Source organism: Salmo trutta, chromosome 40, assembly GCF_901001165.1.
Source record: "Salmo trutta chromosome 40, fSalTru1.1, whole genome shotgun sequence".
Classification (NCBI taxonomy): Eukaryota; Metazoa; Chordata; class Actinopteri; order Salmoniformes; family Salmonidae; genus Salmo; species Salmo trutta.
In genome coordinates, this window is record NC_042996.1 from 12,578,413 (window position 1) to 12,650,501 (window position 72,089).

The 72,089-nt window shown below is 43.8% G+C and overlaps 2 protein-coding genes and 1 long non-coding RNA gene across 3 annotated transcripts; all 3 read right to left on the reverse strand.

The window, feature by feature from the left end:
- Positions 1–25,570: 25,570 nt before the first annotated feature.
- On the reverse strand, positions 25,571–27,716 carry LOC115180257 (C-type lectin BfL-2-like). The gene is made up of 3 exons (XM_029742199.1): positions 27,469–27,716; positions 26,405–26,779; positions 25,571–26,002 (listed from the first exon to the last, which is right to left on the reverse strand). Exons 2-3 carry the CDS (start codon positions 26,733–26,735, stop codon positions 25,992–25,994), a joined length of 342 nt encoding a protein of 113 aa, XP_029598059.1. The 5' UTR covers positions 26,736–26,779; positions 27,469–27,716; the 3' UTR covers positions 25,571–25,991.
- A 361-nt stretch (positions 27,717–28,077) lies between these two features.
- Positions 28,078–29,961, reverse strand: LOC115180165 (secretory phospholipase A2 receptor-like). Its single transcript, XM_029742046.1, has 4 exons — positions 29,729–29,961; positions 29,497–29,609; positions 28,617–28,967; positions 28,078–28,454 (listed from the first exon to the last, which is right to left on the reverse strand). Exons 1-4 carry the CDS (start codon positions 29,731–29,733, stop codon positions 28,078–28,080), a joined length of 846 nt encoding a protein of 281 aa, XP_029597906.1. The 5' UTR covers positions 29,734–29,961.
- Positions 29,962–58,684: 28,723 nt separating this feature from the next.
- Positions 58,685–60,755, reverse strand: LOC115180258 (uncharacterized). Its single transcript, XR_003873047.1, has 3 exons — positions 60,194–60,755; positions 59,134–59,509; positions 58,685–58,728 (listed from the first exon to the last, which is right to left on the reverse strand). It is a non-coding gene; the product is annotated as an uncharacterized LOC115180258 (long non-coding RNA).
- Between the last annotated feature and the right edge of the window lie 11,334 nt (positions 60,756–72,089).

Below are 72,089 nucleotides of genomic sequence, written 5' to 3' on the forward strand. Positions count from 1 at the left end.
AGATGAAAGTTTCTCAAGTATGCTTTAAGGTATGAATGTCAAATATATGTCAACAATCCTTCCTCCAAAGGACCCTCCTATGGATGAAATGTCTTGTTTTAGTATTGTGATCAATCACCCATGGATTGACATCAATGGTTCTTAAGGATCCGCCCCTTTTAAAAGTTTTGGCCTAAAAAAAGACACCCAAATCTTGCTGCCTGTTGCTCAGGACCTGAAGCAAGGAGGATTTAAAAAGGAACTTAAGTTATTTTAAGCTAAATAAATCTCCTTTTATACATATGTTGTTGTGCTAGATCTCTATCATCTCAATTTAGAGCTTTTTTGCAGCTCCTTGACAATGTGAATGCTGAATATATGTTTAACAGTTGTACTATACTTACAGTATGTTAGATTAGTCCATACCTTCACTCCACCCATTCCTAGTGTAACCAGATATGACTCCTGGAAAGTCTTTCGTAGTTGGTTGACCATCTGAATACTTTTGATAGCAGTGAACTCTAGTTTGAAAGTAAAAGTCAATACTGATGGAATTCTTCTGTGATGCCTCTGTTCTGAAGTTAAGCAACATAATAAAAAAATCCCCATCAAAAATCCCCATCAAAATATGTCAGTTTCAACATAATAAAAAAATCCCCATCAAAATATGTCAGTTTCAGCTAGAGATATCTGTTTATTTACACCTTCTGCGTCTCAATCCACCTCATCCGCCTATGTCACACTTCCGCATCTGCGGTCATATTAGTTGTAGGCCTAACCGTTCAGATGCTACAGACATTTTTCATGAGAAGACCGATTTTCAGGATGTCTTCTGGACTGACAAATAGTGCGGTAGCTCTGCCACTTTCCACCACTGATATGGAAGTGTGACAAAGGCGTGTGTGACACAGCCCATTTAAATAAACAGACATCTCTAGCTTAAACTGACATATTTTGATGGTGATTTTTTGATTATGTTGCTTAACTTCATGCACCGTTGTTGTAGGTGGTATAATATCTTATAAAATAATTGTTAAGATCATGTGGGATCATGTCACACCCTGACCTTAGAGATCCTTTTATGTCTCTATTTTGGATGGTCAGGGCGTGAGTTGGGGTGGGCAGTCTATGTCCTTTTATCTATGTTTGGTATTTCTTTGTTTCGGCCGGGTATGGCTCTCAATCAGGGACAGCTGTATATCGTTGTTGCTGATTGGGAGCCATTCTTAGGACGCCTGTTTTCCTTTGGGTTTTGTGGGTGGTTATTTTCTGTTTAGTCATTTGTTACCTGACAGAACTGTTTGGCTGTTGTCTTTTGTTTAGTTGTAAAGTATTCTCAGTTTCCATTAAATTTCATGATGAGCAGTAACCACGCTGCGCCTTGGTCTACTCCATTCAACAGCCGTTACAGATCAACATAACCTAAGATCAACATTTCCTAAATACTAATGTAATACCCTTGTTTGAACCAGGTATTGAGTTTATTTGTTATAATTAATTGGTTATATATTTAAAAGATAATTGAATTGCTCCTAACCTGTAATGTTGTTAATGCATTATGCTTTTGAAGAAATTTTTATTTAATGTATAAGTGAATAGTTTGTTTTACTTTGAATTGTAAGTTTTGACCAATAAGGTCGCTCGTTAAGTTGTGGCCAATGGGAGTTGACCTGGTTAACGGGAGGCCTGGGGAAAAAAAGAGAGGAAAAAGACGTTGATGAAAAGGATGGACGTTTTTTACCTTAGGACGGTTGGTAAATTAATTATAAAAGAAGACGACAGAACTAGAACAAAACCCATACCTACTAGGATATGAAGGGAAATACATGTTTTATTTTATAAAAGAGTTGTTATAATTTTGTTAAAACTCAGTAAAGACTGAAGCTACCGTCTCGTCGTGGAGGTATTTGTCAGCATTGAGGTTAGCCTAGCATCGTGTGACACTGGGAGATAATTGCTTGGGAAGCTTAACGAGTTCGTGTTCCCATGGGATATCGGTTACGGCTAAGGAGTACTGTCTGCATGGGTAGCTGTGCTTGCCTTGGACTTTGTGAGGAAACCTGCATGGAATTGCCATACTTCGCTGAGGGAATATCTACCAAGCAGTGAGTAACCACCACGTGAGGTGCTTCAGGATATTTTTGGGTGTCATCATTTTTTGAGCTCCAACGCGCGCCAACGGTTTATTTAAGCGAACTTGAAATAATTTGGACTCATTGGGGTTTATTATTTTCTATTTCTTTTGTTGTGTCTGAAAATGTATTTGTGTTTGAAAATGTTTTAATACACATATGGAACGTCATGTATATTGAGTTGGTGGAGTCATTGATTGTCTCAATTTAATTTAATGCATGGGATGGTCTATCCTGATTCAATAACAAAAACCTATAATAATTTATTCTGAAGTTAATACCCTATTGGCATAACCCTAGATAGTTTACAATAGGAATTCTTATTGGAGATGTCCTTCTCACCTAACATCCCATGCTGCTGAGATACTCTGCATAACTTAATATTGTGAGAGTCATATTCGAGCCTGGTTACACTAATATTAGGAACACCTGCTCTTTCCATGACATACAGCAGACTGACGCGGTGAATCCAGGTGAATTCTATGTGCCCTTATTGATCTCACTTGTTAAATCCACTTCAGTGTAAATAAAGGGAAGTCAGGTTACAGAAGGATATTTAAGCCTTGAGACAATTGAGATATGGATTGTATGTGTGTGCCATTCAGAGGGTGAATATGCAACGCAAAACATTGAAGTGTCTTTGAACAGTAGGTGCCAGGCGTGCCGTTTTTTGTCATTAAATGTCATGCTGCTGGGTTTTTCATGCTCAACAGTTTCCTGTGCGTATCAAGAATGGTCCACCACCCAGACGACATCCAGCCAACTTGGCACAACTGTGGGAAGCATTGGAGTCAACATGGGCCAGCATCCCCTGCTTCCAACACTTTGTAGAGTCTATGGCACAACGAATTGAGGCTGTTCTGAGGGCAAAAGGGGGGGGGTTGGAAATCAATATTACAAAGTTGTTTCTAATGTTTTGTACATTCAGTGTACACAACCTGATATGTCCTTGTCCTCATTTGATTGGTAAATCAAGGCTTTGGCTCAGGGAAATGATAGGTAAATGTCAGTTGACATTTTTCATTCCAGTTCTCTCCCTGTAATGGAATTAACCCTAAATCTGTCTTTCTGGGAGAGGAATACTGTTTGTGGGCCCTCTTGGCTTATTTTCCTTTGGTGACTCGATTGAATAACTTAGCAAGCATGCATAGCCATTGTCATTTGCCTTTTAAGACCATGGACACTCATATTGAACAATATGATAACCACATATTGCATTACAATTGTAACTCAAACCTCAGTGTTCAGAGAAACTAGGTGAGGTGAAGCATGAGACATCAATCAGAGACATCAATCAGAGTAGTTATTTTCGGTCTGAAAAATATTTTCCAGTATTTTGAATATAAACTAGTGTCACATGGAGCAGTCGACGGAGCTGAGGAGTGAACTGGAGCCGATCCGGGAGAAGAGGGAGAATTTGGAGAAGAGAGAAATGGGAGAGTTGTTGAGTTGGTGGAGGATGCACGAATTCTTCCCAATGGAACGTGTTGTCAGTTTGGTGCCACCTGATTCAGCTCCCCGTACTCGTCCTGAGAAGTGTGTTGAAGTTCCGGAAAAATTGATAGCGGCTATACGCACCAGGTGTCCAGTACGTCTCAACAGCCCGGTACGTCCTGTGCCTGCCCCTCGCATTTGCCCTGAAATGCGTGTCACTAGTCTGATGCCACCTGTCCCGGCTCCACGCACTAGGTCTTCACTGAGTGTCTCCAGTCCGGTGTGTCCTGTTCCTGTTCCCTGCACTTGCCCTGAGGTGCGTGTTACCAGTCTGGCGCCACCTGTGCCAGCCCCACGCATCAGGCCTCCAGTGCGCCTGCCCAGTCTGGGGTGTCCTGTTCCTGCTCCCCGCACTCGCCCAGAGGTGCGTGTTACCAGTCTGGCGCCACCTGTGCCGGCCCCACGCATCGGGCCTCCAGTGCGCCTGCCCAGTCCGGGGTGTCCTGTTCTTACTCCTCGCGCTCGCCTTCCCAGTCCGGAGCTTCCGACGACGGTCCACAGTCCGGAACCTCCTGAGACGGCCCACAGTCCGGAGCTTCCGGCGACGGCCCACAGTCCAGAACCTCCTGAGACGGCCCACGGTCCGGAGCCTCGTGAGACGGCCCGCGGTCCGGAGCCTCGTGAGACGGCCCGCGGTCCGGAGCCTCGTGAGACGGCCCGCGGTCCGGAGCCTACTGAGACGGCCCGCGGTCCGGAGGCTACTGAGACGGCCCGCGGTCCGGAGGCTACTGAGACGGCCCGCGGTCCGGAGCCTACTGAGACGGCCCGCGGTCCGGAGCCTACTGAGACGGCCCGCGGTCCGGAGCCTACTGAGACGGCCCGCGGTCCGGAGCCTCCAGCGGCGGTCCGGAGTCTCCAGCGGCGGTCCGCGGTCCGGAGTCTCCAGCGGCGGTCCGCGGTCCGGAGTCTCCAGCGGCGGTCCGCGGTCCGGAGTCTCCAGCGGCGGTCCGCGGTCCAGAGCCTCCGGCAATGATACACGGTCCGGTGACACAAAAGCGGAGGGATCAGCTGGCGAAACGGGGGCCCCGAACCGGAGCCGCCTCCTATGCTGGTGGAGAAGCAGGATGTGAGGGTTCTTCGTCCCACACCAGAACCGCCTCCGATGCAGGAGGATCCGCGGGATGTGAAGGTTCTTCGTCCTGCACCAGAGCGACCACCGACATTAGACACCCACCCTAACCCTCCCTGGTTTTTTTGTTGTGTAAGGTTGTGTGTTCGGAGTCCGCACCTTTGGGGGGGGTACTGTCACGTCCTGACCATAGAAAGCTTTTATTTTCTATGGTAGAGTAGGTCAGGGCGTGACAGGGGTTTTTGTCTAGTTTATTTATTTCTATGTTGGTTCTAGTTTCTTTTTTCTATGTTGGGGGTTTTGTCTAATCTCTGTATTTCTGTGGGGTTCTAGTTTCTGTATTTCTATGTTGTTTTTCTTTGGGAGGATCTCCAATTAGAGGCAGCTGGTCATCGTTGTCTCTAATTGGGGATCATATTTAAGTTGTTGGTTTTCCCACTAGGTTTGGTGAGAGATTATTTTGAGGTTGTGTATGTTTCACCTCTTCATAACGGTTTGTTGTTTTGTTTATTAGTTTATTTGTATGTCTTGCATAGTTTCACAGTTGAATAAAATGTGGAACGATACACACGCTGCGCTTTGGTCCCATTCTTCAGACAGCCGTGACAACTAGAGGGAGTTCAAGATCAGAGGTCAGTTGATGATGTTTCAAAATTAGACAGCAGTAGCCTGTACATGCTACAATAAGAGCATACTGCATAGCATACTGCAGTATAATTACAACTAACCCCGTCTATGCCTTTTGGCTAGAAACATGCTGTTTGAATGTAGGAGTATCATAGACCTTCCAGTAATCGTAAGTAAAGTCCTGTTTTCTATGCGGTACAAGCAGGGCTATGGCAGCCTAATACCCAATAGTGTTAACAAAGTGAAATGGAATTCTGGATGTTCAAAAGCCTATAGTTCCTGATATTTTATTTAGTTGGAGTTTAGTGTCATAAGTAGTTAGGATGTGCTTTTACTTCCCTGTCTTTATGTCAATTTAGATAAATGCTAAATAATGCTAAATGAAATGTAGGTTGTCAAATCTTTGAACCTTCACTAACTGATCTGTGGTGTTTGGTTTATCAAGTTGATTCATGTATAACAGCCATCAACTACATGAATAAGGGCAAGAACCCCACACCTCTCCCCTGCTATCCATGAGACTGTGTTTGTGACTGTAATACATGACACAGTCAACAAACCATGACATCAGGGAAAACTCTAATGATATACAAATGTTGCTTAGATTCATAACATGGATATTGTCTTTCTGTCACACCTACAACATTCTGTCTGTCTCCATCTTCACAGTTCTCTGAACCATAGACCCTGGAAGTGGGCACATCATTCTATGTTGTTTTGATTACTGCCTCAATGTCACCATTCCTTCTGGAGGGTGAAAATAATGGTAATACTGATGTCACTAATCAAACATATTTTATTTAAGAATGTCAACAGTTACATCCATAAGTGAGTGTGTAACATCATTATGAAGAATTTTACACTGCAAATCCCTCACTAAAACGTGTTACCATGCATGCTTAAACTACAAACTTGAACAAACACAAATGTCCTTTTTATTCCTCTTCTCTTCATTAATCAAATTGCCCTTATGTACAACAAACATTACTATTACATTAATACACCAACAAATCATAGATTATAATTTGATGTTACAATAGTAAAACATTGTAGAGTTTAAAACTAGCCTAACATAACTTGACATCTTATTTCTCATTCAAAAGCATAACGCTATCAATCATTAAAGAAAAAACATTGTCCGTGAACTAAGATAATGTTATTTATATACGGTAATATATTATTAGGTACAAGGGTTATTTACAGAGAGCTTGACTATTTTAGTTTTCTTGGACCTTCCATCCATTTCCTGCTACAGCATCATGGCTGGTCCTCTTCATCCAGACCCACAGTGACCTAAGAAAACAAACACAACACTACAAAGACTCTCACTGGAATAAGTTCATGAACACCTTGCTTGATTTCCATACTGTCAATGGGATGCAAAACCTAACAACACATTGTACAAGGGACTCTGAACAACATACCAATCTTAAGGAGGGTCATTTTCATAACCGACACAAAAAAGTGTTTACCTTCTTCAGGGCTTTCAAGTTCAACTGTCTTGCGGAAAACATCTCCATCAGGCAGTTCTCTCCAGGATAGGTCTAGGATGAAGTTCCCGTTCTTGGCCAGCTCATGTCTGATCTATGAGATATGATCGCACTAGATAAAGCCAGCAACACCCATTTTAATTGAGCATCCTAAATGTAATACTATGTGATGTCAAGTTTCTATTCCGAATCATGAGAAGAGTGAAATGAGTGAGCATGACATTGATTTGTGATGTAGGAGATGTAGGACTACTGTACCTGCTCCAACATCTGTTCCTTTACCACTGGGTCATTGAGGTCAGCTCCTGAGTTAGATTTCAGAGACATCCTTACAATGGTCTGCTTCATTCTCCTTTCTAGAGGGACATAGGAATGGTAAGATGAGACAGCCACTCAAATGAGATTCAGCTTATTTACAATAAATAATTAACTTTTCTTCCACTGTCTTTAAAGACAGTAAATTACTTTGTAACTGTGTAGTATCAAGTCTCTGTATTCTATGTTTACCAGTATGGAATGATTATCTCATAATAGAAACCACATGAACACACGTTTGCATTTGCTCCTAGTGAGAGTGGGGAGAGAGAGTTGGCCGGAATAGGCTACATGTAGCATCTCAATGTCCCATGTGACAGTGTTTGCTGCAGTGGGACCCTATTGGGGCAAAAATGGCATCCGTGTCACTGTATTACATCCCCCAATATCCCCAATGGGATGGCAGTCTTGTGGCCTGTCTGGTCTAGTGGTAATGCCACAGCCTCTGGAACACATGTCTATGGTGTCAGAAAAGGTTTGAATCCAGTCTAGTGCCCTTTGACTCAACCTCTGCCTGCATTTTCCTCTCTCTATCCGTTCAATAAAAGATGGCAGTCTTACTTCCAGTGCAAAGGAACGGTCTCTTCAGAGAGCAGTCTATCTTGTCCAGGGAGGCGTGTTCAGTCTGTCCATGGCCCTTACGGGTCAGGGAGCAACAGTTACTAGCACCGAGTTGAGGTTCAGACACACAGTATGGAAAGGAGTCCCCATTGGACCACTGCCACATTCTGGTAGAAGTCTTCCAGTAAAGTCCGATCCATAGATCATACTGCTGTGTTTCTGTTATGCTTTGGAATGCTGTGTAATCCTCTTGGGTGAGGATTCTCGCTAAGTCATCTCCATCGGCTCGGCAAGCCGTCTGTGCCCCCTCCCACGTCAATAAACCTTGACCCATGTAATATCTAAGCTCTGAGGAATTGTTTGAATGTGTGCCTAAGAACAGAAGAACCACAATTGTCCTAAAAATGTCTGAAAGACACAGACATTGATGTTAAATAAATGTACCTAAACGGTTGTCAAAGGATAAAGGTGACATTATTTGAAATGTACTATGGCAAGCTGTTCTGAATGAATAACCCTATTCAAGTAAAGTCTTTTCATTACTTTGAAGTAATATTTTACAAATATCAGACAAGGGAGAGAATGGATGCAAAATCAACTTACTTTTCTGGCACACAAATTGACATGGATTTGTGCAATCTCTCAAACCCCATACTTTTGCTCTTTGTCCATGAACAACACACTTTGCATTTGGTGGATTCCAATAGCCCCGTTTGGGCCAGAAGGCATGGTAATCGCGGTGGACCCAGACAGCATCAGTGAGGCTGTGTGCTGACACTGCTCTCAGAGCTGCTATCTGGTCCTCAGCATTGAAGATGGTGGCCAGTTCCTCATAGTACTCCCTGCAGAACTTCTGGGCTTCCGCCATGCTCCTCCCCTCACTAAACAGAGTAAACACTGGTATCTCTACTGCTGGGCCTGTGTGGACAAAGCACGGGGTGATTCCTCATGAAACTAGAACCAAATAAATACAGAACTTTTGGGGATTTTTACTAAATATAATCCAAAGAATGGTCCGTTAGAGAAAGGATTGTTGACATAAACTGAGTGTACAAATCATGCTCTTTCCATGACATAGACTGACCAGGTGAATTCAAGTGAAGCTATGATCCTTCATTGATATCACCTGTTAAATCCACTTCAATCAGTGTAGATGAAGGGGAGGAGACAAGTTAAAGAAGGATTTTTAAGCCTTGAGACAATTGAAACATGGATTGTTTATGTGTGCCATTTAGAGGGTGAATGGGCAAAACAAAATATTTAAGTGCCTTTGAACGGGGTATGGTAATAGGTGCCAGGCACACCTGTTTGAGTATGTCAAGAACAGCAAAGCTGCTGGGTTTTTCAAGCTCAACAGTTTCCATGTGTATCAACAATGTGTATCACCCAAAGGAAATCCAGCCAACCTGACACAACTATGGGAAGCATTGGAGTTAACATGGGCCAGCATCCCTGTGGAACACTTTCGACACCTTGTAGAGTCCCCAACGAATTGTACCGACGAATTGAGGCTGTTCTGAGGGCAAAAGGGGGTGCAACTCATAATATACTCTACGTCCATATTTTGATATGGAACTTTGGTTCCAGACTGGGATCTCTGCTACTTTTAGCATTATGGGATTCAAAAATCATGTTAAACAATATTATTGCACAAAGAGTGAGTCCATGTTACCTTTTATGTGACTTGTTAAGGACATTTTTGCTCCTGAACTTATTTAGGCTTGCCATAACAAAGTGTTTGAATACTTATTGACTCAAGACATTTTAGCTTTTCATTTTTGATTAATATGTAAACATTTCGATAAACATAATTCCACTTGGAGTCCTAAAGGAAGCCTGAGTAAGACCAAAATGTTGTGCTAGATCACTCCGTCATCTCAATTTAGAGCTCATTTACAACTCCTTGACACTGTGAATGCTGAAAACATGTTTAACAGTTGTAAGTAATATTTGTACAGTTTGTTATATTGGTCCTTACCTTCACTGCAGCCCTTCCTAGTGTAACCAGATATGATTCCTGGATAGTTTGTCAGAGTTGGTTGACCAAAGGAATACTTTTGATAGCAATGGAATCTGTTTTGAAAGTAAAAGACAATACTGATGCACTTCCTATGTCATTTCTATTTTACATTTAAAAAAAAATTCTAATCAATGTAATTGTAAACAAATAGCGTATATCATTTTGATCTCATGCATAGTCAGTCCATGAATCCATAACTCTGTATTTGAGAGAGGTGACATTTCTCTAGCCCCATCCTTCAACTATTTACAGAAAGAAGTGGTGTGACCACCACCCAAACAGGCAACCCAAATACTCAAATAGATTATACTCTTTAACCACGTAGCTGAAGTAGGAACAGCCAAGGTTCTGAGTGCAGGCAAGCTGGCAATGATGGACGTCCCGTTCATACACCATCAGAATGTCGTTCCCACCAAAGTCTTTGTCAACCATGAATCCCTGTGAGCAGTGAGCTGTTGGATAGGGGCAAATGTGGTTTTCAATTAGATTACAAGTTAATTATTAAAATGACTACCACAAAAGTGACAGAAATGGCCTTGTCCATGCTCAATATTACAATTTTAGATTATTTACACTAAACAATGAAGGATACGTCTTATATAGTATATAAGCATATAAACTCACATGGTTCAACTGCTCTGGTATCACTGAAGGACTCATCCAAGGACTGCTGGCTGAAGAAGAGGTCAGGGCCTGCACCTGGGCAAAGAAAACAGTCTAAACATTCCCACATTGTAAATCTAACATGAAAGATCACAAAAAGTAATGTGTATGTTGTATCTGTTACACATATATAACTTGTACATAGATGGTGAGATCTAAAAACATGGATATGTGTCACAGTAGAGCTGAAAAGTTAACCCTATCAGCATACTGTGGTCAGTATACATGGTCTATTTGATGTTTTTAGTTTACAGAAGTAGGGGAAAAGGGAATACAATTCTTACCCAGAAACAGTGCCAGCACTGTTGGGAGCCACATCGCCACTGAAAACATGTAAAAGGGGCAAGAAGGTGTTTGTCTGTTTTAGAAAATATTTTATGACTTTGTATAAGTAACAAGATGATATTAGGATTTTGTGGTAGAGAAAAGAGATACTGAATGCAAACTGTTATGTAGAAGAAGTCTCTCGTGACAGCCTTAACATCGAGTAGCTGATTTGTTTCTGGATGAACGAGATGAATGTAAAAGCTATGTAAAACAGCCAGTGGATTTAACTAGGCAAATAGAGTATGATACTGACTAATTTGACAGGGAAAGAGTGACTGAAGCGGCTTGATTCAACCTTTCTCCTCCCCCTTCTGTCCTCAAGAAATATGAAACGTTTGTGGTGTTTTGATGCTTTTAAATATTCTTATTATGACATAAAATATACTGTTTTGGATGATTTTGAGTGAAATCAGGAGTAACTGTACCTTTGCCTTTGCCTTTCACCTTTAACAAGAAAACATATTTTTTGCTCAAATTCTACCTCTGAATCTTTTGGGAAAAAGTAATCTGTAATGAGGCATCAATCTATTAATGCCAATATTTGACAAAGTGACACACAATATTGTGTCATTGTAGTGGGTTTAGCTGCAGACTGTGTGAGCCAAAATGTATGTAGGACTAAGTGCTATGTCACGTCCTGACCAGTATAAGGGGTTATTTGTTATTTTAGTTTGGTCAAGACGTGGCAGGGGGTGTTTGTTTCATGTGGTTTGGGCTAGGTATTTAGGTAGAGGGGTATTTGTTTTATATGGTTCGGGGTGTGTGTGTACTTATTGGGGTGTTGTATTTATGTGTTCCGGGGTTTTTGGTTTATGTTCTTGTTTTGTATTCTAGGTTGTCTATGTTGTGTATTTCTTTGTTTGCCTGGTGTGGCTCTCAATCAGGAACAGCTGTACATCGTTGTTTCTGATTGAGAGTCATACTTATTAAGGAGCTTGTTTTTCACCTGTCCCTTTGTGGGTAGTTATTTTTTTGTATTGCTGTTAGTTTAGCCGGCGAAACTGTCATTCTGTCGCTTCTTTGTTTTCTTCGTGTTCACGTTCAAATAAAGTAATGATGAGCACGCAACCCGCTGCGCCTTGGTCTAATCTCTTCGACTACCGTGACATGCTGACCCCTGATATATGAGTTCAATTCCACCCAAGCTGGCTAGGGATCATAAATTAATGCTCTGTTGACTATTTAAGTAAAACAATACATTTTGCGGACAGAATCACTTTTTTTTTACTTGACCTATATAGATTAGAAACAAACTGTCACGGCTGTCGAAAGGATCGGACCAAAGTGCAGCGTGGTTGTAGTTCCACATTTTATTAAATCCGTGAAACTTTGCAAAACATAAACAACTGAATTTACAAAACAACAAACTGTGACGCAGAGAGAAACAAACACTACTCAAAAGATAATCACCCACAAAACCCAGGAAGAAAAACCCCTACTTAAATATGATCTCCAATTAGAGGTAACGAGGACCAGTTGCCTCCAATTGGAGATCAACCCCAAAAACCCCAACATAGAAATAGAACTAGAACTTAAACATAGAAATAGAAAACATAGAAAAACACAAAACACCCCCTGTCACGCCCTGACCTACTCTACCATAGAAAATCACATCTTACTATGGTCAGGACGTGACACAAACATGTCATTGATCAAGTTTTAAGTGATATGATAAAAGTATAGCTGGCATGCTGTTGCGGTATTACATGTCATTACATAATCACTTTACAACAAAACACATTTTCTGACTTATTCTCTGCTTGATAAATATTCCATTATGAGAGTCACTGTGATCCAAACTAGGCATATTTACTATAAAACAACTTTAAAAGAATGCTTTTTGACACCAAAATATCGGTCATGATGTAAGATGTTATACAGTGAGAAAGGGCTTGTAATATCCCATTAGTAAAATTAAATTAAAACATACTGTACCTTATTGGCTCCTCCTCTCTCTCTCTCCAAGGCTTGTTTGGTTTTGATGAGCAGACAGGTGGAGAAGTACTGTAGCTGGAGTGTTTATGAAGAGGATCTGCTCTCCTCCTCCTTTGAACAGACCCTTGTGTGAGTCAACATCATCAAGCCTCCTCCCTGCTGTCTTGCTGAAAGATCCTTCTAGAAAGAGTGGACCCACCAAGACTGTGTTTATGTCCCTATATTGTAAATCAAACAACCTGAAATTGAGAATCCACTTATCCACATTGAGTAAATTGTATTTAATAAATATGTTGTAGCATCGTATGTAATAACGTTTTAATTTATTTTTAGTATCACTTTATATGATTTTTAATATCTGGTAGGAGCCAAAACATTTGAAAAATTCCAACATTTCCTGAAAACTTTTACATGAAGATAACAATTTATTTTTGGTTGGCATATGACCAAGACAAGAGTTCCAATCCCCATGGAGATATACACCGAGGGCACAAAACATTAGGAACACCTGCTCTTTACATGACATAGATTGACCAGGTAAATCCAGGTGAAAGCTATGATCCCTTATTGACGCCACTTGTTAACACAATTGGGTATTAGGCTGCCATAGCCCTGCAGGTACCACACATAAAACAAGACTTAATTTACAATCACTGGAAGGTATATGATAGTCATATATTCAAACAGCATGTTTCTAGTAAAAAGGCATAGACGGGGTAGTTGTAATTATACTGCAGTATGTTATGCAGTATGCTCTTATTGTAGCATGTACAGGATACTGCTGTCTAATTTGGATCACCTGACCTCTGATCTTGAACTCCCTCTAGTGGAGATTTAAAATACTGGTAAATAAAACTGATTGATTGGTCTGGCTGGGGCCCCTATGCTTTCCCTCACCTAGATGCTCTGAACACTGAGGTGTGCGTTATTATTGTAATGTAATATGTGGTTATCATATTGTTCAATATGTGTGTCCATGGCCTTAAAAGGCAAATGGCAATGGTCATGCATGCTTGATATGTTATTTAAAGTCACCAAAGGAAACCTAACCTAGTCAAGAGGGCCCAAAAAATACTATACCTCTTCCAGAAAGACAGATTTAGGGTTAATACCATTACAGGGGAAGAACTGACGTGAAAATTTTCAACTGAGATTTACCCATCACTCTAAACTGAGCGGACAAATTATTAGGAACACCTTCCAAATATTGAGTTGCAGTTCTTGACACACTCAAACCGGTGTGCCTGGCACCTATTACCATACCCCATTCAAAGGCACTTAAATATTTTGGCTTGCCCATTCACCCTCTGAATGGCAGACACATACAATCCGTGTCTCAACTGTCTCAATGCTTAAAAATCATTCTGTAACCTGACTCCTCCACTTTATCTACACTGATTGAAGTGGATTAACAAAGTGCCATGTAATTCTGTATTTACCAAAGCATAGTTCCTAATAGCTTATTTAGTTGGAGTTTAGTGTTACAAGTAGTTAGTATGTGGTTTTACTTCCCTGTCTTTATGTCGATTTGGATAAATGCAAAATAACTACATCATTCAAAAAATGTAGGTTGTCAAATCTTTTGAAACTTCACTGATTCGTGGTGTTTGGTTTATCAAGCTGATTTATGTATAACAGCCATCAACTACATGAATAAGGGCAAGAACCCCACACCTCTCCCCTGCTATCCATGAGCCTGTGTTTATGACTGTAATAGATGACACAGTCAACAAACCATGACACCATGTAACGGCTATCTTCGTCGTCAGATGAAACCGAGAAGTCATCGTCGGAAAAGGTGGACCAATACGCAGCGGAGGATGTGTTCATATTCAATATTTAATTAATAGAAACACTTCAAACAAAATACGAAAATGAACGACAGCCTACAGTTCTGCTAGGTACAAACCTAAACAGAAAATACAATTACCCACAAAACCCAAAGGAAAAACATGCACTTATGTGTGACTCCCAATCAACCACAACGAACTTCAGCTGTGCCTGATTGGGAGCCACACACGGCCCAAAACAAAGAAATACAAAAACATAGAAAAAGAACATAGAACGCCCACCCAATGTAACACCCTGGCCTAACCAAAATAAAGAACAAAAAAACCCTCTCTATGGCCAGGGCGTTACACAGCCAAACCCGGACGACGCTGGGCTAGTTGTGTGCCGCCCTATGGGACCCCCAATCATGACCGGTTGTGATACAGCCTGGATACAAACCAAGGTGTCTGTAGTGACGCCTCTAGCACTGAGATCAAATCAAATCAAATGTTATTAGTCACATGTGCCGAATACAACAGCTACAATAGCGATGAGACAAGACAGTAACTACTAACAATTGGATACCATGAAATTGGGGAGAAAAAGGGGGTAAAATGTTTTTTAATTTTTTTACAGTGAAATGCTTACTTACAAGCCCCTAACCAACAATACAGTTTCCAAAAAATATGGATAAGAATAAGAGATAAAATGAACAAGTAATTAAAGAGTAGTGGTAAAATAACAATAGCGAGACTATATACAGGGGGTACCGATACAGAGTCAATGTGCGGGGGCACCAGTTTGTTGAGGTAGTATGTACATGTAGAGTTATTAAAGTGACTGCATAGATGACAACAGAGAGAAGCAGTGGTTTAAAGAGGGGGAGAGGGGGGCAGGGGGGACAATGCAAATAGTCCGGGTAGCCATTTGACTAGATGTTCAGGAGTCTTATGGCTTGGGGGTAGGCGCTGTTTAGAAGCCTCTTGGACCGAGACTTGACGCTCCGGTACCGCTTGCCGTGCGGTAGCAGAGAGAACAGTCTATGACTATGGCGGCTGCAGTCTTTTACAATTTCTAGGGCCTTCCTCTGACACCCCCTGGTAAAGAGGTCCTTGTTGGCAGGAAGCTTGGCCCTCTGTAGTGCCTTGCGGTCGGAGGCCAAGCAGTTGCCATACCAGGTAGTGATGCAACCAGTCAGGACGCTCTCAATGAAGCAGTGCCTTATACTGCTGCACCACTCGGGAGCCCAGAACATAGATGAATAATGACATATTTACACAGGACTTAAATAATACATTTTCAGTTAATAACTTTTACTTTACCTTTCTTTACTCTATTTTTAAACAATCAAAGTATTACAGTAAATGATAGGTAAAATAACAATGGTTATGAGTCAGTATATGTAAATACAGTATCATTAAGTAATATCATCTAATAGAGATGATAATCAGCAAAAGTAGTAGTAATAGTAATATTAGTAATAGTAGTGTAATAATATAATGAATTGAAATGCAGGCCCTTTTCAGACCATGAGTGTGGTAGTCTCTCTGGTAGATCAGGGTGGTGTCTGTCTGCAGACTGTCCAGGCTGCCATGTAGAGCCCTCTAGTGGAGATCTGTTAAAACATCATATACAGGATGAGAGGACATTGATGTATCTTATACGACCAGGTCTTGCCATTATGTTTTGGCTCATTCTAAAGACTATTACTAGTAGAGTGAGTCTAGACTGTAAAAGGGAGGGAGTTAAAGGGAGGAAAGAGCAATGCCGATAGTAGTCAGCTGTAGAGAGGGGGTGTCTGGGATGTAGGTTGAGCCTTATTCAATAGGGAGAACATTGCATAAAGTAATACATTGAATTGAGCTGACATGAGAGTCAAGACAGTAAATCTCTATTCATTTACATTACATTTTACATTTTAGTCATTTAGCAGACGCTCTTATCCAGAGCGACTTACAGTAGTGAATACATACATTTCATACATTTCATGCATTCTTGAGTGGCCCAGCCAGAGTCCGGACTTTACCCGATTGAACATCTCTGGAGAGACCTGAAAATAGCTGTGTAGCAACGCTCCCCATTCAACCTGACAGAGCTTGAGAGGATCTGTAGAGAAGAATGGGAGAAACTCCCCAAATACAGGTGTGCCATGTGTGGTGGAATTATTGTAATCAAAAGGAGACTTTCAGATTTATTCAAAACAATCAAACTTTATTATTTAATTAGTGCAGTAATGAAGCTGGTCGGGAACCACCCCTGGAGGTGATCACTAAGAACTCAACAAGCTGGTTTGAGCCACAGCATTTTATTGGAAAGTCCATTCTCCTTCAGTCTACATGACTCACAACAGATGTATGGAATGGGTCACAAGTTTAAGATTTGTATGAAAGATACTTATACTTCACAGCAGACAGTATCTGCTGTAAAAACAGTTTTCATTGTGTAGAGACCAGGGTCTGGTCCCCCATCTCCCCCTCGTACCCCAGTACAGAAACATTAACTCATGCTCTGGAATGCGGTATCACCCAAAGACATCGTAAATCTTCCAGATGCCCATCCTCAGTTGAACACACGCAGATGAGCATTCTAATAACCCCTTATTCTGTTGCATAAATCAAATCAAATCAAATCAAATGTATTTGTCACATACACATGGTTAGCAGGTGTTAATGCAAGTGTAGCGGAATGCTTGTGCTTCTAGTTCCGACCATGCAGTAATATCTAACAAGTAATCTACCAATTCCACAACAACTACCTTATACACACAAGTGTAAAGGAATGAATACGAATATGTACATAAAAATATATAAATGAGTGATGGCTGAACGGCATACGCAAGATGTAATAGATGGTATGGAGTACAGTATATACATATGAGATGAGTATTGTAGGGTATGAAAACATATAAAGCAGCATTGTTTAAGGTGGCTAGGGATACATCAGGATGGCAAGATGCAGTAGATGGTATAGAGAACAGTATATACATATGAGATGAGTAATGTAGGTTATGAAAACATTATATAAAGTGGCATTGTTTAAAGTGGCTAGTGATACATCTAATTACATCAAGATGGCAAGATGAGGTAGATGGTATGGCGTAAAGTATAGAGAACAGTATATACATATGAGATGAATAATGTAGGTTATGTAAACATGCTCTAATATAAATAATATAAAGTGGCTAGTGATAAATTGATTGCATCAATTGTCCCATTATTAAAGTGGCTTGAGTTGAGTCAGTATGTTGGCAGTAGCCACTCAATGTTAGTGATGGCTGCTTAACAGTCTGATGGCCTTGAGATAGAAGCTGTTTTTCAGTCTCGGTTCCAGCTTTGATGCACCTGTACTGACCTCGACCTTCTGGATGTTAGCGGGGTGAACAGGCAGTGGCTCGGGTGGTTGCTGTCCTTGGTGATCTTTTTGGCCTTCCTGTGACATCGGGTGGTGTAGGTGTCCTGGAGGGCAGGTAGTTTGCACCCGGTGATGTGTTGTGCAGACCTCACTACCCTCTGGAGAGCCTTCTGGTTATGGGCGGAGCAGCTGCCGTACCAGGCGGTGATACAGACCGACAGGATGCTCTCGATTGTGCATCTGTAAAAGTTTGTGAGTGTTTTTGGTGACAAGCCACATTTTTTCAGCCTCCTGAGGTTGAAGAGGCACTGCTGCGCCTTCTTCACCACGCTGTCTGTGTGGGTGGACCATTTCAGTTTGTCCATGATGTGTACGCCGAGGAACTTAAAACTCTCCACCCTCTCCACTACTGTCCCGTCAATGTAGATAGGGGGCTGCTCCCTCTGCTGTTTCCTGAAGTCCACAATCATCTCTTTTGTTTTGTTGACATTGAGTGCGAGGTTATTTTCCTGACACCACACTCCGAGGGCCCTCACCTCCTCCCTGTAGGCCGTCTCGTTGTTGTTGGTATTCAAGCCTACCACTGTAGTGTCATCTGCAAACTTGATGATTGAGTTGGATGCGTGCATGGCCACGCAGTCGTGGGTGAACAGGGAGTATAGGAGAGGGCTGAGAACGCACCCTTGTGGGGACCCAGTGTTGAGGATCAGCGGGGTGGAGATGTTGTTACCTACCCTCACCACCTGGGGGCGGCCCGTCAGGAAGTCCAGTACCCATTTGCACAGGGTGGGGTTGAGACCCAGGGTCTTGAGCTTAATGACGAGTTTAGAGGGTACTATGGTGTTAAATGCTGAGTTGTAATCGATGAACAGCATTCTTACATAGGTATTCCTCTTGTCCAGATGGGTTAGGGCAGTGTGCAGTGTGATGGCGATTGCGTCGTCTGAAGACCTATTGGGCTGGTAAGCAAATTGGAGTGGGTCTAGGGTGTCAGGTAGGGTGGAGGTGATATGGTCCTTGACTAGTCTCTCAAAGCACTTCATGATGACGGAAGTGAGTGCTACAGGGCGGTAATCATTTAGCTCAGTTACCTTAGCTTTCTTGGGAACAGGAACAATGGTGGCCCTCTTGAAGCATGTGGGGACAGCAGACTGGGATAAGGATTGATTGAATATGTCTGTAAACACACCAGCCAGCTGGTCTGCGCATGCTCTGAGGACGCGGCCGGGGATACCGTCTGGGCCTGCAGCCTTGCAGAGTTAACACGTTTAAATGTTTTACTCACATTGGCTGCAGTAAAGGAGAGACCGCAGATTTTGGTAGCGGGCCTTGTTAGTGGCACTGTATTGTCCTCAAAGTGAGCAAAAAACTTGTTTAGTCTGTCTGGGAGCAAGGCATCGTGATCCGCGACGGGGCTGATTTTTCTTTTGAAGTCCGTGATTGAATGTAGACCCTGCCACATACCTCTCGTGTCTGAGCCGTTGAATTGCGACTCCACTTTGTCTCTGTACTGACGCTTAGCTTGTTTGATTGCCTTGCGGAGGGAATAGCTACACTGTTTATATTCGGTCATGTTTCCGGTCATTTTGCCCTGATTAAAAGCAGTGGTTCGCATGTTCAGTTTTGCGCGAATGCTGCCATCAATCCACGGTTTCTGGTTGGGGAATGTTTTAATAGACGCTGTTGGTACGACATCACTGATGCACTTGTTAATGAACTCGCACACCGAGTCAGCATATTTGTCAATGTTGTTGTTCGCAGCAATGCGTAACATATCCCAGTCCACGTGATCGAAACAATCTTGAAGCATGGAATCCGATTGGTCGGACCAGCGTTGAACAGACCTGAGGGTGGGAGCTTCCTGTTTTAGCTTCTGTCTATAGGCTGGGAGCAACAAAATGGAGTCGTGGTCAGCTTTTCCAAAGGGAGGGCGGGGAGGGCCTAATATGCTTCACGGAAGTTAGAATAACAGTGGTCTAGGGTTTTGCCCTCCCTGGTAGCACAACCGATATGCTGATAGAATTTGGGGAGCCTTGTTTTCAGATTAGCCTTGTTAAAATCCCCGGCTACAATAACTGCAGCCTCAGGATATGTGGTTTCCAGTTTACATAGAGTCCAATGAAGTTCTTTCAGGGCCGTCGATGTGTCTGCTTGGGGGGGGGGGATATACACGGCTGTGATTATAATCGAAGAGAATTATCTTGGTAGAAAATGCGGTCGGCATTTGATAGTGAGGAATTCTAAGTCAGGTGAACAAAATGACTTGAGTTCCTGTATGTTGTTATGATCACACCACGTCTCGTTAATCATAAGGCATACACCCCCACCCTTCTTCTTACCAGAGAGATGCTTGTTTCTGTCGGCGCGATGCGTGAATAAACCAGGTGGCTGTACCGACTCAGATAGTGTGTCTCGAGTGAGCCATGTTTCCGTGAAACAAAGAACGTTACTGTCTCGGATGTCTCTCTGGAATGCTACCCTAGCTCGGATTTCGTCTACCTTGTTGTCAAGAGACTGGACATTGGCGAGTAGTATGCTTGGGACGGTGCGCGATGTGCCCGTCTACGGAGCCTGACTAGAAGACCGCTCCGTCTGCCCCCTCTTCTGCGGCGCCGTAGTTTTGGGTCGCCGGCTGGGATCCGATCCATTGTCCTGGGTGGTGGGCCAAACAGAGGATCCGCTTCGGGAAAGTCGTATTTCTGGTCGTTATGTTGGTGAGTTGACTTTGCTCTTATATCCAATAGTTCCTCCCGACTGTATGTAGTAAAACCTAAGATTACCTGGGGTAACAATGTAAGAAATAACACATAAAAAAGCAAAATACTGCATAGTTTCCTAGGAACGCGAAGCGAGGTGGCCATCTTTGTCGGCGCCAGAAGTTCCTGCATTTGATGCAATAACAGCATTCTAACATAATCTTGTAATTTCCACCACACATAGTTGTATCATGATACCCAAGAAGACTAGAGGCTGTAATCATTGCCAAAGGTGCTTCAACAAGGTACTGAGTAAAAGGTCTGGATAGGATATTTCAGTTTTTAATATGTAATTCATTTGCAAAAAAAAATTTAAAACCTGGTTTTGCTTTGTGATTATGGGGTATTGTGTGTAGATTGATGAGGATAATAAGGCTGTAACGTTACAACATGTAGAAAAAGTTAAGGGGTCTGAATACTTTCCGAATGCACTGTATAGTCTAATTTGAGGTAGATGTGAGGAGATTTAAAAGCATGTATCAAGACTCTCTAAATCTACTGATTCCCGCAATGTCTATGATATGCATAAGATTTTTTTTACTCACACTGCTATTTAACTTTAGATTTGACACCTGCACTTTGAAAAAAGGTGCTATCTGGAACCTAAAAAGGTTATTTAGCTGTCCCCATAGGAGAACCCTTTGAATAACCATTTAGGGCTGCCGAGTGGCGCAGCGGTCTAAGGCACGGCATCTCGGAGCAAGAGGCATCACCGCGGTCACTGGTTCAAATCTAGGCTGCATCACTTTCGGCCGTGATTGGGAGTCCCATAGGGCGGTGCACAATTGACCCAGCGTCGTCCATATTTCGCCAGGGTAGGCCGTCATTGTAAATAAGAATTTGTTCTTAACTGACTTCCCTAGTTAAATAAAAAATGAATTTGGTTCCATGTAGAACCATTTCACAGAGAAAAACATTTTTCTATGAACAAAAACGGTTCTTTGAAGGGTTCTCCTATTAGGACAGCTGTAGAACCTTTTTTTCCAAGAGTGCAGGGGCGGATTAGGACCAATATTCATCCAGGGCATTTCTAAAACACTGGCCCATTATTTAAAAATCTCAGAGCCAGATAATTATAATTTTCCATGTAAAACAAATAAATACCTTAGATAGGCCCACTTGGCTAAAAGTGGACCAGCCCACTTGGCTAAAAGGGAACCAGCCCACTTGGCTAAAAGGGAACCAGCCCACTTGGCTAAAAGTGGACAAGCCCATCTGGAATTTTGGGCAACTGCCAGACGGCCAGTCCGCCCCTTTCAGAGTTTAGTGAGTCTTAACTTCATTCAAATACAGAGAATACTAAGCAAAAGGCTCCATTCAAATAATTTCAAACAGTAAGTTACAAAAGGCGCTAAACATATCTGAATTATTACCTCTTCAAAGAAAAGCACAGTGTTTCAACATATCGGGACATTTTTTTATAATGCAACTTGAAATGATGGCACACCTACCCAGTTAGCTGTCCTCTTCCCTCCCCAGAGTTTGGATGTGAGATGCAGAGACAGGGGAAAGAGAGATGAGTTTCTAGAGTTTCTCTCCTCCCTCTCTGCTGACCAGGTGAACACACCCAGGAGATGCTGAAACTTCAACTCCAACCCCTCCCTCCACATCAACAACACTGACCAAAAGACCCAATGTATTTTCTCTGTTATTACAGTGGACTTTAAACAGTGTTAGACATACAGTACATCTATCTTAGTTGATCAAATGTACATTTCGGTTAGTGTATCAAGTTCACATTTGTGACAATAATTTGCAGTACATTTGGTAAACAGGAATCAATTCATTATTATTTCAACTGGACATGGGCTTCACTAAAGAGCCTGGTTCAGTACAATATCAACAGACCTCTGATTGACGAGACATGAAGATATGTGGTTAAAGAAACAAAGAAAACACCAAATATATAATTGTAACCTGTGTCAGTGAGTTCTCCCAGTTCCAGGCAAATCAGGTAGCCTTCTGACAACCCAATGCATTGTAATTAAAATCCTGTTTTCTATGTGGTACCTGCAGGGCTATGGCAGCCAAATCTCCAATTGTGTAAACAAAGTGCAACATAATTCAGGGTGTACAAGAGCCCATAGTTCCTGGTACGGACACGTTGTAGTCCATACTGATAGCTTATTCGGTTGGAGTTCAGTGCTACGTTACAAGGAGTTAGGATGTGGTTTAACTTCATGGTCTCGATGTCAATTTAGATAAAAGCATTTGCTAAATAACTAGGCCTACATGATGACTTGGTTTATCAAGTTGATTAATGTATAACAGCCATCAACTACATGAATAAGGGCAAGAACCCCACACCTCTCCCCTGCTATCCATGAGACTGTGTTTGTGACTGTAATAAATGACACAGTCAACAAACCATGACACCAGGGAAAACTCTGGTATACAAATGTTGATTAGGTTCATGACATGGAATCTGTCATTCTGTCACACCTACAACATTCTGTCTGTCTCCTTCTTTACAGTTCTCTGAACCATGCCACCTGGAAGTGGGCACGTAATTCTACATTATTGTGATTCGTGCCCCCATCTCACCATTCCTGCTGCAGGCTGAAAATAATGGTAATACTGATGTCACTAATCAAACATATTTTATTTAAGAATGTCAACAGTTACATCCATAAGTGAGTGTGTAAAATCATTATGAAGACTTTTACGCTCTGAATATCTCTCACTGCCACCATACATGTTTTTAATTACAAACTTGAAACACCACAAATGTCCTTTTTATTCCTCTTCTCTTATCAAATTGCCCTTATAACATTATTACATTACATTCATACACTAACAAAAATCATATATTATAATTTGATGTTCCAATAGTAAAACATTGTAAAATCTATCCTAATATACATTTACTTAATATGTTTATTTCATAAGGCAAATCAAACTATCATAACTTGAATAACATTAACTAATATAATATTGTAATATGTGTTATAAGATATATAATATATCATGTGGTTTTCTTGGACCTTCCATCCCTCTCCTGCAGCATCATCATGGCTGGTCCTCTTCATCCAGAACCACACTGACCTAAAAAAACAAACACAACAGTACAAAGACCCTCACTGGAATTACTTCATGAACACGTTACTTCATTTCCATACTGTCAAAACCTAACAAAACACTGTACAAGGGACTCTGAACAACAGACAAAACATAAGGAGGGACATTTTCAAAACTGTCACACAAAAAAAAGTGTTTACCTTCTTCAGGGCTTCGAAGTTCAACTGTTTTCCAAAAAACGTCTCCATTCAGCAGTTCTCTCCAGCGTAAGCCTTGGATGAAGTTCATGTTCTTCGCAAACTCCATCTTATCTAAGAGATATGATCAAAGCCAACCATCTTCCTATTTTAATCAAGCATTTCAGTTAATTAATATGATCAATATAAACGTGATATCATATGAGAAGAGTGAAATGAGTGAGGATGACTGATTTCTGATGTAGGAGATGTAGGACTACTGTACCTGCTCCAACATCTGTTCCTTTACCACTGGGTCATTGAGGTCAGCTCCTGAGTTAGATTTCAGAGACATCCTTACAATGCTCTGCTTCATTCTCTTTTCTAGATGAGACATCCACACAAAGGAAATTCAGCTTATTTACAAAAAATTCAAACTTTTCTTTCAATGTCCTTTTGAAGAATGTGAATTCCTTTGGAACTTAGAATGGAACTATTATCCACATGAACACACATTTGCATTAATCCCTAGTCAGAGTGGGGAGAGAGAGGTGGCATCTGACAGTGGATTAGACAACATGAAGCATCGCTGTGTCCGGCATCTGACAGTGCTTGTTAAAGTGGGACCTTATTGGTGCTAAAATGCCATCCCTGCACCTGTCTTACAGATATAAACCACAATAAGATGGCAGTCTTGTGACCTGTCTGGTTTCGCGGTAATGACACAGACTCTGGAACATGTAAGGTGTCAGCGTAGGTTTGAATCTGCCCTAGTGCCTTTTGATGCAACCTCTGTCTATCTTTCCCTACTGTCATCCTCTCTTTCTGTTTATAAAAAATATATACATATAATAATAAAAAGATTGTAGTCTTACTTCCAGGTCAAAGGAACAGTCTCTTCAGAGAGCAGTCTCTATTGTCCAGGGAGGCCTGTTCAGTCTGTCCATGGCCCTTACAGGTCAGAGAGCAGCAGTCACTACCACCCAGTTGAGGCTGATTGTCTGTGCTCATTATTACAATATCAGTTTGATTTACACTAAAGCATTAAGGATATAGTATTGTTAGGTTCTAATTTTCAGAGTAAAAACTCTACGGACATTTGTGAAAGCTTAACCAAGTTTATTCTTCCCAGAGGATCAATACAGCTGCATTAGACGACATATTCACACAAGCACTGATATTTAACTATGCTGAATCTCCTCCTACACATCTGAAAAGCCAATGCATCTCTGTTGCTAGACAGAACCTTAGTGATATGTTCTTCCTCACTTCATCTGGCCTCTGCCCCAAAGTGCTCACTCCTACCCAACTCACAGCTGTTATGGTGACTGGTACCAGACAGTGTCTCTTCTCCTCCCATAGGATCCCTGCCATAGGATCCCTGATGGCTAACAATAACATATTCTGACATAATGTAAATCTTACCCGCTCTTCCTCAGTGACATGAATAAGTATATTTCATATTCTCAGAACCCAACAGTATGTAAGCATATACACCCACATGGGTTGACTGCTCAGACATCACCGAAGGACTCATCCAAGGACTGCTGGCTGAAGAGATCAGGGGCTGCACCTGGGGAAAAGATTTGAACTTGTGGTTTGGAGAGCAGTGTTGCATAAAAACAGCCCATCAGTGCAATTGTACGTCAACATTACAGATGTCACAGACATCTCGCCCCCCTGAAAAGTTGTTTACTGAGATACCAGGTTCATTGCTGCTGACAGTTGAGATGGACTCCTTCAGTCCTGATGAAAATAATCATAACGTCGATTTAGACTAGACATCACTGAACACCTCTCAAATCTTAGGGTTACATTATGACCATTTAAATTGCTTTTGATTCATAACTCAATGCACTTTCTATGAAGAATGAAATTCCACACTGATCAAACTCTAAATGGATGTTTAATCAGAACAGAGATGAAAGGAAATACAAAATAACAATAATTACATTCTAACTAAATAGCGTTCTGAAACAGTACATATCACACAGGAGTTAAATACTACATTTTCAGTTAATACCCTTTACTTTACCTTTCTTTACTCTATTTTAAAACAATAAAAGTATTACAGTAAATTATAGGTCAAATAACAATGCTTATGAGTCAGTATATGTAAGTACAGTATCATTAAGTAATATAATGTAAAATATGACAGTAAAAAGTCCTTATAATAGTAATAGTTATATTGGTGTAAAATATTATGAATTGAAATGCAGGTTCCTTCCAGACCATGAGTGTGGTAGTCTCTCTGGTAGATCAGTGTGGTGTCTGTCTGCAGACTGTCCAGGCTGCCATGTAGAGCCCTCTAGTGGAGATCTGTTAAAACATCATATACAGGATGAGAGGACATTGATGTATCTTTTATGACCAGGTCTTGCCATTATGTTTTGGCTCATTCTAAAGACTATTACTAGTAGAGTGAGTCTAGACTGTAAAAGGGAGGGAGTTAAAGGGAGGAAAGAGCAATGCAGATAGTAGTCAGCTGTAGAGAGGGGGTGTCTGGGATGTAGGTTGAGCCTTATTCAATAGGGAGGTAAAATCAGAGCATTGCATAAAGTAATACATTGCATAGAGATGAGATGACAGTCAAGACAGCACATCTCTATTCCACAGTAAACCATGACAGTTCTATGTAATATTGGTCTATCTGCAACGTTCTGAATATCCCACCTCGCAGAACAAGCCCTAAAATAGGAGCTCCAAAGTTGAGCAACATACCCTGACATATGAAGGGTAATTCCTGATGACAGGAAGCATCCAGCCACTTCAGTTCTCCGTTACCAACCCGGACCATCTTACCACAGTGGTAATTGATGGGGTTGAGGGGGAAGCAGCTATGCCACTCACTGTACTTCACCACCATATCAACATCACCACTGGTCCACAGCCAGGGGGCGTTCCACTCAAAGATGGACCGCTCCAGACCAATCCACACCCCCCCACATGCCAGCTCCACATTGGCCAGGAGCTGGGTCACGTCAGCCTGCACGGTCTGGTTGGTGATGTGCACCAGGTTGGACTTGGAGCCACGACTTCTGCAGAACTCCATGGCATTGATCCAGCTCTTGGACTCGTTGATGTAGTGCAGGTCATCTGTATGGACAAAACAAACACACATGAAATTGCAATTCTTAATTTAAGTTCAGAAATTAAAAAACACACAGTGGTGTAAAGTACCTAAATAAAAATTATTGAAAGTACTACTTAAGTAATTTTTGTTGGGTATCTGTACATTAATTTACTATTATAGTTTTGACAACTTTTACTTCTCTACATTGTTAAAGAAAATGATGTATGTTTTACTCCTTACATTTTCCCTTGACAACTTTAAGTACTTGTGACATTTTGAATGCTTAGCTGGACAGAAATTGTCAAATTATCATCCCTGGTCATCCCTTCTGGCTCTCATCTGGCAGACTCACTAAACACAAATGGTTCATTTGTAAATTAGTGTTGGAGTGTGCCCCTGGCTGAAAAAACAAGAAACCCTTTATAAAGAATTTGAAACTATATATACTTTTACTTTGATACTTATGTATATTTAGAACCAAATCATTTTACTCAAGTAGTATATTACTGGCGGACATTCACTTATATACTTTTCTATTAAGGTATCTTTACTCTTACCCAATTGTCATCTTACCTGATGACAATTGGGCACTTTTTCCACCACTGTATACAAATACACTCAAGCTCTTATCTGCCATTAAATGTCCAACAACTGCCACTTGTACACCTTTGTGCAGATTGGTAGAGAATGTAGCTCCATGTCTGACACTCACCAGGATGGAGTGGAGAAGTTGTACTACTGGGGGAGGATGTGGGATCCCTGTCTGGGGAGGAGGAACCTGATGAAGTCAGTTGTCCAAAGGAAGTTGAGGTTGGTGGTGTGGAGGTGGACTGTCCATTAGTAGTGGTAGGTGGTGAGGTGGTGGACTCTCCATTAGTAGTGGTATTTGGTGAGGTGGTGGACTGTCCATTAGTAGTGGTAGGTGGTGAGGTGGTGGACTCTCCATTAGTAGTGGTATTTGGTGAGGTGGTGGACTGTCCATTAGTAGTGGTAGGTGGTGAGGTGGTGGACTCTCCATTAGTAGTGGTAGTTGGTGAGGTGGTGGACTGTCCAGTAGTAGTGGTAGTTGGTGAGGTGGTGGACTGTCCCAGTGGTGAGGTGGTGGAGGTAGTTGGTGAGGTGGTGGACTCCCCAGTGGTGTTTCTTGGATGTTCATCTGTCAAAAATTAAGTAGAATACATGCAAATTAGTGCCTGTTTCCAGTCATGTTGATCAGTTATACTGAAATATTGTAATCCTAATTGTAATCATTTTAATTATTTGGGAGATTCTATACAACCTAGTCAAAGATGATAAAACCTAGTCATTGATGATGTCAACACTAGTTTGATAACACTCTCCCGGTGGTCAACTTACCCCCATAGCACAGGAAAGGCTTTTTAGTAGAACAATTTTCTGGTGTCCATTTTCTGTAATTTTCTGAGTTCAGCTTTACACAGTTTCCATCTCCCACATGCATTGGATTGTCCCATTTCTGAAATGGTTCCCCACTGGACCATTTCCATTTGTTGTCCTTGTCCGTTAGTCCAATCCAGGTGATCCCTTTAGTCAACTCATCAAAGGCATCCTGCTCTTTCTGGTTACAGATACTCGCCAGTTCTCCTTGTTGATGGTTGCAGGCTTTCACAGCCTCCTCCTGGTTCTTTGGTTCGGTTATCAGCTCATACACCTTGTCTGTTACTCCATTGTCATGACGAACTTATAGGAGGAAAAGTGAAAAGTGATTTATCAGATTTCCTAAGACAGTTAATAAGAAACATATCCAGGAAGTCAATTACAGGGGATATTTTGAGATCTGACATCCAGTGATTTGAAGTGGAAACAATAACAGTTTTAGAGACTGAAAGGGAGAGCCCATACCGTATTGACACATGTAGGGTAATGGGGTGTTACACAACTGTTGTCGAAACCGAGAAGAAACTGAAACGGCACAATGAATGTTGAGCACGCTGCCAAAACCACCATCCCAGTTTAAGAACATCAAGTCCTCCCCATCAGACCAACTCCACTTTTGAGTTTGAACAGATCCAATTCCATTGAGGCCAATCCACACATCACCCCTAAAATTACTCAAAGCGTATTGAATTGCCTTCCAATCCTCTTCTGTGTGAATGATGGACAGGTTTGTGTAGTGCTGTCTGCAGTACTCTTGTGCGTTGGTCCAGTTTTTCTCCTTAAGGACAAGGCTGTACTTTTTGGCAAAGTAGGTGACTGTTTAAAATATAGGAAAATGATTATCAGACTGCTTGTTGTGTTGAGTGGCAAACATTATGTTTAGCTTCCACTATCTATTCTGAAATATAGGCAACACATACTGTGTGATAGCAGAGTAACATAGAAATATCCATTTAATTGATGAAAGCAACAGATGACATGTCTGGGGCATGGAGAAATTAATACATTTGCAAACTCCTTCCAAAATCTGTCAATTATAATGAATATGTATGTGTTTAGAAAAATTAAATAAATACATAGGGTGTAGACAACAATATACTGTGTATTCTTCATGCACTAGAATAAAGACTCAAATCACACATCGTTGGTCTGTAGTTTAAAGTTTCTCTTAGAGCGTTGTGGTGCTTGCTTGATGATGTACAGTACCTTAAATTACACCTTTAACAGATGTAATGTAAACAGAAACAGTGTAACAGAGTTTGGTATCAATGACGCTACCCTGTTTATTAGGGCCTATTAACAATCTCTGCTCATTAGGCACCGTATACTATATGAATCTAGTCACCTTTACCACTGCAGTTTTTCAGGGAATAGCCTGAGGTTGCATTTTGGAGGCGCTGTATTGTAATTGTTGAGTTCATCAGATCACCAGTTGAGGCCTTCAAGGAACATTTGTTTCTGTGGAATAAATATCACAAAATGTGGAAGTAGTTACAAAGACGACTGGTGCTGATCTAAAAAGTATATGGCTGACCTAATTTGCCCAATCACAAAGGGGAAAATCTTTGAGCATGTACCTCATTTCTGTCTCCTTCCAATTAAATGTGAAGTACTGGCACTTGTCAATATTGGTGCATTCCTGCCTGCACTGACTTGCACTTTGGATTGTGATTGGCTGATTCTCAATATCGCTGCCCAGAAAATCCAATCCGTCCAGTAGATCCCTGTTGCAATCTGTGTGACCTGGAAGTATTTCGACACAGACCGTCAGAAAGGGACACAGGATAAAGCAACACTAGGCACCAGCAAAATTACATTACCAGCAGTACCGACTTTGTTAGGGAAAAAACACAATAGTGATGCATAAACGCAACACTCATACATAGAGATGAAGACACAAATCATTGACTTTTGCTTTTTGATGGAAGTGGTTGGTGTGCTCAAACATTCAATACATACAAAATGTTAGTATTCAAACCAAATTCAGTAACAGACAGCATTGACCATGAAGAGTTTTGGCTTGTGCACCTCACAATACACACAAGCTGGTCAACCCTTCATGTTCCTTCCTACTGTATGGTGACATGTGCACTGAACAAAGTCCATTGACAACCAGTAGTATGAAGTGCAACACATACCTTTCACTACCCTCAGGCTGTAGCATTCTAAAGGTTTAGAGATCTCTGCACTGCAACAGTAGTTCCCACTGTCTGTAGGCTGAAGGTTTGAAACTGTGAAGTTCACCATCCCAACTCCAGTTATAGATCTGTATTTGTTTCCTTGTGTGATGGTAGGTATTGTTGTCTCAGCTATGGAATTACAACAGGGCCACCATTTGCAAGTACTGGTTTCACTCAAGGTTGTATTAAGCATGTGATTCCCCTCACTGGGAAATCTGTAGACAAGGGTCACAGAGGTTCCCTCCAGTACTGGTATCGCAGTCCCAAACACTGGTGAGAACTTGACTGCTGTGGGGATAAATGTCCCATCAGTTATTTTTGGGATGGTCAATCTCTTTTTCTGTTTAGATTGTGACACCGACATCAACCTTAGGACTTATATTTTAGTTCAGTGATTATGAAGTTGGAATACAACTGTGTCCACTCAAGGAGAGAGTTCTGTAAATGTCCTAAATGTTGGTTAAACTGAGACTCATTAGATAAGTCATAGCAGATTGGTTTATAATACCAAGAGAGGAATATTCATCCCATCTGATCTCTTACCCAGTAGCAGGAGTAGAAGTACTGGCTGTATCATGGTCATTGTGAAGAGATGACATGGTTCAAAGCTAGAAGCCATAATTGAAACAAGAACAAAGTGTCCACCCCGCCTCTGTTTTGGTTAACAGCTGAGGGATGGGCTTCGATAATGCAACCACTCAAATTCATAGACAGACCAATGATATAACAATTCTATTTTTAACCACGTTTTAAGGCCGTCAGTGCTGTACCTTTCAAGGGAAAACAAAAAGGACAAGGAAGTGATGATGTGATTTGACTATGAAAGTAGTACTGCAGTTACTCCATGGAACAGATACATAGAATAAACTTTGAAAATAGCAAATACATGTATAATCTAAGTCGAGTTAAAAGGTGTGATGGAGATTTAATTTCAACATCTATTGATTCCCACTTTGTCTATGATATGCATGTATACACACACACACACACACACACACACACACACACAAACTTTGATCTAATATTAGAATTTACCTCTAGTCAGTCTTTACTACATTTAAATACACAGAATATTAAGCAAAGAGCACCATTCAAATAATTTAAGAGATACTGTACGAAACAGTTACAAAAGGTTTTTAATCCTATGTGAGTATCTCTTCAAAGAAAAACAAAGAGTGCAAGTCATTTGATGTTTTACATTAATAAATGTATAATGTAGCTTGGCATGATGGCACACCTACCTAGTTAGTAGTCCTCTTCCCTCCCTACAGTTTGGTTGTGGAACAGGGAGACAGGGAAAAGAGAGATGAGTTTATAGAGGTGTCTTTCTCTCCTCCCTCTCTGCTGACCAGGTAACCAGGGGTGCGTTCAGTTTGATTCAACGTTTACTACGTTGCATGAAGGTTTGTAAATATCAGACCAGAGGATAAGACCCATATGCAGACAGTTGAAAGTAATAAAAGTTTATTACAAAAACAAGGGGCAGGCAAACGACAGGTCAAGGGCAGGCAGAGGTCAGTAATCCAGAGCAGAGTCCAAAAGGTACAGAACGGCCGGCAGGCTCAGGGAAGGTAGAATGGTCAAAACTAGAAAACAGGAACTAGCTCAACAACAAAAAACAGGAGTACGGGAAAAAAGCTGGTAGACTTGACAAGACGAACTAGCAACAGACAAACAGAAAACACAGGTATAAATGCACAGGGGATAATGGGGAAAAGGGGTGATACCTGGAGGGGTTGGAGACAAGCACAAGACAGGTGAAACAGATCAGGGTGTGACAGTAGTCATCATCCTGTTTCCCAAATGGTGTGCACCGTTCTTCAACAGCCTTTGAGGCACGTCTTCTCCCATTAGGTGGGTGTGGTGAGGTGTGGCCTAATCAATATGGCTATAACCATTTGAAATCACAAAACTAATTCAGCACACCATATGGTACTTGCCCTCTGGGCCACAGTAATCACAACGTTTTTCAACTGTTCCATACAGTACCATTTCCGTTGAATTCAACGCTGCACAACGTTCTATCATACTGAATGCACACCAGGTGATGCAGAAAGTTCCAACCCCTCCCTCCATGTAAAACAACACTGACCAATAGGCCTAATTTATTTTCTCTGTTATTACAGTGAACTTAATATATACAAAAAAAAGGCAGTACATCTAAATTGCTTGAACGAATGTACATTTCTGTCAGTGTATCAAGTTTACATTTGTCATTATAATGTGCAGTACATTTGGGAACCACCTATCAATTCATTGTATTTGCACTGGACATGGGCTTCACAAAAAAAAAACTGCATTATACAGTACAATATACACTGACCTCTGATTAATGAGATATGTGTGTTTAAAAAAAGAAGTAAACCAACACAGATATCGTTTTAACCTGTGTCAGTGAGTTCTCCCAGCGCCATGCAAAGCAGGCTGCCTTCCAACAACCCAATGCAAAGTAAATAATAATAATAACATGTAAAGGCTGCTTGTATGTGGTACTGCACGGCTGTATAATAATAACTTGGTGGTGCTTATATTTGTCCTGTTACACAGTTGTATGAGTATGTGATGGAAATGTGTTTCCCAACATGCATGTGTTACTTGCATATCCTCCGATACTGGCAGTCCAATGCCCAAATGTGTAAACAAAGTGCAATGTACTGTAATTCTGGATGTGTAAAAGCCCATAGTTCTAGTATGAACACTTTCTAGTCCATACAGGTAGCTTGATTAAATCCCAGTGCTGCCAGTGGTCAGGATCTGATTTTAGTTTGTCTATTTAGATCCATGCATTTGCTAAATAACTACATTGTAAATAAAATATAGGGTGTCAAATACTTTGAACCTTTGTGTCACGGTTGTCGTCGGTGAAAGAGGACCAAAATGCAGCAGGTACGTGTATGCTCATTTTGACTTTTATTTAACTATCAAAAGAACACTCCAAAACAACAAAACACGAAAACGAACGAACAACAAACAGTCTGGCAAAGCCTAGGGCTGAACACAGAACAAACACCCACAAATCACAAACACACCCTTATATATGGGACTCTCAATCAAAGGCAGATAGACAACACCTGCCTTCAACTGAGAGTCCCAACCCCAATTAACCAACATAGAAACACACTCACCAGATTAGACATAGAAATACATAAACATAGACTATAAACCAAAACCCCGGAAATACTAAATCAAACCCCCCTTTGAACAAACACACCACCCTGAACCACATAAAACAAATACCCTCTGTCACGCCCTGACCAAACTACAAAACAATTAACCTTATATACTGGCCAGGACGTGACACTTTGCTAAATGATGGTGGTTGATTTATCAAGTTGATTAATGTATAACAGCCATCAACTACATGAATAAGGGCAAGAACCCCACACCCCTCCCCTGCTATCCATGAGACTGTGTTTATGACTGTAATAGATGACACAGTCAACAAACCATGACATCAGGGAAAATTCTAATGATATACAAATGTTGCTTAGGTTCATAACATGGAATCTGTCATTCTGTCACATCCACAACAACCTGTATGTCTCCATCTTTACAGTTCTCTGAACCATAGACCCTGGAAGTGGGCACATAATTCTACATTGTTGTGATTACTGCCTCCATCTCACCAATCCTGCTGCAGGCTGAAAATAATGGTAATACTGATGTCACTAATCAAATATATTTTATGTAAGAATGTCGACAGTTACATCCATAAGTGAGTGTGTAAGAATTGTTCTCATAATGAAGACTTTAACTCTCTGAAAATCTCTCTGAAAGTTGTCACTGTAGGTGGTTTAACTACAAACTTCAAAATCCTCTTCTCTTCACTAATCAAATTGTCCTCATGTACAACAAGCTTTATCATCACAATACATTCAAAGACCAACAAAAATGTAGATGATAATTGTATGTTACAATAACAAAACATTGTAAAATCTAGCCTAATATAAATATACTAACTTTCATAAGTTGAATAACGTAAACAAAATATTATTTAATAATCTTATAATGGACTATTTTAGTTCTCTTGGACCTTCTATCCCTCTCCTGTTGCATCATCATGTCTGGTCCTCTTCATACAGACCCACACTGACCTAAGAAAACACACACACACACACAACTTCATTTCCATACTGTCAATTGGATGCAAAAACTAAAAACACACTATACAAGTGACTTGGAACAACAGACTAAACATAAGGAGGGTCATTTTCATAACTGACACAAAAAGGTGAGATTTGATCAAACCAGATAAATCCAGCAGCCCTCCTATGTTAATCAAGCATCAGAGTTTAATAATATGATCAACAGGAATATAAACTTGAGATCATATGAGAAGAGTGAAATGAGTGAGCATGACATTGATTTGTGATGTAGGAGATGTAGGACTACTGTACCTGCTCCAACATCTGTTCCTTTACCACTGGGTCATTGAGGTCAGCTCCTGAGTTAGATTTCAGAGACATCCTTACAATGCTCTGCTTCATTCTCTTTTCTAGAGGGACATAGGAATGGTAAGATGAGACATCTCATTTGAGTGGCTTCAGCTTATTTACAATAATTAACTTTTCTTCCAATGTCCTTTGAAGGCTGTAAATTACTTTGTAACTGTGTAGTATCAAGCCTCTGTATTCTATGTTTACCCGTATGGAAATATTATCTCATAGTAGAAACCACATGAACATACATTTGCATTTGTTCCTAGTAAGAGTGGGAAGAGAGAGGTGGCATCTGAAAGTGGATTAGACAACATGAAGCGTTCCTGTCCGGCATCTGACAGTACTTGATAAAGTGGGACCCTATTGGTGCTAAAATGCCATCCCTGCACCTGTCTTACAGATATAAACCCCATTAACCCCAATAAGGCCGCAGTCTTGTGGCCTGTCTAGTCTAGTGGTAATGCCACAACCTAGGGTGTCAGCGTAAGTTTGAATCTGGCGTAGTGCCCGTTCATGCAACCTCTTGTCTATCTTTCCCTACTGTCATCCTCTCTTTCTATCTGTTCATAGAAATATATAAATAAACAAAAACAAAAAAGATTATAGCCTTCCAGTGCAAAGGAACAATCTCTTCAGAGAGCAGTCTATCTTGTCCAGGGAGGCAAGTTCAGTCTGTCTATGGCCCTTACAGGTCAGAGAGCAGCAGTTACTACCACCCAGTTAAGGTTGATTGGTAGGGCTCAATATTACAATATTAGATGGATTTACACTAAAGCATTAAGGAAATAGTATATAAGCATAAACACTCACATGGAGCGACTGCTCAGGTGTCATTGAAGGACTGAAGGACTGCTGGCTAAAGAAGAGGTCAGAGGCTGCACCTGGAAAAAAATGGATTTGACTTTATGGTTTGGAGAGCAGTGTTTATATAAATGCAGCCCATCAGTGCAATTGTGTGTCAACATTACAGATGTCACAAACATCTCACCCCCCTGATAATCAAAAGACAGTATTAGGTCAAAAGTTGTTTTCTAAGATGTCAGGTTCATTGTCGTTGACAGTTGAGATTGACTCCTTCAGTCCTGCTTAAAATATTGATAAAGTCGATTTAGACTAGACACCACTTAATTCCACTTAAATCATAGGGTTGGATTATTCGGGGCGGCAGTTAGCCTGGCGGTTAGAGTGATGGGATCATTCCTAGATCAAATCCCTGAGCTGATAAGGTAAAAATCTGTCGTTCTGCCCAGTTAACTGACTGTTACTAGGCGTCATTGTAAATAAGAATTTGTTCTTAACTGACTTGCCTAGTTTAGGAAAAAAAAGACAATTTTAATTGAAGTAGTGCAGGTAATCTGCATGGAAAAAACTCAAATGAAATAGCACACATGTTAATGCAAGTTCACTAACACAAAACCACAAACACTCTCAAGGACTTGTCTGTCATTAAAAGCCCAACAACTGTCACCTGTATACCTTTGTACAGATTTGTACAGAATGTAGCTCCATGTCTGACACTCACTAGGATGGAGTGTAGAAGTTCTACTACTGGGGGAGGATGTGGGCTTCCTGTCTGGGGAGGTGGGACCTGATTAGGTCAGTTGTCCACTAGAAGATGAGGTTGGTGGTGTGGTGGACTCTCCATTAGTAGTGGTAGTTGGTGAGGTGGTGGCCTGTCCATTAGTAGTGGTAGGTGGTGAGGTGGTGGACTGTCCATTAGTAGTGGTAGGTGGTGTGGTGGTGGACTATCCATTAGTAGTGGTAGGTGGTGAGGTGGTGGACTGTCCATTAGTAGTGGTAGGTGGTGTGGTGGTGGACTATCCATTAGTAGTGGTAGGTGGTGTGGTGGTGGACTGTCCATTAGTAGTGGTAGGTGGTGTGGTGGTGGACTGTCCATTAGTAGTGGTAGGTGGTGTGGTGGTGGACTATCCATTAGTAGTGGTAGGTGGTGAGGTGGTGGACTGTCCATTAGTAGTGGTAGGTGGTGAGGTGGTGGACTCTCCAGTAGTAGTGGTAGGTGGTGAGGTGGTGGACTGTCCATTAGTAGTGGTAGGTGGTGTGGTGGTGGACTATCCATTAGTAGTGATAGTTGGTGAGGTGGTGGACTGTCCATTAGTAGTGATAGTTGGTGAGGTGGTGGACTGTCCATTAGTAGTGATAGTTGGTGAGGTGGTGGACTGTCCAGTAGTAGTGGTAGTTGGTGAGGTGGTGGACTGTCCAGTAGTAGTGGTAGTTGGTGAGGTGGTGGACTGTCCATTAGTAGTGGTAGGTGGTGAGGGTGGTGGACTCTCCATTAGTAGTGGTAGTTGGTGAGGTGGTGGACTGTCCATTAATAGTGGTAGTTGGTGAGGTGGTGGACTGTCCAGCAGTAGTGGTAGGTGGTGAGGTGGTGGACTGTCCATTTTTAGTGGTAGGTGGTGAGGTGGTGGACATTAGTAGTAGTAGGTAGTAAAGTGGTGGGTGTTGTGGTGGATATTTTGATAGAGGGAGGTCCAGTTGAAGTAGGGCTGGTGGATACATATACATTTAAGTACATTTGAAGTTTCCGGTCATTTTTATAATTGCTACAAAAACAAAGTACTCCTAGCAAACGAGGATTTTCTTTGTGTAGATTATATACAATTTAGTAATATGATTGTCTGTTTTCAAAAGTTTGAAAACATTCTTACAATGTTGAACTCACCTCCATAGCATGGGAAAGCACTTTGATTAGAGCAATCTTTTGATGTCCATTTTCTGTCTGAGTTCAGCTGTACATGGTTTCCACCTCCCCTGGTAGGTTAACATTGCTGAAATGGTTCCCCGTTTGACCATTCCCATCGCTTGTACTCATGCTTTAGTCCAATCCAGGTGATCCCTTTAGTCACCTCAAAGGCAATCCTGCTCTTTCTGGTTACAGATACTCGCCAGTTCTCTGCCTTTTATTGTCCTGCAGTCCTGTCACAGCATCCTGCTGCGTCTTTGGCCCAGGCATCAGCTCATACACCTTTTCTGTTCCATACCATGATGAACTTCTAGGAGGGAAGGTGAAAACTGACACATCAGATTTCATGAGACAGTTATTGACTTCCCACAATAAGAAGTAACTTGGAAGTTGCAGGTGATAACCTAATTAATAAAGTGGTTGAGATCTGATTAGATGAAGAATACAGGTTTTCCTTCCAATCCCCTTCTGTGCGTTATGATGGACAGGTTTGTGCAGTGTTGTCTGCAGTACTCTTGTGCTTCGGTGTAGTTTAACTCCTCAAGGACAAGACTGTAATTTTTGGGTGAGTAGATGACTGTTTGAAATACAGAGAAAATGCTTTTCATACTGCTTGCTGTTGTTGCGTGGCAAACATTACCATCTTTAGCTACCATCTTTAGCTTCCACTATTTATTCTAAAATATAGGCTAACACAATGTTCGATAGCAAAGTATATAGAAGCATGTGACAGAAGGCAAATTCATAACTTTGCACAACTCATTCAAAACCTCTCAACCAATTTGTTTTATGAATATGGACGTGTCCTGTGCATCAATGACTAAAAGCTATAATAGTAGTGATAGTACTGTATAGTATTCTATAGACTACAGAATATCGACTTTACACATCATTGGTCTGTAAAGGCTCTGTTTAAATATCTCTGATGCTTGATTGATGACATTCAATAAGGTACACTTCAACAGAGATGATGGAATGAACAGAAACACAAAATGACAGAGTTTGATATCCATGTTTATGTTATCTTGTTAATAGGGATTATTAAACAAGTCAGCCTCGTGATTATTAGATATTGATTAGATATTCAATGGCCGGAACAAATGATGAATCAAATCATGTCATTGTATGTACTCACTTTACCACTGCAGTGTCTCAGAGAGTACCCTGAGGTTGCATGTTGGAGGTGCTGTATTGTAATTTCTGGTGTATCACCAGTTGAGGCCTTCAGGAAACATTTGTTTCTGTTCGATAAATGTCACAAAAGAATGTGGTAGTAGTTATCAGAACGGTTCTGATTCAAAAATTATATTGCTTCCTTTATTTGCCAAGCATAAAAAAATATACTTTTTGAGCATGTACCTGTGGACTATTATTCCTTCCTTTTCCCCAGCAATGTGAAGCACTGGCACCTGTCATTTTTGTGCATTCCTGCCTGCACTGACTTGCATTTTCATTTTTAAATGGCTGATTTTGTAATATTGGTTCTCTAGAAAATTGACTTCGTCCAGTAGGTCCCTCTCACAACCTGTAACCCAAGACATACTGGATTTCACCTCACAGACCATCAGAAAGGGACACAGGATAAAGGACAACTTGGCAGCAAAAGATATTACCAGTAGTGCAGACTTTGTTAGTGAGAGAACAAACTGATACACAAGTGATACGAAATAGAACATTCATACATGGAGATGAAGACTTTAACCCTTCATGTATCCTTCCTACTGTAAGGTGACATCTGCGCTGAGCAAAACCCATTGATATCCTGTAGTATGAAGTGAGCAACACTTACCTTTAACCACCCTCAAGCTGTAGCATTGTTTAAGATCATTGAACCATCCAGGGACATTGACTCTGCAGCAGTAGCTCCCACGGTATGTCGGCTGTAGCTTCAAAAGTTGAGTTTCACTGTTCCAACTTCAGCGTTAACTTTATATTTGAGCTTCATATTACTTTAAAGATGTTGGGGAAAGGGAATACAATTCTTACCCAAAAACAGTGCCAACCCTGTTGGGAGCCACATCACACTGAAAAGATGTAAAAGAGTAAAGATGTGTCTGTTTTAGAAAACATTTTATAAAGACGTATAAGAAAACAAGATGATATTAGGATTTTGTGGTAGAGAAAAGAGATACTGAATGCAAACTGTATGTAGAAGAAGTCTCCCGTGACAGCCTTAACATTGAGTAGCTGATTTGGTTCTGGATGAACGAGATGAATGTAAAGCTATGTAAAACAGCCAGTGGATTTAACTAGGCAAATAGAGTATGTTATTCTGGCTCATTTGACAGGGAAAGAGTGACTGAAGTGATAAATTCAACTTTCTCCTCACACTTCTCTTCTCCCAAAAATATGAAAAGTTGTGTTGTGCTGCTTATAAATATTAATATATAAAATAGTGTTTGGGATGATTTTGTCACGGCTGTTAGAAGGAGCGGACCAAAATGGCGAGCTGTTCGTAGTTCCGCATATTTATTAAACGTGAAACTGAATGCATACACTTAAATACTTGAAAACACAAAAAACCGTGACGCAGAGAGGAAAACACTACTCAAAGATAATAACCCACAAAACAGGAAGAGAAAAAACACCTACTTTAATATGAGCTCTAATCAGAGGCAATGAGGATCAGCTGCCTCCATTAGAAATAAACCCAAACAATCCCAACATAGAAATAAAAACATAGAACAACCCAAAACACCCCCTGTCACGCCCTGCCCTACTATAGAAAATGACATCTTACTAGGGTCAGGACGTGACAGTACCTCCCCCCCCCCCCAAAGGTGCAGACTCTGAATGCAAACAAAAAACACAAAGGGAGGGTAGGGTGGGTGACTAGTGTCTATGTCGGCGGCTCTGGTTCCGGGCGTAGTACCCCCACCGCCCGCTGATCCCCCCGCTTCTGTACGTCTGGAGGAACCAGATCATGGATCATCGCCGGAGGCGTCGGACCGCCAAACGCCGCTGAAGACTCCGGGCTGTAGGCCGCCGCTGGAGGCTCCGGACTGGGGAGCGTAGTTGGAGGCTCCGGACTGGGGAGCGTAGCTGGAGGCTCCGGACTGGGGAGCGTAGCTGGAGGCTCCGGACTCGGGAGCGTAGCTGGAGGCTTGATGCGAGGGACTAGCATAGGAGGCGCCAGACTAGTAACACGCACCTCAGGGCGAGTGCGGGGAGCAGGAACAGGACACCCAGGACTGGGCAGGCGCACTGGAGGCCTGATGCGTGGGGCTGGCATAGGAGGCGCCAGACTAGTAACACGCACCCCAGGGCGAGTGCGGGAGCAGGAACAGGACACCCCGGACTGGGCAGGCGCACTGGAGGTTGGCATAGGAGGTGCCAGACTGGTAATACTCACCTCAGGGCAAGTGCGAGGAGCAGGCACAGGACATACTGGGCTGTGGTGGCGCACTGGAGATCTCGAGCGTAGAGCTGGCACCACCCGTTCTGGCTGGATGCTCAACCTAGCTCGACCAATGCAGGGCGCGGGCAGAGATCGCACCGGCCTGTGAATGCTCACTGGCGATACAGTGCGCATCACCGCATAGCTCAGTGCTTGCCTCGTGGCTTGTACAGCGCCTCATAGTAACGCCGCTCTGCCTTCGCTGCCTCAAGTTGCTCCTTCGGTCGGCGATACTCCCCAGCCTGACTCCAGGGTCCTTCCCCGTCTAAAATTTCCTCCCAAGTCCATTTCACCCTGCTCTCCATTCCACGCTGCTTGGTCCTTTGTTGTGGGTTATTCTGTCACGGATGTTCGAATGGAGCGGACCAAAATGCAGCGTGCTCGTAGTTCCACATATTTATTAACGTGAAACTTAATGCAATACACTAAAATACTTGAAACCACAAAAACAACAAACCGTGACACAGCGAGGAAAGCACACTACTCAAAAGATAATAACCCACAAAACAGGAAGAGAAAACCCCTACTTAATATGATCTCTATCAGAGGCAATGAGGATCACTGCTCCAATTAGAGATCACCCAAACAATCCCAACATAGAAATAGAAAAAACTAGAACTCAAACATAGAAATAAAACATAGAACAACCCAAACACCCCCTGTCACGCCCTGCCCTACTCTACTATAGAAAATTACATCTTACTAGGTCAGGACGTGACAGATTTTCAGTGATTTCAGGACAAACTTGACCATTGCCTGTCCACCTTTAACAGGAAAACTATTTTTTTTCTCAAATTCTTCCTCAGCATCCTCTGGAACAAATATTATATAATGAGGCATCAATCTGTTATTGTCAGTGATACATAATCTTGTGTGTCATTGTAGTGGGTTTAGCTGCAGACCATGTGAACCAAAAGTTATTTAGGACTAAGGAGTGATCCCTGATTTATGAGTTCAATTCCTCCCAAGCTGGCTAGGGATCAGAAACTAATGCTTCTGGCTGAATATTTAAAGTAAAACACTATATTTTGAGGGCAGAAATCCCTTCTTTTTCTTACTTGACCTATTAGATTAGAAACATTTACATTACATTTTACATTTTAGGTCATTTAGCAGACGTTCTATCCAGAGCGACTTACAGTAGTGAATGCATACAGTTCATACATTTTTTTTCTTTCGTACTGGCCCCCCATGGGAATTGAACCCACAACCCTGGCGTTGCAAATGTAACAGATGTATATCGTACTCATCCTTGCGTGTGTTTTTCCTCCTAATAACTCACATCAGCCAGTGGTCCCAGTTGAGCATCATGTATTCCTGTTGTTAAATGAGAAAACAGCACGGTAGTTGTGCAGGGCTTAATGATACTGATGGCTGTCGATGGCAAAAGCCCTTGCATCACATTTTTATACTGGGGTCACAAAATACAAAAATACAATACAAAATAACATGTGTAATACCTGTTGTTAAATGAGAAACAGCACGGTAGTTGTGCAGGGCTTAAGGATACTGATGGCTGTCGATGGCAAAAGCGTAGCATGAAGACAACTGTGTTAGCAGTGGCTTATGTGACCATTACAACGGTGTATGCTAGCTAACACTTATCTACAGCAATCACATGCCAAAGCACATCACAGAAAGCCCCTCAATCCCTAACAGGTACCATATACCCACACATGTATAATCAGTAACGTACAGCAAACTTGTACACATTGTAAAATATAAAATATAAAACAGTATTCAGAACGTGACCTACCCCTTGCAGACACAACAATGTATACGAAACGCTTCAGTCTGGTTTAGACCCCATCATAGCACTGAGACTGCACTTGTGAAGGTGGTAAATGACCTTTTAATGACGTCAGACCGAGGCTCTGCATCTGTCCTCGTGCTCCTAGATCTTAGTGCCGCTTTTTGATACCATCGATCACCACATTCTTTTGGAGAGATTGGAAACCCAAATTGGTCTACATGGACAAGTTCTGGCCTGGTTTAGATCTTATCTGTCGGAAAGATATCAGTTTGTCTCTGTGATGGTTCGTCCTCTGACAAATCAATTGTAAATTTCGGTGTTCCTCAAGGTTCCGTTCTAGGACCACTATTGTTTTCACTATATATTTTACCTCTTGGGGATGTCATTCGAAAACATAATGTTAAATTTCACTGCTATGCGGACGACACACAGCTGTACATTTCAATGAAACATGGTGAAGCCCCAAAATTGCCCTCGCTAGAAGCCTGTGTTTCAGACATAAGGAAGTGGATGGCTGCAAATGTTCTACTTTTAAACTCGGACAAAACAGAGATGCTTGTCCTAGGTCCCAAGAAACAAAGAGATCTTCTGTTGAATCTGACAATTAATCTGGATGGTTGTTACAGTCGTCTCAAATAAAACTGTGAAGGACCTCGGCGTTACTCTGGACCCTGATCTCTCTTTTGAAGAACATATCAAGACTGCTTCAAGGACAGCTTTTTCCATCTACGTAACATTGCAAAAATCAGAAACTTTCTGTCCAAAAATGACGCAGAAAAATTAATCCATGCTTTTGTTACTTCTAGGCTCGACTACTGCAATGCTCTACTTTCCGGCTACCCGGATAAAGCACTAAACAAACTTCAGTTAGTGCTAAATACGGCTGCTAGAATCCTGACTAGAACCAAAAATTTGATCATATTACTCCAGTGCTAGCTTCCCTACACTGGCTTCCTGTTAAGGCAAGGGCTGATTTCAAGGTTTTACTGCTAACCTACAAAGCATTACATGGGCTTGCTCCTACCTATCTTTCCGATTTGGTCCTGCCGTACATACCTACACGTACGCTACGGTCACAAGACGCAGGCCTCCTAATTGTCCCTAGAATTTCTAAGCAAACGGCTGGAGGTAGGGCTTTCTCCTATAGAGCTCCATTTTTATGGAATGGTCTGCCTACCCATGTGAGAGACGCAGACTCAGTCTCAACCTTTAAGTCTTTACTGAAGACTTATCTCTTCAGTAGGTCCTATGATTAAGTATAGTCTGGCCCAGGAGTGTGAAGGTGAACGGAAGGCTGGAGCAACGAACCGCCCTTGCTGTCTCTGCCTTGTCGGTTCCCCTCTTCCCACTGGGATTCTCTGCCTCTAACCCTTTTACAGGGGCTGAGTCACTGACTTACTGGTGTTCTTCCATGCCGTCCATGGGAGGGGTGCGTCACTTGAGTAGGTTGAGCCACTGACGTGGTCTTCCTGTCTGGGTTGGCGCCCCCCCCTTGGGTTGTGCCGTGGCGGACATCTTTGTGGGCTATACTCGGCCTTGTCTTCGGACGGTAAGTTGGTGGTTGTAGATATCCCTCTAGTGGTGTGGGGGGCTGTGCTTTGGCAAAGTGGGTGGGGTTATATCCTGCCTGTTTGGCCCTGTCCGGGGGTATCATCGGATGGGGCCACAGTGTCTTCTGATCCCTCCTGTCTCAGCCTCCAGTATTTATGCTGCAGTAGTTTATGTGTCGGGGGCTAGGGTCAGTCTGTTACATCTGGAGTATTCTCTTGTCTTATCCGGTGTCCTGTGTGAATGTAAATATGCTCTCTCTAATTCTCTCTTTCTCTCTTTCTTTCTTTCTCTCGGAGGACCTAGCCTAGGGACCATGCCTAGGACTACCTGGCATGATGACTCCTTGCTGTCCCCAGTCCACCTGGCCATGCTGCTGCTCCAGTTTCAACTGTTCTGCCTGCGGCTACGGAACCCTGACCTGTTCACCGGACGTGCTTGTTGCACCCTCGACAATTACTATGATTATTATTATTGACCATGCTGGTCATTTACGAACATTTTAACATCTTGACCATGTTCTGTTATAATATCCACCCGGCACAGCCAGAAGAGGACTGGCCACCCCTCATAGCCTGGTTCCTCTCTAGGTTTCTTCCTAGGTTTTTGGCCTTTCTCAGGAGTTTTTCCTAGGGAGTTTTTCCCAGCCACCGTGCTTCTTTCACATGCATTGCTTGCTGTTTGGGGTTTTAGGCTGGGTTTCTGTACAGCACTTTGAGATTTCAGCTGATGTACGAAGGGCTATATAAATAATTTGATTTGATTTGATTTGATTTGATCACATTTTCATACTGGGAAGACCTGACGTTCGCGATCTCCCCCTATCTGCAAGCGGGGCCAATCACACACACCTTATTGTCATCAGTTGAACCAACCAATACGAATGCTTGAACATTAAGTACACATTGCTTTAGAGGCAAGTGGAAACATAACCAACCCTGTTACATTCTCCCCTGCTGAATTACACTTGCACACTATAAAGACAAATGAGGTACGCAATACCTTGCAATACATATGTCACCAAATATTTCCAGTGCAAAGACTATTCTCCAAAGAGAATTAGGGGAATTCAAAGACCCCGTAGGAAAACATGCCTGTTAGATGTCCAGTACACTCAGTGACAATAAGAACCTCAGACAGAAAAACCTTGGTCTACTTGACCTCTGACCCATGACCTCCATGGGGTCTCTTGAAAGTAAAAAAAAAAGAAAAGAAAAAAAGAAAAAAGGGCTACAGACTTGGATTCTAATCCTACACCCACACAGGTATTCTAATGAATTCTGTATGACAAACCCTCTGTGTCTGCATAGTCTCTATGAGTCTCACTGGGCGTTTCCTAACCCGACCAGCCCCTGACCTGACAGGCCTAACAGAGTTATACGTTTAACCTGTTCACCTACAACCACCACTGGTGGGTCACTTTCCACAGTCGGTGGATAGTCAAGGTCAAGGGTTCTGTGACTGTTGCTGGAGCTTGTGCTACCAGCGGCATCTTCAGAATGCCTTTCTTCTTCAGAGGGTTCTGACCTTTCTTCTCCAAAGGTTAGCTCTGACACGCTTGTGCCACCAGTGGCACCCTCAGAATGTGGTGAGTTCTGAGGGTCCCTCGCCAGTGGCCCATCTTCCAGCACATCTGGGGTTTCTTTTCAGAGTGCTCCTGCTGTCCTTCCCCGAGGTCTGTTCTGATACCCACACACCAGTCCTCTCACCAATGTCCATTTCTGGTATATCGTTCATGGATGAGTCCTCCATCTCCTCACTCGGATCCTCACGGTCTCCATATTAGGTGTCTCCAAGGCAGTGTCAGGTAGAGGCAAGAAGTTTACAGGCATTATCAGATTACGGTGGACCGTTTTCTCCTGGCCAGTCGACATGTTCTGTATATTGAAGATGTGGATGTCGCTATTCTTCTCCGTAACAATATAGAGATTCTTCCCCGATCCGCCAGCTTCCTCTTTCCACGTTCACCCTTATTCGCCAGCAGCACCCGATCACCGACCTCCACTGGAGCCCCTCTGATCTTCCTGTTGTAGAGGCCCGCATGCCTCTTCAGCGGTTTGGTTGCCGACACCTGTACCGTCTCCATGGCCTCCCTCAGGTCTCTCGTCAGGGACTTTATGTACGTCATAGTCTACAACCTCTGAGTCTTGCAGCACCGTACCAAACATCATGTCGACAGGCAGACGTGGGGTTCTCCCAAACATCAACTGGAAAGGGGCGTAGCCCGTGGTTTCATGGACCGTACAGTTGTAGGCAAAGGTCAACGACTTCAGCTTCTGGGGCCACCTGTGCTTTGCTCTTGTAGGTAAAGCCCTGATCATGTTCCCCGTTCTATTGAACCTTTCGACTCCCCCGTTCCCCATTGGATGGTAGGGAGTTGTGTGCGACTTCTGGACTCCTGCAGCACTCAACAACTCAGCAATCAATTTACTGGCCCCTTTGTCAGAGTGGATACGACGAGGAAAACCATACACACAGAAGATGTTGTTCCATAGCTGAAGGGCCACTGCTTTAGCTGATTGGTTCGGACACAAGAAGGCATGGGCCATCTTAGTAAATGATCAGTGACGACCAGGACATCCAAGGACTTGTTGTTGGAGTCTTCAGCAGACCAGAAGTCCACGCACACCAACTCGAGGGGCTCAGTCGTGATGATGTTCTCCAGTGGAGCTCTGGCCTCTGGCTCGGGGGCCTTACTGAACACACACCTCTTGCAGGTCTTGACATACTCTCTGACATCCGACTCCAGACCATGCCAGAAGAACCTCTGTCTTGTCAAGTACAACGTCCGCTGTTGCCCCTGATGACCGGCTTCATCGTGGACACCCTTCAAAACTGTCGCCTCATTGAGGTGGGTACTACATACTGGTATGTCTTCTTCTTTGACAGCAAACTTTTGGTAACGCGATACAGTACACCCATTTTCAGAGTGAGCTTCTCCCAGGTCTTCAGAATCCGCAGAGCCTCGAGTGGTTCATGGCCACGTTCCCTCCTAGAAGGTCTACGGCCCCTGTCCACGTAGAAGACACTCTGGCGAGAGCGTCATCCTGGCGCTGCTTTGATATCAGGTCGTCACGGGATAGCACTCTCACATCTGACATCTCAGACGGCATCAGTGACTGAGTGAGCTGAGGCAGTAGCAGCGCACAGTTCTGTAGACCAGCATCCCCTTGCGACCTCAGGACTGCTGACACCGCTTCCTTTGACAGAGACCAGGGGAAGGATAGGAGGTTTGGCAGTCCATGACAATTTCACAGGCATCTGCCTCAATTGACGGTGAGCAGCTTTCGAGGTCGAATGGGTGGGTCGACCAGCGGAACACATCTTGACATTTTTGGGACCGGGAATGTACTTGATGTCAAACTCGAATGGAGCAAGTTTAGCAACCCATCTCTGTTCACAGGCGTCCAATTTGGGCTTGGACAGGATGTACGTTAATGGGTTGTTGTCTGTCCATACAGTAAAAGGCTTGCCCCTTAGCCAATGACTAAATTTCTCACAGACAGCCCACCGTAAAGCAAAAAACTCTAACCTATGGGCAGGATACTTTGACTGTGCATAAGTAAGTGATTTGCTAGCGAATGCTACCGGTCTGGCTGCAGACCCATCCTCTGGCACCTGGGAAAGGACAGCACCTAATCCATTACTAGATGCGTCTACAGACAGCAAGAAAGGTCTACTAAAATCAGGGTGGGCTAGCATGACCTGATCGAGGAGAGCTTGTTTCAACTGACTAAAGGCCTGTTTGCACTCACCAGTCCAGTCTGCTGCTGTGAGTTTCCTATGTATTCCTCTTTTCCTCTTGCCTTTCCCGTGGCGTGGTGCCTTCGTCCCCGTTGTCAGCCCATGCAGCGGCTTAGCGATGGTGGAGCACCCCTCAATGAACTGCTGGTAATAGACTATCATTCCGAGAAAGGACCGAATCTTCCCCTGGGAAGGCACGTCCGTGTTATCCTCCATGAGATCCTTCTCTGTCATCCCTGTAATAGCCGTCACTTTTTCTGGGTCTGTGGCCACACCTCCTTCACTGATGACATGCCCCAAGAACCGCACTGACCTCTTCATGAAATGGCATTTCTTTGGAGACAATTTCAGATTATGGGCTTTGAGACGCTCAAAAACTGACTCCAAGCGTTGCAATCCAAGTTCTTCAGTCGGGGCAAAAACCAGCACATCGTCCAGGTAGCATAGGAGGCTAGAAAAATTTTGATCCCCAAAAATGCTCAACATCATCCTCATGAATGTAGCTGGGCTGTTGCATAGTCCTTGTGGAAGACGGTTATATTCATATAACCCAAAAGGAGAAGTGAAGGCTGTAAACTTCTTGTCGTCTTCATGCACCTCCACATTGTAGTAGCCGGAGGTCAAATCCATTGTAGAGAAGAAAGCATTGCCACCCAGGGCCGCCAGAGCATCAGCTTGGTGAGGTAGAGGGTGGGCATCCTTTACGGTGCGAGCATTGAGCCATCGGAAGTCTGTACACAGTCTCAGATCACCAGACTTCTTCCAGACCAGGACGAGTGGGGAGGCATACTCACTGCTGGATTTCCTGATTATCTCTCGCTCTTCCATCTCATCCAAGGCCTGCCTGAGCTTGTCATAATGGTTAGGGGAGAGCCTACGGTAAGGTAGCCTAAAAGGCTTAGTGTCACTGAGTCTGATGCGATGGACATATCCCGTAGCCTTCCCGCAATCTAGTTTGTGCCGGGAGAAGATAGACTCGTAGCGGGCTATAAGCTGAACTAGCCTGGCCTTACACTGTTGCGACAACTGAGTGGACTCAATGTCAATGTCACCTAACCCTAACTCGTGCAACACCTCACTTGTCACTCTGTGCGGGTTGACGGTACTGTCAACGGTCAAGCTATCTCCACTACCATTGTCAAAGTCTGGATTGTCATCCATTTTGTGTACCTGCTGCACCAGGGGGACCGGTTTGACAGTGGGCCCATCCATATAGTCAGTGTCAAAGTCCTCTAATGCCATGCAAGGAAAAACATCCGCTATCTTGGCATTCCGTCTCACCGTTACTGGCTTTGGTGAGGGGTTGATAACTTTGACAGGGACCCAGCCATCGCTCCACAATGTCGCTACTGTTCTCCCCACTAGAATGTTTTTTGGCCTTGAGCGTGCCCTCGTAGGCTCAATAACGACAGCACTGCCTGCGGATACATTTTGAGGCGTACACAGCCGGCCCCAGACTAAATGTTCCTGCATAGGCTCCAATGTGACCGCCCGCTTCAGCCTTACTGTGCCCACTCTTTCTGGCACTTCAGTCCCTTTCCATCTCTCTACATTAGCCAGCAGACGGAACAGTTTGTCATCTCCATTGTGTTCAGATGATGACATCTTCTCCCAGAAGTCACCAGTCGTCTTCAGCTCCCTGATGAGGTGTTTAATCAGTCGTTGCTGCCTAGGATAAGCTCATCACGTTGGCCATCCACTACTAGAACAGGGACAGAGACACTGCTGCCATACACAGACAGATTCAATTCACACACCTACAGGCTTGGTCTTCAACCCCCCGCAGCCAACCAACACCACTTCAGTTGGACTGAGGGAGCCACTCTTGAGCACACCTGCTTTCTCAAGGCGTGGCACCACTGTTGAGCTCAATGTGCATGCCATAGAACCGCTGTCAATCATAGCGCTCACCTCTATAACATCCCCCAGTAACACACTAGTATAGAAGAGTTCATCGTTGTGGAGCACTCTCTGTGTATTTTGCATAACGACTTTTTCGTTCGACTTGACTTCATCACAAACATTTGAATATACTGACTCTAGATCTACACACTAACTGATTGGGGCACCTCACAAGGCCCAGCACTTCCCCCCATCCCGTGCGGGCCAGCTAGTTTTCCTGCCGCTGTGTCGTTGTTTGATGGAGCGACGGGAGTTACCGATGAAGTGCGAGGGCATTCTTGACGTCTGTGCCCAGCTGCATAACAGAGGAAGCATAGGTGGTTAGAATAACAATGATCCATTGTGCTGTGATTCGCATCACCACACAATTTGCATCGCAAAGACGGGTTCTCCCTTCTCCTGGGCCTCCCCTGGAAACGGTTATCATAGCCGCCTACAAGTTGCTGTGGCCTCTGCTCCAAGACCCGTTCAAGCATGCCAATCACCCGATCCAATGCCTCGGATGAGCCAGTTGTGGGCTGCTGCAAGGGTCCGGACAGTTTGCAACAGCTGACACTGGCCTACTTACTTCCTGCGTCAGTGTGGTGACCAGTGGGGCCAGCCGCAAGGGACGTGGAGCCTTGCACTTCCTCTGGTACTCCTCCAGCCTGCCATGGACCTCCGCAACCGTCCACTCATGCAATGGTTTGCACATGAATATCAATGACAGCTCTGGGTTCGGACAGTGCTTGATGAACATGACAGTCAGAACACGTGATGGATTGTCTAGCTCCTTGTTCTGCCTCTTCAAACAGTCCTCTGCCACCTCTATGGCCCTGTTCAGTCTGATCCAGTAGTCAAATGGAGTCTCCCCTTCCATTGGCAACGTAGAATAAACATCAGCTAGGGGCATGTCGGAGTTGACTGTGTCGCTAAAGTGACGCTTCAGAATGTCAAAAACTGGTCTAGGGCCCTGGCTTAAGTCAACTGGGTTACTGCGTAGGCTTACTCTTACCACGTCACGTGCCCGCCCTGACAGTTTACCCAAAACTTCATCTGACCTCTCCTGCCCATCATAGCCCTTCCTCTGCATGTACGCTAACATGGTCTCCTCCCACTCATGCACTGTGCATTTCTCTGAACCATCCCCCCTGAAACACACTGGTTCCCTGACATCATTTTTCACCACTACATTTAGACTAGAGCTGGCCCCAGCCATGGTACCACCAACATAATCGACCTTCTGTCCTACCCCATCTCCTATAGCCTTTATTCCAAACAAGAGGCAATATTTTCACCTATGGAGTGACCTATCTGCTTAACAATGTCTGCCAGGAAATCCATAGAGACATCCTCCTTCCTAGGACTAGGTGAAACTGGCTCGAATGCACTGAGTTGAGGTAGCTCTAAATCATGTGGAAAGCGCACACTTGCCTGTGCAGTTGGCCTGGCCAGAGGTGTGGAAGCAACTGGAGAAATAGCTGCCCCCCTACCCACTGGCGGTGAAGGGTTAAACATGAAAACTCCCCTACCTCTCCCAAAACCTTCCATTTTTAAAATAAAAAAATAAATAATATATATTTTTTTAATGTAAATATTTAGACAAAAAAAAAAATCACAATCAATATGAACAATTCTATCAAGTCGAAATGAACATAATCCACTCAAAACAAACGTTCAGTAGTAGATGTCTAACAAGACCAAGAATCAACACAGAAAAGTAACAAGAAACGCCATCATAAATAGTTGTCGCCACCGTGTGGTAGAAATGGCGTTGCCCTCACGTTAATTGGCTTCGGAAGGTTACTAGCATAACAGCACAATTACATCACTAAATAATCATAGCATCACCACATACAAGTAATAACCGTACATTATATTTCCCCCACTCACTCATGCTACCAGGAGCTCCCTGAGAATTCCACTGTGCAGAAAGCGAAAACCTAGCCCTCTGGCGTGCATCAGCAACCGCAGTACTTCTTGAAGCCGGGGTCTCGGATCCCTCCACGTGACGTCCGGCGAAGACAAGAAGACGAGTCACGGCACCAGTGTAACAGATGTATATCGTACTCTCCTTGCGTTGTGTTTTCCTCCTAATAACTCACATCAGCCAGTGGTCCCAGTTGAGCATCATTTATTCCTGTTGTTAAATGAGAAACAGCACGGTAGTTGTGCAGGGCTTAATGATACTGATGGCTGTCGATGGCAAAAGCCCCTTGCATCACATTTCATACTGGGGGTCACAAAATACAAAATACAATACAAAATATAACATGTGTAAATACCTGTTGTTAAATGAGAAACAGCACGGTAGTTGTGCAGGCTTAATGATACTGATGGCTGTCGATGGCAAAAGCTGTAGCATGAAGACACTGTGTTAGCAGTGGGCTTATGTGACCATTACAACGGTGTATGCTAGCTAACACTTATCTACAGCAATCATATGCCAAAGAACATCACAGAAAGCCCCTCAATCCCTAACAGGTACCATATACCCACACATGTATAAATCATAACGTACAGCAAAACTTGTACACATTATAAATATAAAACAGTATTCAGAACGTGACCTACCCCTTGCATCACATTTTCATAATGGGAAGACCTGACGTTCGCAGATCTCCCCCTATCTGCAAGCGGGGCCAATCACAACACACCTTATTGTCATCAGTTGAACCAACCATACGAATGCTTGAACATTAAGTACACATTGCTTTAGAGGCAAGTGGAAACATAACCACCCTGTTACACAAACACCATGCTGGGCGTTGCAAACCACCATGCTCTACAACTGAGCCACAGGGAAAATGCAAATCATTTATAACATTTCTGACATGCGTTTCTGCATATTTTTGTTGTTATTCTGTCTCTCACTGTTCAAATAAACCTACCATTAAAATTATAGACTGATCCTTTCTTGTGTCAGTGGGCAAACGTACAAAATCAGCAGGGGATCAAATACTTTTTCCCCCCACTGTATATGGTAAAACAAACAATCTGAAAGGGAGACTCCACTTATCCACATTGAGTAAATGATATGAAATAAATGTGTTGTAGTATTTAAGTTATAATAATTTGATATATTGTTAGTTTAAAATTCTTAAGCATCTAAGCTGTTGGAGAGGGGGGGTTCTAAGCTGGGATGCTCTGGATCGATGTGTACGACAACAGCGTCTTTCAGTTCCCGCAAATATCCAGCAACTATGCACAGCCATTGAAGAGGGTAGGGACGACATTCCACAGGCCACAATCACAGCCTGATCACTCTATGCAAAGGAGATGTGTCGCACTGCATGAGGCAAATTGTGGTCACACCAGATACTGACTGGTTTTATGATCCATGCCCCTTGCCTTTTTTTAAAGGTATCTGTGACCAACAGATGCATATCTGTAGTCCCAGTCATGTGAAATCCATAGATTAGGGCCTAATGAATTGATTTAAATTGAGTGATTTCTTTATATCAACTGTAACTCAGTAAAATCTTTGAAATTGTTGCATGTTGCCTTTTTTCAGTTTAGCAGATTGTAGCCCAAATGGTTTGGAATGTACAGAACAAAATTGGAACATCAGTATTAAGAAACTTCAGACGAGTCCTGTGGGGCTTGTGGGGGTCGTAGAGCAAAACAACATCGTGGTCGTGAGAGTGTCCTCCTTTCTATGAAGTATTAGTAAATGTTGATCTTAGGACGTTTTGATCCTACATGATCTTAACAATTATTTTATAAGATATTATACCCCTAAGCACAAGTGCGTCAAGTTAAGCAACATAATCAAAAAATCACCATCAAAATATGTCAGTTTCAGCTAGAGATATCTGTTTATTTACACCTTCTGCGTCTCAATCCACCTCATCCGCCTATGTCACACTTCCGCATCTGCGGTCATATTAGTTGTAGGCCTAACCGTTCAGATGCTACAGACATTTTTCATGAGAAGACCGATTTTCAGGATGTCTTCTGGACTGACAAATAGTGCGGTAGCTCTGCCACTTTCCACCACTGATATGGAAGTGTGACATAGGCGTGTGTGACACAGCCCGTTTAAATAAACAGACATCTCTAGCTTAAACTGACATATTTTGATGGTGATTTTTTGATTATGTTGCTTAACTTCATCACCGGTGTTGTAGGTGGTATAATATCTTATCAAATAATTGTTAAGATCATGTGGGATCAACATAACCTAAGATCAACATTTCCTAAATACTAATAATAGGAACACCTGCTCTTTACAATGACATACAGTAGACTGACACGGTGAATCCAGGTGAATTCTATGTGCCCTTATTGATCTCACTTGTTAAATCAACATCAGTGTAAATAAAGGGAAGTAACCTACAGTCTACTGTATCTTTAAGCGTTGAGACAATAGAGATATGGATTGTATGTGTGTGCCGTTAAGAGGGTGAATATGCAACGCAAAAACTTGAGTGTCTGTGAACAGTAGGTGCCAGCGTGCCGTTTTGTGTCATTAATTGTCACGCCTGCTGGGTTTTTGATGCTCAACAGTTTCCCGTGTGTATCAAAAATGGTCCACCACCCAGAGGACATCCAGCCAACGTGGCACAACTGTGGGAAGCATTGGGAGTCAACAGTGGCCAGCATCCCCTGCTTCCAACACCTTGTAGAGTCTTTGGCACACAAATTGAGGCTGTTCTGAGGGCAAAAGGGGGGGTTGGAAAATCAATATTAGAAAAGTTTGTTTCTAATGTTTTGTACACTCAGTGTAGACAACCTGATATGTCCTTGTCCTCATTTGATTGGTAAATCAAGACTTTGGCTCAGAGAAATGATAGGTAAATGTCAGTTGACATTTTTCATTCCAGTTCTCTCCCTGTAATGGAATTAAACCCTAAATCTGTCTTCTGGGAGAGGTATACTGTTTGTGGGCCCTCTTGGCATTTTTTTCCTTTGGTGACTCGATTGAATAACTTAGCAAAGCATGCATAGCCATTGTAATTGCCTTTTAAGACCATGGACACTCATATTGAACAATATGAACAATACCACATTACAATTGTAACTCAACTTCAGTGTTCAGAGAACTAGGTGAGGTGAAGCAGGCGGCCCCAGCCAGAGACATCAATCAGAGTAGTTATTTTCGGTCTGAAAAATATTTACCAGTATTTTGAATATAAACTAGAGGGAGTTCAAGATCAGAGGTCAGTTGATGAAGATGTTCAAAGTTAGACAGCAGTAGCCTGTACATGCTACAATAAGAGCATACTGCATAGCATACTGGCAGTATAATTACAACTAACCCCTGTCTATGCCTTTTGGCTAGAAACATGCTGTTTGATATAGGAGTACATAGACCTTCCAGTAATCGTAAGTAAGTCCTGTTTTCTATGCGGTACAAGACAGGGCTATGGCAGCCTAATACCCAATAGTGTTAACAAAGTGAAATGGAATTCTGGATGTTCAAAAGCCTATAGTTCCTGATATCTTATTTAGTTGGAGTTTAGTGTCATAAGGTAGTTAGGATGTGTTTTACTTCCCTGTCTTTATGTCAATTTAGATAAATGCTAAATAACATGATAAATGAAATGTAGGTTGTCAAATCTTTGAACCTTCACTAACTGATCTGTGGTGTTTGGTTTATCAAGTTGATTCATGTATAACAGCCATCAACCATATGAATAAGGGCAAGAACCCCACACCTCTCCCCTGCTATCCATGAACTGTGTTTATGACTGTAATACATGACACAGTCAACAAACCATGACATCAGGGAAAACTCTAATGATATCCAAATGTTGCTTAGGTTCATAACAGGGATATTGTCTTTCTGTCACACTACAACATTCTGTCTGTCTCCATCTTCACAGTTCTCTGAACCATAGACCCTGGAAGTGGGCACATCATTCTATGTTGTTTTGATTACTGCCCTCAATGTCACCATTCCTTCTGGAGGGTGAAAATAATGGTAATACTGATGTCACTAATCAAACATATTTTATTTAAGAATGTCAACAGTTACATCCATAAGTGAGTTTGTAACATCATTATGAAGAATTATACAAAAATCCCTCACTAAAACGTGTTACTATACGTTTAAACTACAAACTTGAACAAACACAAATGTCCTTTTTATTCCTCTTCTCTTCATTAATCAATTGCCCTTATGTACAACAAACATGACTATTACTTAATACACCAACAAATCATAGATTATAATTTGATGTTACAGATAGTAAAACATTGTAGAGTTTAAAACTAGCCTAACATAACTTCACATCTTATTTCTCATTCAAAAGCATAAAGCTATCAATCATTAAAGAAAAAACATTGTCCGTGAACTAAGATAATGTTATTTATATACGGTAATATATTATTAGGTACAAGGGTTATTTACAGAGAGCTTGACTATTTTAGTTTTCTTGGACCTTCCATCCATTTCCTGCTACAGCATCATGGCTGGTCCTCTTCATCCAGACCCACAGTGACCTAAGAAAACAAACACAACACTACAAAGACTCTCACTGGAATAAGTTCATGAACACCTTGCTTAATTTTCATACTGTCAATGGGATGCAAAACCTAACAACACATTGTACAAGGGACTCTGAACACATACCAATCTTAAGGAGGGTCATTTTCATAACCGACACAAAAAAGTGTTTACCTTCTTCAGGGCTTTCAAGTTCAACTGTCTTGCGGAAAACATCTCCATTAGGCAGTTCTCTCCAGGATAGGTCTAGGATGAAGTTCCCGTTCTTGGCCAGCTCATGTCTGATCTATGAGATATGATCGCACTAGATAAAGCCAGCAACACCCATTTTAATTGAGCATCCTAAATGTAATACTATGTGATGTCAAGTTTCTATTCCGAATCATGAGAAGAGTGAAATGAGTGAGCATGACATTGATTTCTGATGTAGGAGATGTAGGACTACTGTACCTGCTCCAACGTCTGTTCCTTACCACTGGGTCATTGAGGTCAGCTCCTGAGTTAGATTTCAGAGACATCCTTACAATGGTCTGCTTCATTCTCTTTTCTAGATGAGACATCCACACAAAGGAAATTCAGCTTATTTACAAAAAATTCTAACTTTTCTTTCAATGTCCTTTTGAAGAATGTGAATTCCTTTGGAACTTAGAATGGAACAATTATCCACATGAACACACATTTGCATTAATCCCTAGTCAGAGTGGGGAGAGAGAGGTGCATCTGACAGTGGATTAGACAACATGAAGCATCGCTGTGTCCGGCATCTGACAGTGCTTGTTAAAGTGGAACCCTATTGGTGCTAAAATGCCATCCCTGCACCTGTCTTACAGATATAAACCACAATACGATGGCAGTCTTGTGACCTGTCTGGTCTCGCGGTAATGACACAGCCTCTGGAACATGTAAGGTGTCAGTGTAGGTTTGAATCTGCCCTAGTGCCTTTTGATGCAACCTCTGTCTATCTTTCCCTACTGTCATCCTCTCTTTCTGTTTATAAAAAATATATACATATAATAAAAAAAAGATTATAGTCTTACTTCCAGGTCAAAGGAACAGTCTCTTCAGAGAGCAGTCTCTATTGTCCAGGGAGGCGTGTACAGTCTGTCCATGGCCCTTACAGGTCAGAGAGCAGCAGTCACTACCACCCAGTTGAGGCTGATTGTCTGTGCTCAATATTACAATATCAGTTTGATTTACACTAAAGCATTAAGGATATAGTATTGTTAGGTTCTAATTTTCAGAGTAAAAACTCTACGGACATTTGTGAAAGCTTAACCAAGTTTATTCTTCCCAGAGGATCAATACAGCTGCATTAGACGACATATTCACACAAGCACTGATATTTAACTATGCTGAATCTCCTCCTACACATCTGAAAAGCCAATGCATCTCTGGTTGCTAGACAGAACCTTAGTGATATGTTCTTCCTCACTTCATCTGGCCTCTGCCCCAAAGTGCTCACATCCTACCCAACTCACAGCTGTTATGGTGACTGGTACCAGACAGTGTCTCTTCTCCTCCCATAGGATCCCTGCCATAGGATCCCTGATGGCTAACAATAACATATTCTGACATAATGTAAATCTTACCCGCTCTTCCTCAGTGACATGAATAAGTATATTTCATATTCTCAGAACCCAACAGTATGTAAGCATATACACCCACATGGGTTGACTGCTCAGACATCACCGAAGGACTCATCCAAGGACTGCTGGCTGAAGAGATCAGGGGCTGCACCTGGGAAAAGATTTGAACTTGTGGTTTGGAGAGCAGTGTTGCATAAAAACAGCCCATCAGTGCAATTGTACGTCACATTACAGATGTCACAGACATCTCGCCCCCCTGAAAAGTTGTTTACTGAGATACCAGGTTCATTGCTGCTGACAGTTGAGATGGACTCCTTCAGTCCTGATGAAAATAATCATAAAGTCGATTTAGACTAGACATCACTGAACACCTCTCAAATCTTAGGGTTACATTATGACCATTTTAAATTGCTTTTGATTCATAACTCAATGCACTTTCTATGAAGAATGAAATTCCACACTGATCAAACTCTAAATGGATGTTTAATCAGAACAGAGATGAAAGGAATACAAAATAACAATAATTACATTCCAGCTAAATAGCGTTCTGAAACAGTACATATCACACAGGAGTTAAATACTACATTTTCAGTTAATACCCTTTACTTTACCTTTCTTACTCTATTTTAAAACAATACAAGTATTACAGTAAATTATAGGTCACATAACAATGCTTATGAGTCAGTATATGTAAGTACAGTATCATTAAGTAATATAACGTAAAATATGACAGTAAAAAGTCCTAATAATAGTAATAGTTATATTGGTGTAAAATATTATGAATTGAAATGCAGGTTCCTTCCAGACCATGAGTGTGGTAGTCTCTCTGGTAGATCAGTGTGGTGTCTATCTGCAGACTGTCCAGGCTGCCATGTAGAGCCCTCTAGTGGAGATCTGTTAAAACATCATATACAGGATGAGAGGACATTGATGTATCTTTTATGACCAGGTCTTGCCATTAATGTTTTGGCTCATTCTAAAGACTATTACTAGTAGAGTGAGTCTAGACTGTAAAAGGGAGGGAGGTTAAAGGGAGGAAAGGAGCAATGCAGATAGTAGTCAGCTGTAGAGAGGGGCGTGTCTGGGATGTAGGTTGAGCCTTATTCAATAGGGAGGTATATCAGAGCATTGCATAAAGTAATACATTGCATAGAGATGAGATGACAGTCAAGACAGCACATCTCTATTCCACAGTAAACCATGACAGTTCTATGTAATATTTGTCTATCTGCAACGTTCTGAATATCCCACCTTGCAGAACAAGCCCTAAAATAGGAGCTCCAAAGTTGAGCAACATACCCTGACATATGAAGGGTAATTCCTGATGACAGGAAGCATCCAGCCACTTCAGTTCTCCGTTACCAACCCGGACCATCTTACCACAGTGGTAATTGATGTGGGTTGAGGGGGAAGCAGCTGTGCCACTCGCTGTACTTCACCACCTTATCAACATCACCACTGGTCCACAGCCAGGGGGCGTTCCACTCAAGATGGACCTCTCCAGACCAATCCACACCCCCCCACATGCCAGCTCCACATTGGCCAGGAGCTGGGTCACGTCAGCCTGCACGGTCTGGTTGGTGATGTGCACCAGGTTGGACTTGGAGCCACGACTTCCTGCAGAACTCCATGGCATTGATCCAGCTCTTGGAATCGTTGATGTAGTGCAGGTCATCTGTATGGACAAAACAAACACACCATGAAATTGCAATTCTTATTTAAGTTCAGAAATTAAAAAACACACAGTGGTGTAAAGTACCTAAATAAAAATTCTTGAAAGTACTACTTAAGTAATTTTTGTTGGGTATCTGTACATTAATTTACTATTATAGTTTTGACAACTTTTACTTCTCTACATTGTTAAAGAAAATGATGTATGTTTACTCCTTACATTTTCCCTTGACAACTTTAAGTACTTGTTACATTTTGAATGCTTAGCTGGACAGAAATTGTCAATTATCATCCCTGGTCATCCCTTCTGGCTCTGATCTGGCAGACTCACTAAACACAAATGGTTCATTTGTAAATTAGTGTTGGAGTGTGCCCCTGGCTGAAAAAACAAGAAACCCTTTATAAAGAATTTGAAACTATATATACTTTTAACTTTGATACTTATGTATATTTAGAACCAATCATTTTACTCAAGTAGTATATTACTGGCGGACATTCACTTATATACTTTTCTATTAAGGTATCTTACTCTTACCCAATTGTCATCTTACCTGATGACAATTGGGCACTTTTTCCACCACTGAATACAAATACACTCAAGCTCTTATCTGCCATTAAATGTCCAACAACTGCCACCTGTACACCTTGTGCAGATTGGTAGAGATGTAGCTCCATGTCTGACACTCACCAGGATGGAGTGGAGAAGTTGTACTACTGGGGGAGGATGTGGGATCCCTGTCTGGGGAGGAGGAACCTGATGAAGTCAGTTGTCCGCAGGAAGTTGAGGTTGGTGGTGTGGAGGTGGACTGTCCATTAGTAGTGGTAGTTGGTGAGGTGGTGAACTCTCCATTAGTAGTGGTAGGTGGTGAGGTGGTGGACTGTTTCATTAGTAGTGGTAGTTGGTGAGGTGGTGTACTGCCCATTAATAGTAATAAGTGGTGAGGTGGTGTACTGCCCATTAATAGTAATAAGTGGTGAGGTGGTGGACTGTTCATTAGTAGTGGTAGTTGGTGAAGGTGGTGGACTCTCCATTAGTAGTGGTACTTAGTGAGGTGGTGGACTGTCCAGTAGTATGTTAGGTGGTGAGGTGGTGGACTGTCCAGTAGTAGTGGTAGGTGGTGAGGTGGTGGACTGTCTATTAGTAGTGATAGTTTGGCGAGGTTGTGGACTGTCCCATTAGTAGGTGGTAGTTGGTGAGGTGGTGGACTGTCCATTAGTAGTGGTAGGTGGTGAGGTGGTGGACTGTCCATTAGTAGTGGTAGGTGGTGAGGTGGTGGTGGACTCTCCATTAGTAGTGGTAGTTGGTGAGGTGGTGGACTGTCCGTAGTAGTGGTAGGTGGTGAGGTGGTGGACTCTCCATTAGTAGTGGTAGGTGGTGAGGTGGTGGACTGTCCAGTAGTAGTGGTAGGTGGTGAGCTGGTGGACTCTAGATTAGTAAGTGGTAGGTGGTGAGGTGGTGGACTGTCCAGTAGTAGTGGTAGGTGGTGAGGGGGTGGATTGTCCATTATTAGTGGTAGGTGGTGAGGTGGTGGACTGTCCATTAGTAGTGGTAGGTGGTGAGCTGGTGGACTGTCCATTAGTAGTGGTAGGTGGTGAGCTGGTGGACTCTCCATTAGTAGTGGTAGGTGGTGAGGTGGTGGACTGTCCAGTAGTAGTGGTAGGTGGTGAGGTGGTGGACTGTCCAGTAGTAGTGGTAGGTGGTGAGGTGGTGGACTGTCCATTAGTAGTGGTAGGTGGTGAGGTGGGTGGACTCTCCATTAGTAGTGGTAGGTGGTGAGGTGGTGGACTGTCCATAGTAATGGTAGGTGGTGAGGTGGTGGATTGTCCAGTAGTAGTGGTAGGTGGTGAGGGGGTGGACTCTCCATTAGTAGTGGTAGTTGGTGAGGTGGTGGACTCTCCATTAGTAGTGTTAGGTGGTGAGGTGGTGGACTGTCCATTAGTAGTGTTAGGTGGGTGAGGTGGTGGACTGTCCAGTAGTAGTGGTAGTGGTGAGGTGGTGGACTCTCCTTTGTAGTGGTAGGTGGTGATGTGGTGGACTCTCCCATTAGTAGTGGTAGGTGGTGAGGTGTTGGACTGTCCATTAGTAGTGGTAGGTGGTGAGGTGGTGGAACTCTCCATTAGTAGTCGTAGTTGGTGAGGTGGTGAACTGTCCATTAGTAGTGGTAGGTGGTGAGGTGGTGGACTCTCCATTAGTAGTTGTAGGTGGTGAGGTGGTGGACCTCTCCATTAGTAGTGGTAGTTGGTGAGGTGGTGTACTGCCCATTAATAGTATAAGTGGTGAGGTGTTGGACTGGCCATTAATAGTGGTACTTAGTGAGGTGGTGGACTGTCCATTAGTAGTGGTAGGTGGTGAGGTGGTGTACTCTCCATCAGTAGGGATAGTTGGTGAGGTTGTGGACTGTCCATTAGTAGTGATTAGTTGGTGAGGTGGTGGACTGTCCATTAGTACTGGTAGGTGGTGAGGTGGTGGACTGTCCAGTAGTAGTGGTAGGTGGTAAGGGTGGTGGACTCTCCATTAGTAGTGGTAGTTGGTGAGGTGGGGACTGTCCATTATAGTGGTAGGTGGTGAGGTGGTGGACTCTCCATTAGTAGTGGTAGGGTGGTGAGGTGGTGGACTCTCCATTAGTAGTGGTAGTTTGGTGAGGTGCTGGACTGTCCATTAGTAGTGGTAGGTGGTGAGGTGGTGGACTCTCCATTAGTAGTGGTAGGTGGTTGAGGGGGTGGACTGTCCAGTGTAGTGGTAGTTGGTGAGGTGGGGTGGACTGTCCATTGAGTACTGGTAGGTGGTGAGGTGGTGGACTGTCCATTAGTAGTGGTAGGGTAAGGTGGTGGACTCTCCATTAGTAGTGGTAGTTGGTGAGGTGGTGGACTGTCCATTATAGTGGTAGGTGGTGAGGTGGTGGACTCTCCATTAGTAGTGGTAGGTGGTGAGGTGGTGGACTCTCCATTAGTAGTGGTAGTTGGTGAGGTGGTGGACTGTCCATTAGTAGTGGTAGGTGGTGAGGTGGTGCACTGTCCATTAGTAGTGGTATTTGGTGAGGTGGTGGACTGTCCATTAGTAGTGGTAGTGGTGAGGTGGTGGACTCTCCATTAGTAGTGGTATTGGTGAGGTGGTGGACTGTCCATTAGTAGTGGTAGGTGGTGAGGTGGTGGACTCTCCATTAGCAGTGGTAGGTGGTGAGTGGTGGACTCTCCATTAGTAGTGGTAGTTGGTGAGGTGGTGGACTCTCCTTTAGTGGTATTTGGTGAGGTGGTGGACTGTCCATTAGTAGTGGTAGGTGGTGAGGTGGTGGACTCTCCATTACTTGTGGTATTTGGTGAGGGTGGTGGACTGTCCATTAGTAGTGGTGAGGTTGGTGAGGTGTGGCTCTACATTAGTAGTGGTAGGTGTTGAGGTGGTGGACTCTCCATTAGTAGTGGTAGTTGGTGAGGGTGTGGACTGTCCATTAGTAGTGGTAGTGGTGAGGTGGTGACTCTCCATTAGTATGGTAGTTGGGTGAGGAGGACTCTCCATTAGTAGTGGTAGGTGGTGAGGTGGTGGACTGTCCAGTTAGCAGTGGTAGGTGGTGAGGGGGTGGGTGGACTCTCCTTAGTAGTGGTAGTAGTGAGGTGGGTGGAATGGTCCAGTAGTAGTGGGTAGGTGGGTGAGGGTGTGGACTGTCCATTAGTAGTGGTAGTTGGTGAGGTGGTGGACTCTCCAGTTATAGTGTAGTTGTTGAGGGTGGTTGACTGTCCAGTAGTAGTGGGTAGGTGGTGAGGTGGTGGACTGTCCTTAGTAGTGTAGTTGGTGAGGTGGTGGACTCTCCATTAGTAGTGTTAGGTGGGTGAGGTGGTGGACTGTCCAGTAGTAGTGGTAGGTGGTGAGGTGGTGGACTCTCCATTTGTAGTGGTAGGTGGTGAGGTGGTGGACTCTCCATTAGTAGTGGTAGGTGGTGAGGTGGTGGACTGTCCATTAGTAGTGGTAGTGGTGAGGTGGTGGACTCTCCATTAGTAGTGGTAGTTGGTGAGGTGGTGAACTGTCCATTAGTAGTGGTAGGTGGTGAGGTGGTGGACTCTCCATTAGTAGTTGTAGGTGGTGAGGTGGTGGACTCTCCATGTAGTGGTAGGTGGTGAGGTGGTGGACTGTCCAGTAGTAATGGTAGGTGGTGAGGTGGTGGATTGTCCATTAGTAGTGGTAGTGGTGAGGGGGTGGACTGTCCATTAGTAGTGGTAGTTGGTGAGGTGGTGGACTGTCCGTAGTGGTAGGTGGTGATGCACTGTCCATTAGTAGTGGTATTTGGTGAGGTGGTGGACTGTCCATTAGTAGTGGTAGGTGGTGAGGTGGTGGACTCTCCATTAGTAGTGGTATTTGGTGAGGGTGGTGGACTGTCCATTAGTAGTGGTAGGTGGTGAGGTGGTGGGACTCTCCATTAGCAGTGGTAGGTGGTGAGGTGGTGGACTCTCCATTAGTATGGGAGTTGGTGAGGTGGTGGACTCTCCTTAGTAGTGGTATTTGGTGAGGTGGTGGACTGTCCATTAGTAGTGGTAGGTGGTGAGGTGGTGGACTCTCCATTACTTGTGGTATTTGGTGAGGTGGTGGACTGTCCATTAGTAGTGGTAGGTGGTGAGGTGGTGGCCTCTACATTAGTAGTGGTAGGTGGTGAGGTGGTGGACTCTCCATTAGGTAGTGGTAGTTGGTGAGGTGGTGGACGTCCATTAGTAGTGGTAGGTGGTGAGGTGGTGGACTCGTCCATTAAGTAGTGGTAGTTGGTGAGGTGGAGGACTCTCCATTAGTAGTGGTAGGTGGTGAGGGTGTGGACTGTCCATTAGCAGTGGTAGTTGGTGAGGTGGTGGACTCTCCATTAGTAGTGGTAGTAAGTGAGGTGGTGGAATGTCCAGTATAGTGGTAGGTGGTGAGGTGGTGGACTGTCCATTAGTAGTTGGTAGTTGGTGAGGTGGTGGACTCTCCATTAGTAGTGGTAGTTGGTGAGTGGTGGACTGTCCAGTAGTAGTGGTAGGTGGTGAGGTGGTGGACTGTCCATTAGTAGGGGTAGTTGGTGAGGTGGTGGACTCTCCATTAGTAGTGTTAGGTGGTGAGGTGGTGGACTGTCCAGTAGTATGGTAGGTGGTGAGGTGGTGGACTCTCCATTTGTAGTGGTAGGTGGTGAGGTGGTGGACTCGCCAATAGTAGTGGTAGGTGGTGAGGTGGTGGACTGTACATTAGTAGTGGTAGGGGGTTGAGGTGGTGGACTCTCCATTAGTAGTGGTAGTTGGTGAGGTGGTGAACTGTCCATTAGTAGTGGTAGGTGGTGAGGTGGTGGACTCTCCATTAGTAGTGGTAGGTGGTGAGGTGGTGGACTCTCCATTAGTATTGGTAGTTGGTGAGGTGGTGTACTCCCATTAATAGTAATAAGTGGTGAGGTGGTTGACTGGCCATTAATAGTGGTAGGTGGTGAGGTGGTGGATTGTCCATAGTAGTGGTAACTTAGTGAGGTGGTGGACTGTCCAGTAGGTAGTGGTAGGTGGTGAGGTGGTGGACTCTCCATTAGTAGTGGTAGTGGTGAGGGTGGTGGACTCTCCATTAGTAGTGTTAGGTGGTGAGGTGGTGGACTGTCCAGTAGTAGTGTTAGGTGGTGAGGTGGTGGACTGTCCAGTAGTAGTGGTAGGTGGTGAGGTGGTGGATTGTCCATTAGTAGTGGTTACTTAGTGAGGTGGTGGACTGTCCATTAGTAGTGGTAGGTGGTGAGGTGGTGAACTCTCCATTAGTAGTGATAGTTGGTGAGGTGGTGGACTGTCCATTAGTAGTGATAGTTGGTGAGGTGGTGGACTGTCCATTAGTACTGGTAGGTGGTGAGGTGGTGGACTGTCCATTAGTAGTGGTAGGTGGTAAGGTGGTGGACTCTCCATTAGTAGTGGTAGTTGGTGAGGTGGTGGACTGTCCATTAGTAGTGGTAGGTGGTGAGGTGGTGGACTCTCCATTAGTAGTGGTAGGTGGTGAGGTGGTGGACTCTCCATTAGTAGTGGTAGTTGGTGAGGTGGTGGACTGTCCATTAGTAGTGGTAGGTGGTGAGGTGGTGGACTCTCCATTAGTAGTGGTAGGTGGTGAGGTGGTGGACTCTCCATTAGTAGTGGTAGTGGTGAGGGGGTGGACTGTCCAGTATAGTGGTAGTTGGTGAGGTGGTGGACTGTCCATTAGTAGTGGTAGTTGGTGAGGTGGTGGACTCTCCATTAGTAGTGGTAGGTGGTGAGGTGGTGGACTGTCCAGTATAGTGGTAGGTGGTGAGGTGGTGGACTGTCCATTAGTAGTGGTAGTTGGTGAGGTGGTGGACTCTCCATTAGTAGTGTTAGGTGGTGAGGTGGTGGACTGTCCAGTAGTAGTGGTAGGTGGTGAGGTGGTGGACTCTCCATTTGTAGTGGTAGGTGGTGAGGTGGTGGACTCTCCAATAGTAGTGGTAGGTGTGTGAGGTGGGACTGTCCATTAGTAGTGGTAGGTGGTGAGGTGGTGGACTCTCCATTAGTAGTAGTTGGTGAGGTGGTGAACTGTCCATTAGTAGTGGTAGGTGGTGAGGTGGTGGACTCTCCATTAGTAGTTGTAGGTGGTGAGGTGGTGGACTCTCCATTAGTAGTGGTAGTTGGTGAGGTGGTGTACTGCCCATTAGTAGTGGTAAGTGATGAGGTTGGACTGTCCATTAGCAGTGGTAGTTGTGAGTGGTGGACTCTCCATTAGTAGTGGTAGTAAGTGAGGTGGTGGACTGTCCAGTAGTATGGTAGGTGGTGAGGTGGTGGACTGTCCATAGTGGTAGTTGGTGATGGTGGACTCTCCATTAGTAGTGGTAGTTGGTGAGGTGGTGGACTGTCCAGTAGTAGTGGTAAGGTGGGGAGGTGGTGGACTGTCATTAGTAGTGGTAGTTGGTGAGGTGGTGGACCTCCTCCATTAGTAGTGGTATTGTGAGGTGGTGGACTGTCCATTAGTAGTGGTAGTTTGGTGAGGTGGTGACTCTCCATTGTAGTGGTATGTTGGGTGAGGGTGGTGGAACTGTCCATTAGTAGTGGTAGGTGGTGAGGTGGTGGACTGGTCCAGTAGTAGTGGAGTAGAGTGAGGGGTGGACTGTCCAGTAGTAGGGTAGGTGGATGAAGGTGGTGGACTGGTCCAGTAGTAGTGGTAAGTTGGTGAGGGGTGGACTGTCCATTAGGAAGTGGTAAGTAAGTGGAGTGAGGTGGTGGACTGGTCCAGATAGTGGATGTTAGGGTGAGGTGTTATACTCTCCATCAGTAGGATAGTTGGTGAGCTGTTGTGGAATGTCCATTTCGTAAGTGGGTAGTTGTTGAGGGTGTTGGACTGTCAATTAGTAGTGGTAGGTGGTGAGGTGGTGGACTCTCCATTAGGTGTGGTAGTTGGTGAGGTGGTGGACTGTCCATGTATGGTAGTTGTGAGGTGGTAGACTCTCCATTAGTAGTGTAGGTGGTGAGGTGGTGGACTCTCCATTAGTAGGGTAGTTGGTGAGGTGGTGTACTGCCCATTAATAGTAATAAGTGGTGAGGTGGTGGACTGGCCAATAATAGTGGTAGATGGTGAGGTGGACTCTCCTTAGTAGTGGTAGGTGGTGAGGTGGTGGACTCCCATTAGTAGTGGTAGGTGGTGAGGTGGTGGACCTCCATTAGTATGGTAGTGGTGAGGTGTGGACTCTCCATTAGTAGTGATAGTTGGTGAGGTGGTGGACTGTCCATTAGTAGTGGTAGGTGGAGGTGGTGGACTCTCCATTAGTAGTGGTAGGTGGTGAGGTGGTGACTCTCCATTAGTAGTGGTAGTTGGTGAGGTGGTGTACTGCCCATATAGTAATAAGTGGTGAGGTGGTGGACTGGACATTAGTATGTTAGGTGAGGTGGTGGACTGTCCAGTAGTATGGTAGGTGGTGAGGTGGTGGATTGTCCAGTAGTAGTGGTAGGTGTGAGGGTGTGATTGTCCATTAGTAGTGTACTTAGGTGAGGTGGTGGACTGTCCAGTATAGTGGTAGGTGGTAGGTGGTGGATTGTCCATTAGTAGTGGTAGTGGTGTGAGGTGGGTGGACTCTCCATCAGTAGTGATATTGGTGAGGTGGTGACTGTCGATTAGTATGGTAGTTTGGTGAGGTGGGTGGACTCTCCATTAGTAGTGTGGTAGTTGGTGAGGGTGGTGGACTCTCCATTAGTATGGTAGTAAGTGAGGTGGTGACTGTCCAGTAGTAGTGGTAGGTGGTGAGGTGGTGGACTGTCCAGTAGTAATGGTAGTTGTGAGGTGGTGGACTGTTCCATTAGTAGTGGTAAGTGGTGAGGTGGTGGACTCTCCATTAGTAGTGGTAGGTGGTGAGGTGGTGGACTCCTCCATTAGGAGTGGTAGTTGTGAGGTGGTGGTACTGCCCATTAATAGTAATAAGTGGTGAGGTGGTGTACTGGCCATTAATAGTGTTAGGTGGTGAGGTGGTGGATTGTCCATTAGTAGTGGGACTTAGTGAGGTGGTGGACTCTCCATTAGGTATGTGGTAGGTGGGGAGGTGGGTGGACTCTCCATTAGTAGTGGTAGGTGGTGAGGGTGGTGGACTGTCCATTGTAGTGGTAGGGGGTGGGTGGTGGACTCTCCATTAGTAGTGGTAGTTGGTGAGGTGGTGGACTGTCCATTAGTAATGGTAGGTTGGAGGTGTGGACTCTCCATTAGTAGTGGTAGGTGGTGAGGTGGTGGACTCTCCATTTAGTAGTGGTAGTTGGTGAGGTGGTGTCTGCCATTAATAGTAATAGTGGTGAGTGGTGGACTGGTCAGTAGTAGTGTTAGGTGGTGAGGTGGGTGGACTGGTCCAGTAGTAGTGGTAGGTGGTGAGGTGGTGGACTGTCCAGTAGAGGTGGTAGGTGGTGAGGTGGGTGGATTGTCCATTAGTAGTGGTACTTAGTGAGGTGGTGGACTGTCCATGAGTAGTGGTAGGTGGTGAGGTGTGTACTCTCCATCAGTAGTGATAGTTGGTGAGGTTGTGGACTGATCCATTAGTCGTGATAGTTGGTGAGGTGGTGGACTGTCCATTAGGATGCTGTAGGTGGTGAGGTGGGTGGACTGTCCATTAGTAGTGGTAGGTGGTAATGGTGGTGGACTCTCCATTAGTAGTGGTAGTTGGTGAGGTGGTGGACTGTCCGAATTAGTAGTGGTAGGTTGTGAGGTGGTGGACTCTCCATTAGTAGTGGTAGTGGTGAGGTGGTGGACTCTCCATTAGTAGTGGTAGTTTGATGAGGTGGTGGACTGTCCATTAGTAAGTGGTAGGTGGTGAGTGGTGGACTCTCCATTAGTAGTGGTAGGTGGTGAGGGTGGTGGACTGTCCATTAGTAGTGGTAGGTGGTGAGGTGGTGGACTGTCCATTAGTAGTGTTAGGTGGTGAGGTGGTGCACTGTCCAGTAGTTGTGGTATTTGGTGAGGTGGTGGACTGTCCAGTAGTAGTGGGTAGGTGGTGAGGTGGTGGATTGTCCATTAGTAGTGGTAGGTGGTGAGGTGGTGGACTGTCCATTAGTAGTGGTAGGTGGTGAGGTGGTGCACTGTCCATTAGTAGTGGTATTGGTGAGGTGGTGGGACTGTCCATTAGTAGTGGTAGGTGGTGAGGTGGTGGACTCTCCATTAGTAGTGGTATTTGGTGAGGTGGTGGACTGTCCAGTAGTAGTGGTAGGTGGTGAGGTGGTGGATTGTCCATTAGTAGTGGGTAGGTGGTGAGGTGGTGGACTGTCCATTAGTAGTGGGTAGGTGGTGAGGTGGTGACTGTCCATTAGTAGTGTTAGGGTGGTGACTGTGGACTCTCCATTAGTAGTGTAGGTGTGAGGTGTGGACTGTCCAGTAGTAGTGGTAGGTGGTGAGGTGGTGGACTGTCCAGTAGTAGTGGTAGGTGGTGAGGTGGTGGACTCTCCATTAGTAGTGGTAGTTGGTGAGGGTGGTGGACTGTCCATTACTAGTGGTAGGTGGGTGAGGTGGTGGACTCTCCATTAGTAGTGGTAGGTGGGTGAGGTGGTGGACTCTCCATTAGTAGTGGTAGTTGGTGAGGTGGTGTACTGCCCATTAATAGTAATAAGTGGTGAGGTGGTGGACTGGCCATTAGTAGTGTTAGGTGTTGAGGTGGTGGACTGTCCAGTAGTAGTGGTAGGGTGGTGAGGTGGTGGACTGTCCAGTAGTACTGGTAGGGTGGTGAGGTGGTGGATTGTCCATTAGTAGTGGTACTTAGTGAGGTGGTGGACTGTCCAGTAGTAGTGGTAGGGTGGTGAGGTGGTGGATTGTCCATTAGTAGTGGGTAGGTGGTGAGGTGGTGGACTGTCCATTAGTAGTGGTAGGTGGTGAGGTGGTGGACTGTTCCATTAGTAGTGGTAGGTGGTGAGGTGGTGGACTCTCCATTAGTAGTGGTAGGTGGTGAGGTGGTGGACTGTCCCAGTAGTAGTGGTAGGTGGTGAGGTGGTGGACTGTCCAGTAGTAGTGGTAGGTGTTGAGGTGGTGGACTGTCCATTAGTAGTGGTAGGTGGTGAGGTGGTGGACTCTCCATTAGTAATGGTAGGTGGTGAGGTGGTGGACTGTCCAGTAGTAGTGGTAGTGGTGAGGTGGTGGATTGTCCATTAGTAGTGGTAGGTGGTGAGGTGGTGGACTCTCCATTAGTAGTGGTAGTTGGTGAGGTGGTGGACTCTCCATTAGTAGTGTTAGGTGGTGAGGTGGTGGACTGTCCAGTAGTAGTGGTAGGTGGTGAGGTGGTGGACTGTCCAGTAGTAGTGGTAGGAGATGAGGTGGTGGATTGTCCATTAGTAGTGGTACTTAGTGAGGTAGTGGACTGTCCATTAGTATTGGTAGGTGGTGAGGTGGTGTACTCTCCATCAGTAGTGATAGTTGGTGAGGTTGTGGACTGTCCATTAGTAGTGATAGTTGGTGAGGTGGTGGACTGTCCATTAGTACTGGTAGGTGGTGAGGTGGTGGACTGTCCATTAGTAGTGGTAGGTGGTAAGGTGGTGGACTCTCCATTAGTAGTGGTAGTTGGTGAGGTGGTGGACTGTCCATTAGTAGTGGTAGGTGGTGAGGTGGTGGACTCTCGATTAGTAGTGGTAGGTGGTGAGGTGGTGGACTCTCCATTAGTAGTGGTAGTTGGTGAGGTGGTGGACTTTCCATTAGTAGTGGTAGGTGGTGAGGTGGTGGAATCTCCATTAGTAGTGGTAGGTGGTGAGGTGGTGGACTGTCCAGTAGTAGTGGTAGTTGGTGAGGTGGTGGACTGTCCATTAGTACTGGTAGGTGGTGAGGTGGTGGACTGTCCATTAGTAGTGGTAGGTGGTGAGGTGGTGGACTCTCCATTAGTAGTGGTAGTTGGTGAGGTGGTGGACTGTCCATTAGTAGTGGTAGGTGGTGAGGTGGTGGACTCTCCATTAGTAGTGGTAGGTGGTGAGGTGGTGGACTCTCCATTAGTAGTGGTAGTTGGTGAGGTGGTGGACTGTCCATTAGTAGTGTTAGGCTGTGAGGTGGTGCACTGTCCATTAGTAGTGGTATTTGGTGAGGTGGTGGACTGTCCATTAGTAGTGGTAGGTGGTGAGGTGGTGGACTCTCCATTAGTAGTGGTATTTGGTGAGGTGGTGGACTGTCCAGTAGTAGTGGTAGGTGGTGAGGTGGTGGACTCTCCATTAGTAGTGGTAGGTGGTGAGGTGGTGGACTCTCCATTAGTAGTGGTAGTTGGTGAGGTGGTGGACTCTCCATTAGTAGTGGTATTTGGTGAGGTGGTGGACTGTCCATTAGTAGTGGTAGGTGGTGAGGTGGTGGACTCTCCATTACTAGTGGTATTTGGTGAGGTGGTGGACTGTCCATTAGTAGTGGAAGGTGGCTCGGTGGTGGACTCTCCATTAGTAGTGGTAGGTGGTGAGGTGGTGGACTCTCCATTAGTAGTGGTAGTTGGTGAGGTGGTGGACTGTCCATTAGTAGTGGTAGGTGGTGAGGTGGTGGACTCTCCATTAGTAGTGGTAGTTGGTGAGGTGGTGGACTCTCCATTAGTAGTGGTAGGTGGTGAGGTGGTGGACTGTCCATTAGCAGTGGTAGTTGGTGAGGTGGTGGACTCTCCATTAGTAGTGGTAGTAAGTGAGGGTGGTGGACTGTCCAGTAGTAGTGGTAGGTGGTGAGGTGGTGGACTGTCCATTAGTAGTGGTAGTTGGTGAGGTGGTGGACTCTCCATTAGTAGTGGTAGTTGGTGAGGTGGTGGACTGTCCAGTAGTAGTGGTAGGTGGTGAGGTGGTGGACTGTCCATTAGTAATAGTAGTTGGTGAGGTGGTGGACTCTCCATTAGTAGTGGTAGTTGGTGAGGTGGTGCACTGTCCATTAGTAGTGGTAGTTGGTGAGGTGGTGGACTCTCCATTAGCAGTGGTAGTTGGTGAGGAGGTGGACTGTCCATTAGTAGTGGTAGGTGGTGAGGTGGTGGACTGTCCAGTAGTAGTGGTAGGTGGTGAGGGGGTGGACTCTCCATTAGTAGTGATAGTTGGTGAGGTGGTGGACTGTCGATTAATAGTGGTAGTTGGTGAGGTGGTGGACTCTCCATTAGTAGTGGTAGTTGATGAGGTGGTGGACTCTCCATTAGTAGTGGTAGTAA

Coding starts and splice junctions, on each gene's coding strand:
- LOC115180257 (XM_029742199.1), bottom strand. CDS start 26,735: ATGGAGTTCTGCAGAAGTCGTGGCTCCAAGTCCAACCTGGTGCACATC.
- LOC115180165 (XM_029742046.1), bottom strand. Junction 28,968..29,496: donor GAAAAACTGCAGTGGTAAAG/GTGACTAGATTC, acceptor TATTTTAAACAG/TCACCTACTTTGCCAAAAAG. Junction 28,455..28,616: donor ACCCTACATGTGTCAATACG/GTATGGGCTCTC, acceptor TCCTCCTATAAG/TTCGTCATGACAATGGAGTA.